General features: G+C 39.4%; 1 pseudogene; it reads right to left on the bottom strand.

Moving 5' to 3' along the window:
• Positions 1 to 18270: 18270 nt before the first annotated feature.
• LOC131830205 (ubiquitin-like FUBI-ribosomal protein eS30 fusion protein) lies at positions 18271 to 65719 on the bottom strand (annotated as a pseudogene).
• Between the last annotated feature and the right edge of the window lie 6370 nt (positions 65720 to 72089).

Genomic DNA, 72089 nt, shown 5'->3' with positions numbered 1-72089 from the left:
CAATTACCTAATCACTTTGTGACCATTTGGGTATCAGTTTTCCCAATCTGATGAGGAATAATTGCTCTTAAAATAGAGTCTGATAGCCCCATTCCACTGAAATTATATGATTTTGAAAATTAAAAGATAGTAAGTAGGCTTCTAATTTACTATTGAACAATCTGCAGAAATAAAGAGCTTCCTAATTTTCAGAGGCTTATAGGTTCCTGTTTTTCAGTAAATTTCAGGGGCTTAGTAGATGCCAAGGCACATGTCACCAACTCAAAGCTTCTGAGTTTGGGGGTGCCTGGGTGGCTCAATGAGTTGAGCCTTTCCCTTTGGCTCATGTCATGGTCTCAGGGTCCTGGGATCGAGCCCTGCATCGGGCTCTCTGCTCAGCGGGGAGCCTGCTTCCCCCTCTCCCTCTGCCTGCCTCGCTGCCTACTTGTGATCTCTCTCTGTCAAATAAATAAATAAAATCTTTAAAAAAATTTTTAAAAATAAAAGTTTCTGAGTTGGGGAGAGAATAAAGAGTCATATAATGGCAAATATAACCCTTATGAATAATTCATGGAAATATGAGGTACCCAGAAGTAAATGAAGGCCTTGTTTATTTGCTTTTATTTTTACTTATTTTCTATTTTAAAATTTTACTGAATAATAGTTAACATACAATATTGTATTAGTTTCAGATGTATAACATAGTTACTCAATATTTATATATGTTGAAAAATGGTCACCACAATAAGTCTACGAAAGTCCTCTTTATTCACTTGAGCTCCAAACTTCCTCACTTTTCTGTCCAACTCAAATTCTGCCAGTTTGGTGAGTTTATAGTTAACTCATTCATACATTTGAAGAGTCTTACTGTATATCAGGAACTGTGATAGACACAGGCAATGGGGAGACCCAAATGCCCTAAGATTTGCAAAGAAGTAAAAATGTTAAGATCAACAGATCTTTGGGGGGGGCGGGGGTAGAAAAATGAGGTAAGCAGAAAAGTTTGATTTAGGAAGGAACATTTGAACTGGGGAGAAAGAAAGAGGGAGGAAGGATATTCCAGCCCAGTGATGAAACCTAGTGATATGCACGAAGATGATATGGTTGGGAGTACACCATATGTATGGTTGCTTGGCAGATTTGCCAGCATAGAGAGAGAGAGAATATTAAGTTAGAGCGCTGTCTGTAGAGGAAGACTCATCAAGCCAGATTGAATTTTGGATTTCTCCTGTCGGCCCCATGGAGACCCTGCACTTTTTAGCACTGAGGACTAAAGTGATCAAATTTATACCTTTGAACAAAAAGATAGACTGAAAAGAGGAGAAAATGGATGAAAAGAGACCAGTAATCAATCTACTCATTTTTGTTTCTTATTTGGTGTAATGTATAGGCCCAGTGAACGTTTGAGGAAAGAATAAATATCCACTGGCAGATTTATTCTATCAATGTAGAACTCAGAAGCAAGATGGGAGTATATAGAGGTGGCCTGAAGTATCATTTGGGTGAGGTGCATAGAAAGAGGAAGAAAACAAGGATAGGGTTCGAGAAAACACCAATGTTTTTAGGAGCAGGTAAAAGATAAGAAACCAACAAAATGCCTAGTGAAATGGGAAAAAGCACGGAGAATGTAGTGTCCATGATCCTAATGGAAGTAAATTTAAAGAAGGAAAGAAAGAGTAAGTCAAATAAAATGGTGCCCCAAGGTGAATATTGGTTTTCCTTTGAAGACCATTGCTGTCCATAATGACAGCAGCTTCATCAGAGTGACAGCAAAAGGAACCATCCTGTGGAGAAGAGGATAGGAAGAGACGATGAGGGTAGTTATGGAGGGAAGAGAAAGGTGGGATTTGCAGCTGAAGTGGAAGACCGTGTTAAGCCTTCTTTAGTATAGGTAGAGCTGAACTTTTTTTTTTTTTTTTTTTTAACAACTACAGACAATAGAGAACTGAAAAAAGGAAGAGACAGAGAACACTGATGGATAAAATTCTGGAGAAGGCTTCAAGCAGTGGGATACCACTGAATTGGCTGAAAGCTGTTTTGATGAGAAGAACTTAAGAGCTTAAAAAATACTTAAAATGGAGGAGGGACAGGGATTGAGCTGGTAATTTATTCATACATCTGCTATCAAGAAGTTGATCTAATTGAATCCCTAATTCTGGTAAGAAGGGATGGCTTCATTTAAAAGCATAATTTTTCTTATTAATTATTCATAGATTCATAGTTTTGTTTTGTTTTGTTTTGTTTTTAATCTGAAAGAAAATTGGGAGAGCTCCTAACGTTCCTGTCAGGTCAGTAAGGTACTAAAAATGGAGCAAAATCATGACTTTGGGGCCTCTTTTTCTGGAGCCTGTGTCTAGTAGTTGGAGTGGTTAATGGAGGGAAGGAGGTGCTCCTTTCTGCTTTCTGCTGTGTCTCCCGTCACTCCAGGGAGGTCCAGATGGGAGGTGGGAGGGGTAGGGACTGAGATCAGTCTGGATTCTGCTGGTACGTGCACTAAGGATTTATTTTCACTGTTTTGGATTCGTGGTCTGTCTGTTGAGAAAGTGATGCAAGAATCCTTTATCTATCATAGCAGATCATCAAAAGCCCCTTTTTAAAACTTCAGTTGGAATAAGAAAATATGAAGTTGTAAAACCTATAATATAGAAGTTCTCAGTTGCCAGTACAAAGTGATGACACCCTAGAAACTCTGTTTGCACACCGGAAGCTGGATTCAGTGACAGGAATGTCATAAATGATCAATATTTTTAAAGCTACATATTAGAGAGTAATAAAAAATTAATTTCAACGTGACATCATTTAAAAATGGATTTGTGTTGAAAATACGTAGTTTTTCTATAGGTAAGAGTCTATTGCTTGATTTGTCTCTCTTTTTTTTGGCCTCTGCTCATTTGTTTCTTGAATCCCACATATGTGGGGAGATAGGTTAAAAAGGTGATGGAAATTGAGGAGGGTACTTGTTATGATGAGCACTGGGTGTTGTATGGAATTGCTGACTAACCATATTGTACACCTGAAGCTAATATAACACTGTATGTTAACTATACTGGAATTGAAATAAAAATGATTAAAAAAGTAAAAAATGTACTTTTTATAATACAACTTTCAACTCTGAGAAATATTTGGTGTTTGAAATATTTTGTGAACTGCTTTTCAGTCTGAAAAGAAAATTATTTTTCTTGATTATAAAAATAATACAAACTCTAAATATTAAAATAACTAAACACATAAAGAAGAAAGTTTTTAAAAATCCATATAAAATACCACCACCTAGACATAAATACTGTACACGTATTTAAGAAAACATCTCAGATATAGCTCTGTAGGGACACCTGGCTGGCTTAGTCAGAAGAGTGTGTGACTCGGGGTGCCCTGGGTGACTCAGTTTGTTAAGTGTCCAGCTCTTGTTTTCAGCCCAGGCTCAGGTCATGATCTCAGGGTTGTGGGATTGAGCCCCATGCAGGGTTCTGCACTCACTGGGGAGTCTACTAGAGATTCTCTCTCTCCCCCTTTGTCTCTCCTCCTGGTTGCACACATGCTCTCTCTCTCTCTCTCTCTCTCTCTAAAATAAGTAAATAATTTTTTAAAAAGAACACGTGACTCTTGATTTTGGAGTCATGAGTTTGAGCCCCATGTTGGGTGTAGAGATTACTTAAATAAATAAAATTTTAAAAACACAGATATTGCTCTATAAAAGCACCAATACACATACACTGGTCATAATTTTACTAAATAATTCTTTAATTTTGGATAATGCCGTAAAACCTTTCAGAATTTAATTTCCAGGGGTTGGAGACTATGGTTTCTAAACATCTTGATGTGTTCTGGCCTTCACAGCAACATAGATGAACGGATATATTCAGCATGAAAGGCTATTTTATGTTGGTTCACATTAGTAACAGTTTTCAATTAGAAAGAGACCAATTCAACAGAAGTTCTTTTGCATCTGTAAGGGATATTTTGCTGCTTTTCTCTTATAAATCTTGATGATGTCTTTCTTCTCCTACTAGCTGTGATTTTCCTCCATAAAATGAAAGGCTTTTCTCTTATAAATCTTGATGATGTCTTTCTTCTCCTACTAGCTGTGATTTTCCTCCATAAAATGAAAGGCATAGCATTCAATGATGGTATTTTTTCCCACCCAGGGATGTATAAGTCACTAAGAAAATATCTCATTCCATTAGACTGAGAGGTCTTAGTTACAACTTAAAGACCTGCTGTGAGGATACTCACAATGAAAAAGGGAATTTTTTTTTTTATACTGAAGAGATCATAGGAGACGAGGTCATGACCAGTTCACCTGGGATGTATTCTCTTACAAAAGAACCCAAAGAAAGCATCTGACAAAGGGGAAACCCCTCATAAATTCCTAAAGAGAACTTAGAGCACACGTGCCAGCATCCTCCTTGCTACAGAGTTTCAAGAAGAGCTAACCTATTTGGGTGAGAGTTTAAAAGGGGAAAGAAAAATCATGAAACGAGAGAGCACAGGGAGAAATTAATAGAGTCAGAAAGAGAAAATTGAAGCCGATAGCGGACGTGGTGAGTCAGCATCTCCAATGCCTACGAGGAAGGCCTGCAATACCTTCCTTTCTCTGCCCAGAGCGGCCGAGACCCTTGCTCCAGGTTCTGCCTCTCAGACAATCACTCTCCCACTTGGGACCTCATGATTTATTCCAACTATTCTTGTGCTGACACTGTTTTGATTTGCTGACTGGTCTTGGATTCTTCTCTTTCTTTTGTCCTTCTGCCTAGCAAGGAAAGCGAGATTACAGTTCCTACCAGTGAGTATGTGGATGAAGATACCTGAAGAAGATGAGACATCCTACACGGCCAGAGGAGTGGGCTCTGTCCATCTCATTTCCTTTCAGAAGTCTCCCAATATCCACCATCAGCCCAATGAGCAGCAGGCAGTCCCTCTTACCCCCACTAGAAAACAAGGTAACCAGGAAGGCAGAGAGCAAAGATACTGCAAAAATTAGACCTTGGTTGCAAACTTAGGATGGAACTTCTATCACAGGTTTTAGCATTTGGTATCTCATGCTCTGTCAGTATTTACCCATCTGTAATATTTACTATTTTATATTTATTTTTTAAAAGATTTTATTTATTTATTTATTTATTTATTTATTTATTTGGCAGAGATCTCAAGTGTGTGGAGAGGCAGGCAGAGAGCCAGGCAATAGAGAGGAGGAAGCAGGCTTCCCACTGAGCAGAGAGCCCAATGCGGGCCTGTGACCTGAGCAGAAGGCAGAGGCTTTAACCCACTGAGCCACCAAGGCTCCCCTATTTACTGTTTTTTAAAAGAGACTGTTGAAAGGGTTTTTTTTTTTGTTTTTGTTTTTGTTTTTTTTTTGAATAGACAGTCTTTATATTATAGTTTCAGTTAAATGGCACCTTTAGAGTGTTTTTTCTTTTTATTTTTAAAGATCTCTTTATTATTTAAGAGGGGGGGGGAGAGAGAGAAAGAGCATGTGGAGGGGGATGAGGAGGGCCAGAGGGAAAGAGGGGGAAAGAGAGAGAGAAAGAGAGAGAGAATCTCCAGCAGACTCCATGTTGAGTGCATAGCCTGTCGGGAGGGGGATTTCCCAACCCTGAGCTCTCTACCAGAGCTGAAGTAAAGAGCTGGATCCTTAGCCAACTGAGCCACCCAGGCACCCCATGAAGTGGTTTTTCTATGTGAATTCCAACCAAATTAAGACAACAAAAAAAGTACTTTCTTTTCATTTTCTGATTTATGGAAAAAAATAATCTTTTTACTTTTCTGTAGAAACTAAAATAAAAATTTAACCTGTTAGACCTTTTGCAGAATAACTATATTATGTTTTGAGCTTTACTGCAGGTTTCATAGTCTCTGAGGAAACACAGGAATAATCTTATATTCTGGGATTGATTATTTCTTAATTTAAGGGATGATTAAACTTACTTTAGTCTACAACCTTTGCCATTCTCCTCTTTTTCCCATACACAGACACAAAATTTTTTCCTACATAAAATGTTACAAGGTAATATTTTCCTTAAGTGACTGAAAGTGAATGGTACAGAATTAGCTGTTGTTTATGCTAGTTGCAGAACACAATGTTATTTTATTTTTACAAAGCTTTTCTAAAAGTTTGAAGTATTTCAGAAGAATTTCTACTGAAATGCTTTCTTTATTTGGTGTAATTTCCAACGTTCTTATAGTTTCCAAAAATTTATAAGAATAGTACAAGGAATTCCTATATACCCTTTGTTCATAATCACAAACATTAACATTTTATCACACTACCTTTGTAATTCATTCTTTCTACATATACGTTATTTTCTCCCCCCACCAACCATTTGAGAGTAGTACTTCAAGGTTATTTATTTATTTATTTAGACAGAGAGAGAGAGAGCGAGCGAGCGAGCATAAGCAGGGGGAGCGGCAGAGGGAGAGGGAGAAGCACAGGGAGCCCGATGCAGGGCTCGCCTTCAGAAGCCTGGGTTCAAGACCTGAGCGGAAGGCAGACATTTATCTGACTGAGCCCCAAGGTCATTTCTTACATAACAGGAGTACAATGATCAATATCATAAAATTAATATAGTATTAGCATTGTATTGATACAATACTAGTTGCTAATCAACAGACTGTATTCAAATTTTTCCAACTATCTCAGTAATGTCCTTCGTAGGGAAAGCACTCTGGTCTGGCACTTGCGTGCAGTTAACAGTGAAGTGTCCCCAGTCTGCTTTGATTTGAAAGCATTTTTGTCCTTCCTTGCCTGTCATGACCGGAGCATTTTTGATGAGTACAGGTCCGCTGTACAATGTTCTTAAACTTAAGTTCTCAAAATTTTTGTTTTAAGATTTTAGAGAAGAATTCTTTCCTGTTTCTCAGACTAACTTCAAGCTGCATCTAGGGGCATCTGGGTGGCTCAGTTAAAGCGTCTGCCTTCAGCTCAGGGGATGATGCTAGGGTGCTGGGGTCAAGCCCTGTGTCTGCTTCTCCTTCTCCCTCTGCCCTTCCCCCCTGCTCATGCTGACTCTCTCTCACTCTCTCTCAAATAAAGGAAAAATTAAAAAAAAAAAACAACTGCATCTGATATTGCACTCATTTCCCCTACATGAGACCTAATTATCTGTATCCTATTTCTGCCAAAAGCGGTCATCATTTCCCAGTTTTTCAATCCAGAAACCTAGGCATTGCCTTCCTCCTGATCCAGCTTCCCTGACCGAGATGACATCTTATAAAGAAAGACATCATGGTCCTTCTCCCCTCTTCTCCTCCCAGCACTACCCCTGAGTTCAGGTCCTCCTGCCTTCTCACTTCCAGTAGCCTCCAGCTGGTCTCCACTCTGCAGGCCTTTCCAGATCTTCCCTCCTTTGGAGTCCCTTTTTCTAGAGCTCTCAAAGCAGTTCTTTACATCTAAAACATAAATCAGTGTTTCCCCATTACTAAAGATACTTCAAGGATTATACAGAGCTTGGGGGATAAACTGCAAAGGCCTTTTTAGTGTACCCAGAGCCTGCCTTGCTGGCTTTAAGTCCCAGCCCTCCTCTCTACCTTCCAAGCTGCAGTCATACTGAACTACTTGGAAATTCCCCAAAAAAAACCTGTTGGTTTTTTGCCTTGGAGCCTTCCCATATACCACTCCATTAGCTTGAAATCTGTTCCTCCCTCCTACTCATACATTCTTCTTACTCAACTGATGGCTCATCTTCTAGTAAAACTCAGCTCAGGTAGCACCTCTTCCGCCCTGGCCCTTCTACTTCCCTCCTCCATCCCCCCACCTCCAGCAGGGAGGTTTCGCTCTTTTTTTAACCACGAACTCTGAAAAGCAAAAACCTTTACAACAATTCTAACAACTGGAGAACACTTTCTCGTAAACTAAGCCATTTCTGGACCTAACTAGTAGTCCAGAAGCAGAACTCCGCGTGCCACCCAGAGGAGCAGAAAGCACTCATTTGTTTTATTCTCCCTGGTTTGGTCCTGCTGTCGTGAGCTTCAACGCCCCTGCTCTGAGATATTTACTTGTGTGACTGGTTCTGTGAAGTTTCTTATGATGTCCTTATTCCATTTATAGTTTTCAAATGGAGGCTTTTCCTCCTGGGAATGGACTCCTGGCTGTCTTTTAAAAATCACATCAATGCTAATTATATATATAAATCACGGAAATTGGCATTGTAAGAATAGTGAATGGTAGCAAGCTTACCACAGTAAAGGTTAATTAGCCAGGGAAAAAATTCCATGTGCAATTGTCAATGTGTTCTATAAAGTACAATGTTTGGTACAACCAGTTTAAGGGCTTCTGGTGAGGCTTTCTCTGCCCCAGGTCATTTTGTGCCCAGCAGACTGCATGGAACTCAGTCAATATTTGTGAAATAAATAGTGGCTTTGTCAAGCCTAGGATATAATCAGGCCTGTTAATAAATGGAGAAACTATTATTCAAGTTATCCACTCCGAAGAAAAGCGTTTAGTACTGGATGTATTAAAGCTAATTGGATCTGCTTTCACCCAGGCTTCTGAGACTGTGGTCAGAGCCTTGCACTGAACCATGTTATTTTCTAGAAACTTACGCCAGCCTATGGTTAGTGTCTGATTTCCACTCTTGCTAACCAGTGATTTTCAAATCTGCCGTCACATAAAAATCATCTGAAATGCTTTGAAAAAATAATGAGGCCTGGGACCCACCTCCAGAGGTTTGGATTTAACAATCCCAAGACTGTATGTTTAGAAATTGGGCATTTGAATATAAAGCGCCAGTTTGGGAGCCATTGCTGGATGAGAATCTATTTTATTTCTGCCTAGTATCTGGACAAGTTTTCTTTTTAATTTCACTTTTGTGTATGTTTGCTTTTTTCAGAATTTGCATGGGACGACAATACTAGTTATAACTTGCATAATCACCTTTATATGAATATAAATATTACTATATTCAGCATATGGTTTCTTCAGAGAACAACATAAAACACTGAAAGGATTTGACATTTAGTCATTTGAATTCCCACAAAGGATTCCTGGAACAACATCTATATAACTGAGGACACTGACGTTCTCGATGCATAAATAAAGACATGTCCTAAACGGCAACGTTGTAAGTGATGATATGGTAACTACTAATGGCATTTTCGTTAGTTCCAGGAAAAGTAAAACAGGTAGGAAGGAACTCTAGTAGCTAAGAATCTGAGTGGATAGAAGGTCTTAAACTAATGAACGATTGTTGAGTCATCTAGTTCTTTATGTGGCAACATGGCCAGTCTTTCAGGAAATAAAGATGGCTTTCAGTGAGACAATAATAAGTGAAAACCATTAATCATTATTTTAAGCCTTCATCTTGCATAGCAATTGCAAAGATTATTAAGAAACTAGCTGTAGTACTAATGTAAGCTTAGATGTCATTTCAAAACTTGAAATCAGAAAACACATTATTTTTCTTAAGTGTTGCTTTTCCACATTATGGTTGCTTTTTTGTTTCTAATATGATAGTCTAGGGATGCCTGGACCCAGTCAGTTGAGCATCCAACTCTTTCTTTCGGCTCATAATCTCAGGTCATAATCTCAGGGTCCTGAGGTCAAGCCCTGCGTCAGGCACTGCACTAGGTGAGGAGCCTTCTAGAGAGTCTCTGTCTTTCTCTGCCCCTTCCCCCTCAAAGAAAAATGATAGTCTAAATTCAGTCTTTTTTATTGGACGTGTGAAAAGATTAAAGAAAGGCTGAACAAATTGAATTATAGCTATCTAGATTTTTTAACATTCCAGTATAAGTAACATGCACTGTTATATTAGTTTCAGGTGTACAATATATTGAATCAACTGTTGCGTACATTATTCAGTGCTTGTCAGGGTAAGTGTTCTCTTACTCCCCATTACCCATTTCACCCATCCCCCCTCCCCACCTCCCCTCTGGCAACCATCAATTTGTTTTCTAAGAGTCCATCTCTTTTTTCCTTTATTTGTTTTGTTTCTTAAATTCCACATATGAGTGAAATCATATGGTATTTGTCTTTCCCTGACTGACTGTTTCACTTAGCATAATACCTTCTAGATGTTGTTGCAAATGAGAAGCCGATTTTAAAAGTTCTGGGAGTTAAGCCCCACTGATTGTAAAATCTCATGATGTTAAGTCCCTCTGGTTTTCAAAGGCAAATGTTATGGGGATTCGTCTTACCAACATGGGTTCCCTGTGCCTGGGATGCCCCATGTGGGGTCTGCTCTTCTCCCTTCTCTGGCCCTCCCTCTCCTGGACAATCTTGCAGGTCAGCTTGGTTACAGACCACTTCTCCATTCTCCCTGTAGTTTCTGATGTGGCCTCTTCTCTATGTGTAGTTGTGGAAAGTCTGTTCTTCCAGTTTTCAGGTCATTTTCTGGATTATTTGCACTGATGTTAGTGTTACCTAGGTGTATGTATGGGACAAAGTAAGTGTAGGATCTTCCTACTCCACCATCTTCCCCCTAGTTAGCTAGATTTTTAAACTTTGATACCAGATCAATATATTATAAAGTAAATTTAGGGTTATGAAGATGTTTTTAAAGTGAATGTCACAGGGAGAAGTGTGGGTGAGAGAGCTCAAAATAATTTCTAATGGATCAAATTCAGGTCCCTTGTTCTAAAACATTAATTTAAAAAAAAAACTGTTTTGGATATCAACTAATTCATACAGAATATTATTAACATTTAAGTGTAAATGAGTTAACAGTGCCTGGGTGGCTCAGTTGATTAAGCATCTTCCATCAGCTCATGTCGTGATCTCAGGGTCCCAGGATCCAGTCCCACATCAGGCTCCCTGTTCAGCAGGGAGTCTCTTTCTCCCTCTGCCCCTCACCCCACTCTTGTGCTCTCTCTCACTCTCTCTCTAATTAAAAGAGAAGTGTAAATGAGTTAGAAACATGTGTACTTTGTTTTCCTAAAAATACAATTTTTAGAAGACTGGTAAAAGTACAGAAAGAAGAGAACAAAAGAGCGACAGGACTGCAAGGGTCACCTGTCTACACACAGACACTGGCCCTGATTCTCCCTCTCAGATGGGCCGAAGATTCTTAGTGAATGTTCTAGTGGAAGGACTGTTTATATATATATTATCTCCAGCAAAAAAGTAAAGTATCAGTCCGCTTGATCAGTGGTTGTGATACATGTGCTATAGTGGTTAGGTTAGTGGTTGAGGTTTCAGTTAGTTACCTAAAGTCAATCTCAGCCTAGAAACAGTTGATCCTCCTCCTGACTCATCAGCAGGAGGTCAGTAGTAGCTTAACACGCCACAGTGCCTACATCATCCAGCTCGCTTCCTGTCATCACATCAACATTTTGTCGTCTCATATCATAACAAGAAGGGTGAGTACAGGACAGTAAGATATTTTGAACAAGGGAGACCACATTCACATGACTTTTACTACAGTATATTATTATATAATTGTTTTATCTAACTGTTATTAATCTCTTGCTGTGCCTAATTTATAAATTAAACTTTGTCATAATTATGGATATATGGGAAGAAAGAGTACATACAGAGTTCAGTACTATCTACACTTTCATGCATCCACTGGAGGTCTTAGAAGTATCTTCCATGGATGGGGGTGGGGGAACTACCGTATTTACAAAAACAACATGAATGTCTCAAATGTGTCCTAGCTCACATTGGAATATAATGACGGCAAACACAGTAATAGAGCTGCCTCAGAAGCTATGACGCATTTGACAATATGCTTGCTTGTCACCCAGTTAGCTCATGGGAACTTCCTTGCTTGTCACCTAATAATCTTTCTTCCTTGGCTCTGACCTTATGATTGGGAAGTATCAGAGACAATCCAGTACCAGGACTTCAATTTTTTTTTTATTATCATTAACATATAATATATTATTTGTTTCAGGGGTACAGGTCTGTGAATCATCAGTCATACAGAATTCACAGCACTTGCCACAGCACATACCCTCCCCAGTGTCCATCACCCGGCTACCCCATCCCTCCCATACCCTTCCCCTCCAGCAACCCTCAGTTTGTTGCCTGAGACCAAGAGTCTCTTAGGGTTTGTCTCCCTCTCTGGTTTCATCTTGTTTCATTTTTCCCTCAAGTCAATCAGAGAGGGACAATTATCATATGAACTCACTGATTTGAGGAATTTGAGAAACAAAACAGAGGACTTCAATTTTTTCTAAATCAATACTCATTTATGAGAAGATGTGCTATTTCTGCATCCCTACTTGCTTGTATTCCAATATCCCCTTTACAGTAATCTATAAAACAGTGACAATCATAATATAGGGAGCAGGAGGATTGTACTTAACTTACCAACAGCTCTAGGAACTTTATGTCATGTAGATATAATGAGCCAAATTGAAAACTCTAAGCCAAGTGTCAGTTGACATTCACAATGAAAAAAATCATAATGCCTTTAGGCATATGTGACTTCTTTCTTTCTTTTTTTCTTTATTATCATCATTATTTATTTATTTATTTATTTTTGGAGAGGGGAAGGGAGGGGCAGAGGAAGAGAGAGAATCTTAAATGGGCTCTATACCCAGTGTGGAGCCAGGCATGGTGCTCAGTCTCACTGCCCTGAGATCATGATTTGAGCAGAAAGCAGGAGTCACCGGCTTAACCAACTGAACCAACCAGGCCGCACCTGTGACTTTTCTTTTAACAGCAGCATAGTCCCACTTAGGTGTCTCTGCAATATTTCTGTTGTCTGACTGCACAGGAGATTATCATGACCCCTACTGAGAGTTTCTGCTGTAGAGTACCACAGTTTTCTTCATCCATAATCAGGGACATCTGATTGAAACTAGAGGTAGTATAAGTTAATGGGTTTCGAGAGCACCATAGGAGATGTCTTGGAGGACTTCTTTGAAGTGTTCTGTCTTCATAGGGATTAAATATTGAGACATGACTTGAATACTGATTTAGGAGATTTTGGATAGAAATTGGAAAGGGAAAAAAAAAGAGAGTCAGTTTCCATCAGCCAGTATGTTTATTCATCCATATTAGGTATGATAGAATGGTGAAGGCTGTCAACTCCATTAAATGGTCTCATTTGCTGGAGGGATGTGGGTATAGTTGTGACAGCTCAAATGAAGGTGATCTTGTTGAAATTTCTACACAGTTGTAGGCAGAGCAGACTTGTTGCCATTCAAAGCAAAGGAGACTGAGAAGACCATTGCAGCGGAGGTAGGTACAAATGCTCACAAAAGAGAAAGGACTACTCCATTTTCTATCCCTAGCATCTATAAAATGGGACAGGTTGCATTTTGATCAAGAGTTTGAAAAATCTAATTACTTCAAAATATGACATTTGGGGAGGTGGGAGGGTTGAGGACAAAGGTTTAAACCTAAGATTTTTGTAGCAGATTTTACATGTTTTGGAAAAGTAGAAAAGGACTCGTGCCAGCTACTTCCTCACATTCATCACTGTAAAATATAGCCTCACTAGCACAGATGGAAAGAATAGCTCAGCTTTTCACAAAACTTGAAGGTGCTCCTGTGTGGTTTTATTTTGTTTTGTTTTTAAAGATTTTATTTATTTATTTGACAGAGATCACAAGTAGGCAGAGAGGCAGGCAGAGAGAGAGGAGGAAGCAGGCTCCCCGCTGAGCAGAGAGCCCAATGCGGGGCTTGCCCCATGCGGGGCTCGCCCAATGCTGGGCTCGCCCAATGCGGGGCTCAATCCCAGGACCCTGGGATCATGACCTGAGCAGAAGGCAGAGGCTTTAACCCACTGAGCCACCCAGGCGCCCCATCCTATGTGTTTTATTTTGAGTATTATAGGATCTTAATCTGTTCAGTGGGATGCAGTGGGTACTATTGTATTACAAAAACTATAAAGAAATAAACAGAAGACCACCATCTGGAAGACTGCCAGAGTCTTCTCACCCCTCTGATTAAGAAAAGAAATAGAACAGCTTCATTAAAAAGGGTGCAGTCTTCATTTTAGCCTTTTTCAATATTGATGACATATGTTTTTCAAGTACTCTAACTACCCTCTGATGAAGCGCCCTGCAACACTGTGAATTCAGGTGTGATAAAAATTTGGTCACAGTGTGATCAGTGATTGGCCAACCCTAACCAGACCTCTCATTTCATTAACGTAGCAAATTGTTGTCCCTACAATTTATGCATCCGGAGGTGTTGGACCTCTCTTAGAGTGTGTGATGGGCTTTTACCATGTGGGGAAACTGTTTCAAAAGCTATCACTAAGTCTTAGGATCCTCCATATTCTCCATGTTCCTCAAGTATACTTGGAAAGGAAGAAATTATCTTAGGCAATATCAGATTTATAGACATTATGATTCAGATAGGAAGAAAGCTAATGATAGTTCTGTGAAACCTAACTTGACTTTATCTGACGACCTTGCTTCCCCGGATGAGGGGAAGGGAGGAAAGGACTGGCAGGACAAGGGGTGGGTGTGAGAACCTTAATTTTTCTAATCAAAGATAATTTTCCTCTTGAAAGTTTGTCTCTTTCAGATTAACTCATCTTGTTGGGGAGGATAGTCAGTCTTTCACAGCTTCTCTCTCCTTCCTCCTTTGCTTATAACCACAAGGCATGTGGGCTACAGGGTACTTTTGAAACCTTGTGACCACAAAGGGATAGTTAGTTGGTCCACATGCTGCACTGGGGTATTCTGTGATGGCTCTGGGTGTTTCCTTCTCTGCGGTCTCTATGATATTCTAAAGCAGTGGGTTCCATCTGTATTGGGGCAAGTTAGCGGCTGTTGCTACTGATGTCAGTGTTTCCTGCCACAGCCTCTGGTAGTGACATCTACATGCCTCATCCATCTGAAGAACCCACAAATCTGTGTGCTCTCGACCGTTTTACTAGATCTCCCAGTGACCGGACGGGACTACTTCTGGACCTTTCCTTGGCTTACCCAAATCCTAGGGAACCAGGAGCCAATGCTCACTTGAGACCTCTCTTGACCTAAACACAGATAATTGCTGTTTCACCCCCTGTCAATCGACAGAGATCACTTTGGTGCCAGTGGGAAGAAAAGTGTAAGCCCCGTTTGCATTCAGATTTCTCTACTTCTTCCCTTCATCTCCTCGCAGTTCCCACTCAGGATTTCCACCTTAGAAGAGGAGAGAAGGCCAAAATACTATAGAGGCACTACACCCACTTCCTTTCTGTCCCCTCTCCTCATTCTCCAGGCTACCAGCAGGGCACAACAGGAAATTGCCTCTAAAAAAGATCATAATGTACATCCTTTCTCCCCCATAGTTTGTAGCAAATCTCTGTGCTTTGTGATTCCAGACCTTTAAAAGGAAGCTTTAGGAATTCAGAAAATCCTTTCTTTCTCAGTTGCAAGGCTGTTGTTATAGGAAGCCCTGTACTTTCATGACTTTCTGTACCTAACTTTTAAAAGTTTATTTTGAGACCTAAAGCTGGTCTGAAGGAATGGTCGCTTCATCCTTGTTGGGTAAAGGGTTGGACAATAACATTAAAATAAGATTATCATAAGTAAAGATTGTATCAGGTGATATTTCAAAGTATTATCCTATTTTGAAATTATTAACACCTTGCAATTATTCCCAGATATAATTACATTCTTTTTCAGGGACAAACGTGATAGACAAGTTATAAGAAATAAAGTAGTATTCAGTGACAGAGTAAAATCATGCTATGAAACAAATTTAAAGACTAATAGACTTTCTGCATTTTAATTCATATGGGCCTAGGGGAAGGGCCTAGGAAATAGTTTGTATTAATGTGTTGGCAGGCATCACATAACAAGTTATGATGTTAAATTTATATGTTGACCAAGTTAGTTTACGGACACTACCTCTGCTCCCTTTGACCCCTCTCTGAGATGCAGACATCTGGATTTGGTGACAGACAGCTGAGAGCAGTAGAATTGAGTTACTCAACAGGAAGAATTCTGATTAGTGAGCTTCAAGTAAGGACTAATTTCCAGACAACAATCTGTGCCATCACTAGAACCTAAAAGTTCCCATTTATTATGTCAAGTTGAGGGTGGAAGGAGAAATTTACTGTGAAGCAACAAAAACCATTTTAATCTCTCCTTTCAAGAGGTAAGTATGTCTAAGCAGCAACTTGACTTGCTTTAGAAGGATTAAGAATATATTTATATTGTCTGTGTTCTCTGTTTGCTTCACAGGGGAAGATTTTGTCTTTATAATAAGATTGAGAGTCTTTAAGGGGAGTGTCCATGCAATACATATATGGTGTATCTCTGAGAACGTCCAGCCGATGTCAGCTGTGTTCTAAATAAATTGGCATATATACTCAGTTAGTAGATTGATATTCCGTAACTTCATGGCAGATACAGATACATTGTTTAAATCATTTTGCTGGTATATAGAATTTAGGATTTCCCTTGAGCTTTGCAAGTGGATGGGCATTCAATAAGAAGGGAAAAGGCAGTCATATTCAGTGGGAAGTCTAGCGAGAGTGAATAGAGAGCATTATAAGAGGGTGAGCACATCCCTTTGACTAAAATGAAGACAGGGAATAGATGCAGAAGCCAAATGTTGGGGTGTTCAAAAGCAAGCAACAGAAGTAGTGAAGTGACACGTTGGAAGCAGGTTGGGTCTGTATTTTCTGTGTTTCCACCTACATGGAAAATGAGCTGGGGCCTAATGGTACAGAAGAAACAGGATGCTTTCCGGCTTTGGTAGCAGCTCTTTTCAGATCATTCAAGAAGACTCCAGAGTGTATCATAAGTAATTCTAATTGTTTTTTTCTGCTTATCCTGTGTTCTCTCCACTTCCTCATGATGGACCCCAACAATGGCTGCATGTATCCTGCATTGTTGCCATGATATCACCTCTCTTTTCTGATGAAGAAAAGGCACCCAAGTCATAGTCCAGTCTCCTGATTTTGATGTGCCACTGACGCATTTAACTCCTCCCATTTCCTTTACTAAGGGGAGACTCCTCCCATCATATGTCACACTCTATTACTTGGTCCATGAGGCAGCAAGCTATTCCTCTTCAGGGCCTTGCCAAAAATTATCACAGCCCATTGCCCCCTTGGCTCCTACTATGTGATGTAGAGGGAGAGGAGAAAGCTAAAAAACAATCTGGATATGGGCACCTGGGTGGCTGAGTTGGTTAAGTGTCTAACTCTTGATCTCAGCTCAGGTCTTGATCTCAGGGTCATGAATTCAAGCCCTGTGTTGGGCTCCATGCTGGGTGTGGAGCCTACTTAAAAATAAAATAAAATAAAATCTGGAGACACACACACACACACACACACACACACACACACTAAGCTGTTGTATTAGCTATCTACTGCTGCATAATAAATTATCCCCAAACTCAACAGCTTAAAACTATAAGCATTTATTATTTAATGGTTCCTGTCAGTCAGGAGTCAAGGCATGACATAGCTGGGTCCTTTGGCCCAGGGTTCCTCCTCAGGCTGCAATAAAGGTGTTGGCAAGGACTGTGGTGTCATATCAAGGCTCATCTGGAGGAGATTCTACTTCCAAGCTCACTCACATAACTATTGGCAGGATTTCGGTCTCTTCCTGAGACACCAGTTCTTTATCACATTTGCCTGTCATGGGGCAGCTCACAACATGGCAGCTGGCTTCTCTCAGAGCATGTGAGGGACAGAGTGAGTGAGATCCAGCAAGATGAGTCATAGTTTTTTTTTTTTTTTTTTGGTCAATGAATCTCTGAAGCAACATCTCATCATTTTACTATATTCATGTGTTAGGAACAAGTCAGCTGGTCCAGCCCACATTCAAGGGGAGAGAATTATACAAGAGCATGAATACCAGAAAGGAAAGATCATCGCGGCCATTTTAAAAGCTGCCTACCACAACTGTGGAGAATTTCCCTACTTTTCTGGTGACCATACCCTTTTAAAATCTTGAGTTCCTTATGCAATTACCAAGCAAATGCAGACAAATCTGACTTTGGATAGGCTCTCACCCTCAGACTCCTGTTTTACATTTTCTTCAGAAAAGAAATCTGGCAGCAATATAGAAGACAGATTAAAGACTTGTGGTTGGGAAAGTAAACCAAGAAACTATCGTAACAGTACTGATGAAAATAGTAAAAAGTCCAAACCAGGATGGTGGTAGGGAGCTTCTGGGGAGTATATAGATCCAGAAAAGGCGGAAAAGTAAGAATCCAAAACACCTGCTTCCAAACTGAATACAGAAAGTAGAAAGAAAGGAACAACAATGATTTAGATTCCCTGTGGATCCAGGGTAGGACTGGCATTTATGAAAAATGGGAAAACTCAGGAAGAAGTCCAGGTTTGGGGAAAAACGGTTAAATGTGATATGCTAAATTTGATGTGGGTTTTGTTTTTGTTTTTGTTTTGACTGAACTAAGTGTCTTTATCAGGGAAAGCCAGGATTACAACCGACTTAAGAGTTGGCCTTGGGGTCCTTCTTCTTGCCAAAGATGGGCATGACATTGACAAAGTTGAACTGCATCCACCGCCTGGCTCAGCCTGCCTTCTTCTTTTTCTGCTGTTTGGCCACCTTGGGAGTCTGCACTCCGACTTGGCCAGCATGAGCCAGAAAACCATGGACTTTCCTCCAAGCATGCGACCCGCTATCTCTAGGGTGGTCAGAGCTTCTGCTCCACGCTGACCCAGGGTGTCCTCAGCCTCGAGGGGCGTGCCTGCCAGGAGCACCTCTTGATCTTCTGGAGCAATCTTCTCCAGTGAGGCTACATGAGCCTTGGTCAGGGGGACATGGCTGGTCACCTCGAGGGTGTGCAGTTCCTGGGCATGGATAGAGTTGCACGTCAGTGGCTGAACTGGGGCAACCACAGCCGCTACCTTGAAGATGAAATTGGGAAAGAGCTAAATTTGAAGTTTTGTGAATGAGCAGATATAACTTGCTTAATTTTGTGCCTGTCAGTCTCAGACATGTGAAGACATAGAAAAGAGCGCCTTGGCTTACAAAATACAAAACATTCAGACAGCAGGGGAGAGTGAGGAAGCCAGGGACAGAGGTCAAGACAGGAGGTAGAGATTTATTTGTCGTCAATATAGACACTTTGAGAGAAGATAGAGTCAGAGGAAGGCTCTGAGTGGGAAGGTAGAAGAAAAAAACGCCCTCCAATAAAACCCTACATTTGAAGTCTTCCCTGAGAGCCAGTTAGCCTCTGTGCTACAGCATGGCAGAGCCGCAGGCCAGAGCGCTTCTCCACTCAGTCAGACTCTTGCCTCATGAGTGGCCTGTGATCATGACAGCCTTGACATCAATGCCACCAGCGATGCGACTGCGGCATCTGCCACAGGGAAACAAAAGGAGATGAAGAGAAGTAGAAATGCTTTATCTGAAAGAAAATCCACCGAAAGCTTGTGGTCATTACAACAAAACAAAATAGAAAAGAACGACCCTTGAAATTCAAAAACAAATCAGCAAACAAAAATGAACCCAATCAACCAAATAAACAATGAAGAGACCCTGCAAGTTGTCGTTTTGTTTTGTTTTTTCAATTTCTCAGAATTATCCTACAAAAGACAGGGTTGTTCAAAGAAGTCTGTGGAAGACATCTAGATGCCAAATGCTGCTTAACTCCTCCCTCTTTATCATCGTGTCATTATTTTCTCTCCCTCATTTTCCTGCTTGTGTCCTCACTCCTCCTCTCCCACACCCTGCGCCAGCGCCGGCAGACTGCTCCCACAGAGCAGAATTTTTAAAAATTCTAATTTTTTAAAAGATTTTATTTAATTATTCATAAGAGACAGAGAGAGAGGCAGAGAGAGAAGCAGGCTGCCCACAGAACAGGCAGCCCGATGTGGGACTCAATCCCAGGACCGTGGGATCATGACCTGAGCCGAAGGTAGAGGCTTAACCAACCGGAGCCAACCAGATGCCCTCTAATTCTAATTTTTTAAAGTTAAAAAATATGGAAATTTATTGTAGGACACTTGGATAGTGTGGCTAAATGGAATGGAAAGGCCTGCAGGTCATTTTGAGAATCATCTATAATGTGAATTTTTAAATTGCTACAAGCAAGATTTTATTCACCATGATGCTTTCTTCTGTTTTGTTGTTTTCTTCTTTTTCATTTTCAGTTTTGACAAAGGATTTCTCAGTGTCTTAAGGATTTCAAATATTGAGGGTTTGATCTCGCCTCATGACAACAAGCTCAGTGTTTTTACTGCCTGACTGTACTACTTCCAGAAGGATCTTGATAACCAGCTTGATGGTCAGATTGTCCATTTATTTTTTACTTTTTTTTTTTTTTTTTTTTTTTTTTTTTTATTTTTTATAAACATATATTTTTTATATACATATATTTTTATCCCCAGGTCTGTGAATCACCGGGTTTACAAGATGGGATTGGGAGGGAGACAAACCATTTATTTTTTAAAAAAAGATTATTTGGGGCGCCTGGGTGGCTCAGTGGGTTAAGGCTCTGCCTTCGGCTCCGGTCATGATCCCAGGGTCCTGGGATGGAGCCCCACATTGGGTTCTCTGCTTGGCAGGGAGTCTGCTCCCCCCCACACACCCCTGCCTGCCTCTCTGCCTACTTGTGATCTCTGTCTGTCAAATAAATAGATAAAACCTTTAAGAAAAATTATTTGTTCATTTTAGAGAGGGGTGGGGGTGAATGGAGGGAGAAGCAGAGGGAGAGAAAGAGAGAATCTTGAGTAGACTCCCTACTGAGTGCAGAGCCCATTGTAGAGTATGACCCCACAACCCCAAGATTACTACCCACACAGAACCAAGGGTCGGACACTCAACTGACTGAGGCACCCAGGCAATTCTAGATTGTTCATTTCAATGGCATTGTCAATATCTGTTTCTCCAGAAATTCACACAGTGACTTTGACACCTGGCCTATGGCCTTAGCCTTCCAGGAATGATTTGTTCCGGCAGGCCCAGTCTCCTGAGGGGTAGGAATGTAAGGGTGAAGGCAGGTTGGGTTGTGGAGAGAGGGTAAGGTGAGTGAGAGGTAGCTCCTGAAGAAGGAGCTAAAGCTTAGACTCCTTTAGCAAGGAGGCCCATGGGGTCAAGACTCTTGACCTGGTCCTGGCAGCCAGCATGGAGAAAGTTTATAGGTTTTCTCTTCTCTCTGAACTCACCTATAGCAGAGTCTAACAAAGGGCAAATAAAATATTTTCTGGAAAACTATAAATATTAATGAAAGCTATTGTAGAATTCATATTGTAGGATGCTATAAAAGGAGAATACTTCACTTCCAATTTCTCCTATAAATAAGGATTGTTAGTTTAAGGAATGTTCTTTGGAAAGCTTTTCTTTTCTTAAATTTAAGTCTATGGAATATGGAAATGACTGAAAGTATTAACATAAAACTTGATGATGGATATTTTGTAGGAAATAATTCAAAATGTCAAAAGAATTTTTAGCACAGAGTTTTTAGTATAGCAAAAATGTGTTACAGAAATGTGTAAAAATGAAGCCATGGATCCATAAATCGTGGTGTATACATACAATGAAATCTTGTGCAGCTACTAAAAGAACTTCTTTCCAAGTTTTCAATGATATATGGAGTTGCCTAAGTAGAAAAGAAACACAATATACCTTAAAAGTAAGGTTAAAAAATATGTGATCAATCTACATGCATTGATATGGAACCATCTTCAAGACAGATGAGGTAGCAAGTAGAATTTTCCATTGCCACAAGATTTGTTTTACAAAAATACAGTTGACCCTTGAACAGCACAGGATTGACCTACATGGGTCCATTGATACCCACATTTTTTTCAATAAATACAGTACAGTAAATGCATTTTCTTTCTTATGATTTTAATAGCATTTTCTTTTCTCTAGCATATTTTATTATAAAAATACAGTATATAATATAACATACAAAATACATGTTCACTGACTGTTTATGTTATCTCTAAGGCTTCTGGTCAACAATGGGCTACTTGCAAAGTTTTGGGGGAGTCAAAAGTTATGTGTCCCTAACCCTGGTATTGTTCAAGGATGCAATCTATAATTTTATTTGTCCTTAATTGCTGTAGTATCTGACTCTTATTTCCTATTACCCCTAATGGAAGAAGACATCATTTTGTCATTTCTAAGTAGACTGTCAAATGCAGCAATTTCTCAGTCAAGCAAATCAAGATATGGGATGCTAGAAATTTTCCATGGTTTCTCCTGAAAACCCAGATGTCTTCACCACTGTGCGTGCCACAGGGCCCCTGTGCATTACTTTATGCACTGAACTCTTGGGTCCAAACCTCACTGTGCATTCTACTTACTGATTGGCAAATAAGCTACATGCCTGCCATGGTTTCAAGACAATGTTAGAAATGTAACTTACTGTTTTGTTTTATTTTCCAGCTTCTCTGGTATATAATGGAACCCATACAAGGTTAGAACTATTTGGTAATGGATCCGTAAGCGACTACAGCACCAGCCCCATTAAGATGATGAGATTGGTCTTCAGCTTGAGGTTGCTAACCATGTACCAGCCCCATGGTACCTAATAATTGATTTTAACAACGCAATTTGATTATTCAACTTGATTGTTCAGTTTGATTGAGAAAGAATGACTTTAGTGGTTAAGTTTCCCTTTCCAATTATGCCAGATTTACCCCTGTGGAATTGCAGAAATCTCTCAGAATGATAACATTTGTCAAATGAGACAGTACAGTCATTTAGCAATCATTCACAGTATCCACTGAGTACCACGTGCAAGATAATCAAGTAGAAATTGATCATGTCTCATATTTGCACAGTACTTAAATTTTGTAGAACACACCAAACCTTTTCTTACCCAATCCTAAAAATAGGTTTGTGAAGTGAGCTTGGAAGAGATCCCCATTTTATAGATGAAGAAACAGAGGCCAGATTTGAATCTTTTGCCCTAAGTCAAACCAGTAGTAAATGGTAAAGTTGGGACTAGGACTTAGCTGATTATATTTGAGTACTGTCTCCAGCATTCCTCTCTGTCATAATTTCTATTGACTTCAAGAAGAGGCTTTGGTAGGGAAGCTGGAGAAAACCTGAGGAATGGGAAGGAGACACCTCTGGGATGGGGAGGACAAAAGAGGGCACTTTCTAAAAGGAGAGGCTAGTACAGCTGAGGCTCCTTCTTTTACCAACTTCCCAACATGGGCCAGCCCTCCATGAGTAGGTACATTTCCAGCTCAGATTCTATACCTTCTTCGATCCCTTCTACCCTTTTTTTCTGTGTCCCCGGCCACAAAAGACCCTGACCAATAGAAAAAAAGTTACAAGTTATGAGATCCCACTTGTCAAGGAACACTATAAAAATCTGTGGTGCGTTAGCCTTGGGAAGAGAGTTTTCCTCCATTTTCAGAATAACACTGTGAACCTCCCCCTCTGATCTGCAAACACAGCAGTCTCTTTAAGACCAGAGATTTCTTTGGCGTATGTTGAAAGGACAACAAAGACTAGAAAAATGAGCCCACTGATTCTGAGCAAAATCACAGCCTGAAAGTCGCAGCCTCCCTGCTAGTATTTTGTATTCTTAATGTTTGCTGTGGTGTTTGGGAATAATTCATTAAGACTTTCTAAGATTTACATAAAAACAATAGGCTTTCTGAAATCACAGGTGAGGAGTGGGTGGGAGGAAGGAGGTGATGAGAGCAAGGCTGTCCATGTAACACAGTGTAAGCCAAAAGAGAAAAGGAACGCACCTCTTCTGACTAGTTTTCTAGAGCAGCCCAACACCCAGTGTCAGCCAAGGAAAAAAAACAAAGGGATGAAAACAAAGAGACACCCATGTCTTTTACAGGAGAAAAGAGAGAAGGTAAAAATTCTGCTAAATAATTTTAAGAATATTCTGTCAGCCTGAAGAGGGAGAAGCTCTCTGTGTACAAATCATTGGGCTTATCTTCACTGAGCATGCTTGGCAGACGGTGGTTCTTCCCATGTGTCTCTCTTGGGAAAATGTTTGCACATTGGTGGTTGCCAACCTTCATCAGCACATTGTGGTAGGTAAGCCAAAGTTGTGGGTTTAGTAGGTTGCTTGTTTGTGTATTCATTTACACTTGGCTTTGTTCTAAAAATGCTTTGAGGTGGCGGTGTCCAATAGGTCATTGTGCTTTGTGCATCGATCATATTTAGTTAGTTATTAAAAGCACAAGTGATCCTTTCAAAGGATGTCTGTGTGAATAGAGGAATACAGATTTATTATTATAACTAGACAAATAAGCCATAATGCTTTTTGATTAAACTAACAGTAGGCCTGCAGCCATTTCAGCTATCGATGAGGGTAGGACAATTTTAGTTGAAAATGATCAACAGTGTATTTGCTCCAAAGGATCTTGAAGGCCCATTGAGGCTGACCTACTCCACTGCCATACTCCTGGCAAACCCAAGAAGGGCACTCTTGTGATCCTCAGCCTCAGAGAGCTTTGGCCAAAACCAGTGCCTCTTTTACCAGAAAAACTATAGCAGAGAGGCACTAGGATGTGTCACTAGAGACTGAACAAGATGTTTATGTAATTACTGATAATTTCACTCAATCGAATTTTAATCTCAAACCAATTTGGGTTCTCTCCAAGGCTCAAGAACAAAATATTTATTATGGTAGAGTGGGAAAACAGCTACAAGAGAAGCCTCAGTCTTTAAAGAGATGAGTTTGACAGTACTGCGGTTACTTTCTAGCTAGTTGTATGGCCAGTATTATGGGCTTGGATGAGTCACTTAAACCCCCAGTACTTTAGTTTCTACATTTGAAAATGGGGTAATGAGAATACCTATCTCATCTCCTTGTTTTTTCAAATGAAATACCACTTAAAAGATGCTGAAGCACACTGTGCAAGCTTGATGCTGGCTATCATTACTATATGCTTAGTCGTGTCTTAGGCCTTATAGGTGTCAAAATGTCTCAGTCCATTCAGATTGCTACAGCAAAAGGCCGTCAACTGGGTAGGTTATATACAACAGAATTTTATTTCTCACAGTTCTGAAGGCTGGGAACTCTAAGATCACAGTGCTGGCAGATCTGGTGTCCTGATTCATAGGCACTGTGTCCTCACATGGCAGAAGGAGAGAGGGACTCTGAAGTCTTTTTCATAAGGGCACTTAATCCCATAAACGAGGGTTCCATGCTCATGACTTGATCATCCCACAGTGACCTCACTTCTTAATGCTGTCACATTAGGGAGTAGGATTTAACATATGAACATATGTTGGGGAGATACAAATATTTAGCCTATAGCACAAGATGATTAAATAGCCTTCCTTCAAGGAGCTTGTATGAGTCTGGGTTCTCCAGAGAAACAGAGCAAATAGGATATGGAAATATAGACTTATTATTTTTTTTAAATTTCCATCAGATGTTATTTTTTAAAAAACGAATACAGGTTTTGAAGTCTGGGGTAAAGATCTTTAGTTTTGGTAACATACAGCAAGTGGTACTAAGTACACAGTAATTATTAGGTAACTAACATGAAACCACAGAACTGTAACTTTGCCACAACCACATGCACGTGGCCTTTCTGGTTGAGCACATTAAAAAAAAAAAAAAAAAAAAAAAAAAAACTGGATGCCCACACCAAAACTATGCCAAGGAAATCTGTTAAGGAGTAAAGTTCTGAAGTGATGACTCACTAGAGTGCCTAGATATAGAATAGATTTATATTTAGAGAGATTTTCTGTAAGAAATTGGTATAGATATAGAGATTTACTCTAGATATAGAGAGGTTTACCATAAGAAATCTGAGAAGAAAGCAGAGAAGTATAAGACCTGAAGTCATCAGCAAGCTGGAGACCCAGGAGATCCAGTGAGATAATGTCCAGTGTGAAGCTGAGGCAAGAAGCAGGGGAAGACCAATGGCCCAGCTCAAAGACAGTCAGGTGGAGAGAAAGGACTCTTTCTTATTCAGCCCTTTATTCTGTTCAGGCCTTCAAGGGATTGGATGAGGCCCACCTTCACTGGGGAAGGTGATCTGCTTCACTTTGTCTACCACTTCAAATATTAATATCCAGAAACACCCTCACAGACATATCAGAAATAATGTTTAACCAAATACCTGGACACACCCTATGGCCCACTCATGTTGACACATAAAAGTAAGCATTAGAGCTTGCAGACTGATATGAAAGAAAGATATGTAAGTAAGTACTACAGTGGAATAAGGAAAGCGCAGAATTGGAAGAACATGCAAAGAGCTGTGAGAGTCCTGAGAAGGGGGATGCTCCTCAGTCTGGGGTGATTGGGCCAGCTTTCTAGACCTTAGAGTACTTGAACTGAGGTCTGTAGTTTGGGGAGTAGTTTTCTACATTTCCAGGAAAATGGAAGGGGCACAGGACTCTAGGCCATTACTTACCCATTTAAGCTACTAACATGCTAGTCCAAGTGATCGGTGTGTTCCCTATGCTCTCCTGTGAGCATTCTGCCTGGCTTTGATTTTTGTAACTCTGCCATCAGTTCTCCTTATAGGAGCCAATGGGGAGGACTTGAATCCGTAAGTCAGCCCATACTACACCCTGCTGTTAATTCTCCAGTAATTTGCCATCACATTTTGTAGAAAATTCAAAGTCCTAACACTACAGTGCCCCATATAATATGATCCCCATTACCTTTCCCACCTAATTTCCTGTGACTTCCCTTCTTTGTGCTGGTTTCAGCTACACAGAGACATTTCATGAGTCTGATGACCTGCTTTGACTTCAGGGTATTCGTTTCTACCCAGAACACTTCGGCACATCATCATATGGCTCTGTCTCTTACTGCATCTTTCCTTGGCTCAAAGTCAGCAACCTTCAATGGCAAAACATTTCTGTTGTCAATTTATCATGCTTTTTTTAGTTGGTTGGTTAGTTTTGTTGTCGTTGTTTTGCACATATCTGGAAACCTTCCTGGACCAGACGATGCTTGAGTTGGATATTGAAGGATGAAAGAGCAGGTAAGAAAGGGGGAGAAGAGAATCCCAGGCCAAAGGACTGGCAGGTACAAAGGCTCAGCATCAAGAAATAGAATGTCACCTTGGAGAAAGGTAGGTGGTTTCCCTGGAGTAAAGGGTGTGGTGTGGGTGAATAGGAGAAAGGAAGCTAGGGAGGAAGACAGGGCTGTCTGTGGTTACATGAATAATGGTACCCACTGGCCCTGCTGCTCTTGCCCACATTTGCCAGCAGCCCAGGCTTTGTCCTTCGTTCAGAGGAGCCAGTCTCAGATTTCATGTTTTATAGTGGCATGTCTCAACCTTTTTCTCATATTGTCACTCCACCCAAGGAGTCTATTTAAATATTTTTTTCTATACGACTCCCTATGAAACTTTAATACCACACATATGCTATATATCTGTTTATCTGCTGTATATGCCTATCTGTGCTTTATACATAAAAATAGGATTTTCTCCTCCTGAGAGCCAGTTTTCACTTCTGTTGAGAATGTATGTTTTATAATTTTCACTGACAACATGGTTTTGTCTCTCTCTTGTCTCCTATCTCTATCTCTCAAACATACAGTTTCCAGGGAGCATCTGAATCCCACAGAATACCATATACGTGACAGTAATTGAGCCATCATTGCATAGTAGTAACTAAAGTCACACAAAATGAGTGCTTTTTCTTTCCTCCCTTATTAATTCTTCCCCATCCCTCATCTGTAGATTCTACATCCATGCTTCTAAGTGGGCATTGGAGACTGAAACATTCCAAGGAATGTCATATATCTGATTCTTAGAGTTCTGCCTTCAGGGTTAACTCATTTATTCAGATGCTACTTATCCTCTAGTCACTCCTCTGTTTCCTTCGCAGCCCCGCCAGGGAAGCCAGCTGAAGGCACATGCACAGAGCATGGGAGGAAAGCAAAAAGGCCTCTGAGCAACTTGCTTGAAATACTACTCTGCAGCAAAGCTTGTTCATTTTTTTAAAAAATCAGTGTTTCCAAGTGTTGAATGTAAATATTGAATTGCTAAATTGTGCCCTTGAAACTAAGATTGCACCGTATGTTAACATTGGAATTTCAATAAAAGCTGAAAAGACAAAAAAATACGAACAAACCTAAATAAAAGGAAAGATATGCCATGTTTATTAAAAAATCAGCATTTTATACAATATGGATATTTAATATACACAATTCTATTAAGATTTATAATCTAGCTTCTAATCTCATGATTGATTTGAGGTAGCAAAATAAAAGGAGAAGACAAGGGCTGATGATAACAAGGAAAATACAGAAAAGCAGTGCAACTCCCGTTTACTAATATGAAAGCACATCAGTCTAGGGCCAGTTAGCACAGGGGCAAGTGATCCCTGGATTTTACTGGTGTTTATAAAGTTGTTCCTAAATAATCACATGACCTTTTATTTAGGAAAACAGGATAGAAATCCTATTTTCCAAAGTTTCCAACTAAGATCAGTAGAATAAAGTTCTTAGCTTAGAATAATAAAGCTTCATCTAATTGGAAAATTTAGCTACCCATAAAGACTTATTTCCATGAGGATCCTGGATAGCATCTGGTTTTAATAATTGCAGGAGCTTCACATGTAAACAGATACGTGGTGTTCAAAGGTTCCATGAGACAAAATTTAGCCTTTGCTCATTTTGAGTAATGACGTATGGGATGAGCAAATCTGAGATGAAAAAATTAAAAGGTTATTGGTTTACATGTCCAGAATTTAAAAAATATGATCCCAGATCGTAAGTCGCTTTGACACTGGTCAGCACATGCTGTGATAAAAGCTGAACTAATTCCCTTGATGGGGATGATGGAAACTAAATGTGTACCGAGATTTACTTATATCAGCATAGGTAAACAAGTTACTGAGTGATGAAGCAGTGTTGCGTAGCTAGCAGAATTGTGTTCACCTTTAACGCTTTATCAAGAAGAGTGTTGCCAGCAAAAATAATAAGCCATTAGGATAAACTCACCTTCACCTAATCTAATACCTGGGCTTCACTGAAGGGAAAAGAAAGCAATGCTTTACTGACATCCACAGTATGATGATCTGCACAAAGGGCTTTGGGATCAAGAATCAAACAAGATCAGTTTGTTGAATACGGCCGGGTGACGTGGATGGGGGTGGGGTGTCTACACACACTGAGTCCCCAGATTATCATTTGTAACTAGTACATCTGTTCTACTGTACATCTGTTCTACCTGTATTATCAACGGAAAGATGACCATCAATTTAGTCACAAAGGTGGGCACTTTTCTCTCCCTTCTTTTCCTTTTCTTTCCTAACCAATCACCTGTCTCAATGAACTTTTCTCAGGATGGATGGAGTCAGGCAATATGAAAGTGATTAAGTTAGTTGCTCACAAAGAAACAGAATGAGAGATGTAAAAATAAAACTGAAAGCAAAGCTTTAAAAAAAAAAAAAAACAACCACTTTCTTTTTTCTTTTTTTTAAATTATGCACCCCATTTCATGGCAGCATTATTTACAACAGCTAAGATATGAAAACAATGTAACATAACATAACATAACAAGGTCATATGGTGAAAGCCATGTGGGAGTGTCAGAGTCTCAAGGGAGAGTAATTGTGGGTGAAGAAAAGGAAACTGATCCAAAGGGAAAAGGCAGGGCACCAGTGGTTCTTTTCACCTACTTGCTTCCCTCCCCAGCCTCTGCAGCCTACTTAGGCGTCCTCCAGGCTACTTTCCAAACAGGAGGCTCAGGAGGCTCTCAAGAGCTCCTCTGTTTGGAGGATAGTCAAAGAAACTTGAAGGAGAGGGTATAAAAACCTTGAGTTAATACAACCAAGTTGTATTAACAAGAGGGAACCTCTCATTTATTAAAACAATTTGCCCTGTTTCCTTTATTTCTGTTTAACTGTGACAGCTTTAAAAATAAAAGCCTAGTCTTAAAATATTTTTAAATCTTGGAGAGACATTCTTGGGTAGACAATCCTTGAATTCCAAGCAGTGATTTTTTTTTTTTTTTCCCCAAGCAGTGAATTTTAAGAGGTAACTAATTTCAAGGATTAATATTTTGAAAATGCAGAACTGGTGGCCATTATGTTCAACTTTCTTAAAACTCTGTTCTCCCTGATTTACACAATTAATTTCTGGTTCTTTCCTAGTTCCCTGACTATTCCTACCAGCTATAGGTATCATTTTATCCTTGTCAGACCCCACATCAGTGCATTCCCCATGATGGTAGCCTTGGCAACTCTTCTCCTTCTCACTCTAAATACTCTTCTCTCAGGGATGTAGCCTCATTTCATGGATTGAACTATTATCCATATTCTATAAGAATTCTCTATTTTAAAAAAAGAATTCTGTATGAAAAGAAAAATTGTTTTCTAAGGAATAGTCCTTACACTAACAGTCCCCAGTTGTAAGAGAAACTGGAAATGAAATAGCCCTCTTTATGGTATTCTATGATAAGGAAATTCTATAGCAGTTCTATTTATATTTACATTTTCCCAGAAAGCATTTTACTTACCCTTTGTTTGTGCTGTAACTGAGCTCAGAGAGAACAGAGGACCTGTAAACTTTCCATCATGATGAATAACCTGCCAACATCCAGTAAACAAAAGTTACTCTTTGAGATGCATGGTAGCACAATGACATGACATCGCCATTTTGGTCTTTAGGTAGGTAAAAATCTTATTTTTAAGGTTCAGAATTCATCGATTTTTTTTTCATCATTGAACATAAAGGTTTAACACACTTAAAATGCTGAAAGTTAAACAACTTTTTCAAAATATGTAAAAATATTAATGTACATAAATAGAAACTCAGTGGATAACCCAGGAGGGCCTAGACTTTTCTAATCTGCTCACACAGATGGCCAAGATGGTGTTTTCGTGCCTGGGTTTTGGTAATTCATGGGATGGGACCCTCTAAGATCTTCCCACCTTCTGTTCCCCAGGTGATCTCTGTCGAAACTGGGCCTGTTTGTCTTGCAGGTACCGAGGGCCCTGCATCAGAGCTGAGGAAGATCAGACTCACACCTGGCTGGCTGCCAGGACCAGGTGGGGGTTCCTGTCGCCATCAGGCTCCCGGGGACTCAGAGCTGGAGCTGGAGCCCTTGCTTTTGGATCTGCCTCTCACCAACCCTGCCCTCCAACTGAGATCTAACCTCCCTCGTGCGCCCTGGCTGCCACGCATGTTACTGATGCGGGAATCAGATTGGAGGTGGAAAGAGGAGGGAGGACAGAAGGTGAGGGACAAGAAGGAAAACCAAGTGAGAAGGGTAAGGAGGGTGGAGAGAGGGGGCAGGGGGAGGCGTTGGGAATAACCTGCTTCCAGAAATCTGTAGCCTTCAAATGAGCTCCTTTGAGAAATTTGTTTGAGAACTTGGAGGATGATTTTTTTAAACCACCTTTGGGTTTCTCGTCTGATTGATTGGTTCGTTTGGATTGTTGTGTGTTGGTTGGTTGGTTTTCTTTGATTTTTTTAATTGCAAGGGTTGTTTTATTTTGTTTTGCTGCCAGACTTCAGAAAGCGTTCCCTGATGTGCTAGGGGATGAAAAGTCCTCACCGAGGCTCCACCACTGCCTGTGCCTACCCTGATCCTAGCACTATGGCTTTGTTTGTTGTTTGTCTGGTTTGCCATGTCTCTTGTTAATTTAAACCACCCGGACGGAGGGCAAGGACAGGTCTCTTTTGTTTTAACAGCATACATTCACCAGAAAATAATCTTTTCTACATGTAGAATCCTACACATGGAAATTCTCAAGACACAGTATGTCAAGAGTGAGAGGAAGGTACAAAATACATGTTCACTGTCTTTTCTGACAATTCTTGTGTACATGTGGGTATAATTGTGGCTCAATAAAAGATGTGCTCAAATTATCTCTCTTTGGTCCTCCCTTTGAAATACTCCCTAATTGATAACACATTTGCTCAGCCACTCTAGTAGGTAGTTACTACTTAAAAACTGGAGAATTTTTGAGAGTTAGCAGAACATCTGGGAACTGTGAAAACTGGTTTTGGCTGAACTTCTCTTTGTTTTTGTTCCAGAGGCTTTTTTTTTTTGTAATGTTTTGTTTTGTTTTTTGTTTATACAATTACAGTTGCATTCATCTTCTACCAAACCTCAATATCAAGGAATTTTACCCGTAGCACTCTTACTTTTTTCTCACAGAATCCTAAAAATCTAAACATTGATCTTTCCTATTTGTCTCCAGCCCATATCTGAGTCCTGGCATTTATTATTTTCTTCTGCTATAACATTTTAATCCATTCATAACTGTGCTTATATCTATGACTCGGGGATTTCAGATCACCTTTAATTCACTTATGCATTCATTCATTCATTCATTCATTCATATGTTCAACAAATATTTACTGAGTTCCCTTGGAACCACTAGAGATAAAAGATAAATAATGGTTCCTGCCCTCAGGAAATTTACTTTGAGGAAATAGTCAAATAAACAGTCCATTACAATATAATGCCATAGTGCTATGTATTCATACAAGTCGTTTCTGAGCTCCTACTCCGTTCCAGCACTGTGCAAAGCAGACATTACAAATAAGTTGCTGTATAGAAGGAATATTTAATGGGGGAAAGGGAGGTCTTCCAGAAGAGGTGATCCCAAGTTTGGTCCTGAATGACGAAGAGGCTATAACCAGTGAAGTCAGAACAGGGAGGGATTATTACGTTCAAAGCAGAAGCAGTAGCACCTGAAAAGTTTTTGCAGTAAGACTGATCTGCCAAGGGCATTGCAAGCTCTCAGCTGCGGCCAGGAACTGAGTGTTATAGTAGCACTTATCAAACATATGTCGCATGAAGGAGTGGAGAAGAAAATTGCAGTAGAAGCAAGGAGAAATGGGATCTTAAGCCTTTTAAGTCATGCTAAGGAATTTGGACTTCATCTTGACAATTATAGGAGACTATGGACAAGAATGTTAGGATGGATGGGGTTGAGAATGGGGGTACAAAATAGATGTGATCGGATTTGTATTCTAAGTTTAATTTACTTTTGTCTTATCATCAATTTTGATACAGGCAAGAGTGAAGGCAGGGAGCCTAGGAATGAGGCTATTGCTGTAATCTAGATCTCAGTAACCCAAAATGTGGTCCTGGAACAACAGCATCTTCTACATCACCCAGGAGCTTGTTATAAATACAGAATTTTGGGGCACACCAAGACTGAGTCAGAGTTTGCCTTTCAATAAGTTCACTTGGTGATTTGAGATTTAGAGAGAGAGCTGGTACTGATCTCTTGGGCCTGTACTTTAAAAAATTGATTTGAAATCTATTCATAGAAGTAATAAAATTGTTATATAGCTAATCTCTGCTCTGAAAACTACAGCCAGGGGAATGCTTAGAATTATAACATAGGACATATTATGGAACCAAAGACATCTGCTCAGTAGGGTAGCACTTTTTAGATTACATCCTACCACAAAACTTCTCTCTTTATGGCAACATATCAAAGACTGAAATAACACTATCTTAGTTTAGGTTAGCATGAGTCTAGCAGATCAGAAAGGGAGAAAAGAAAGGAGATTGCCTGAAAGAGAGAGAAACAGACAGAGAGACCAAAGACTTTTTCAAGTCATGGCTCTAGCCACCACTTGGTAGAGCTCGTTGGAGGAAAAATGAACTTCTTTATACACAAAAACAAAATTTTTTAAAGATTTTACTTATTTAAGGGAGAGAGAGTGACCATGAGCAGGACTAGGGGCAGAGAAAGAGGGAGAAGCAGACTCTCCTGCTGAGCAGGGAGCCCGACGCTGGATCTCAGGACTGTGGCATCATGCCCCGAGCGGAAGGCAAACATCTGCTTAATCCGCTGAGCCACCCAGACACCCCTACAATGATTCTAAACCTAAGTAAATTTTCCTTGAAAGTGTAAGGGAAGGACGCCTGGGTGGCTCAGTTGATTAAGCGGCTGCCTCGGCTCAGGTCACGATCCCAGCGTCCCGGAATCCAGTCCCACATTGGGCTCCTTGCTTGGCAGGGAGCCTGCTTCTCCCTCTGCCTCTGCCTGCCACTCTGTCTGTGCTCACTCTCTCTGACAAATAAATAAATAAAATCTTATTTAAAAAAAAAAAAAAAAAAGGAAAGAAAGAAAGTGTAAGGGAATCGATAAGCTACCTGCCAATTTTGAATGCCGACTAGGTGCCAGTCACTACCTAGTCACTTTATTTCATCTCACTGATTTTTCACAATACCATAAGGTAAGTATTTCCCTTCGCCCTCTTTAAGTTAAGGGGATTGAATAACATCAATGTGAAGGTGTTTGCCGGAGGCAGATGAGCCGACTGGAACTTCAACAGGGAATTTCAACCCAGTCTGTCCAGGCTTTTCCTATCATGCTGTGTGTGTTGCCTTTTAAAAACAGACAACTCTTTACATTTGACAGAAATCCTCATAAGGAATCAACGTTTCAGCACAAAGTGGGACATAAACACCCTGTACAGAGATACACAACCAGCTCAAGAAAAGAAGGGGATACAGACCAGAAAAAGTCAGAAACATTCCCTTCACCACAGAGCAAAGAATTCACCAGTTCCCTAGAGTGAGGATTAGAAAAGTTAACACCAGACCAATAATGTATTTGTATTTATATTCATACGTATTTAATTCATACATATTATTGTATTGTATTAGCTACATGTCTGCATGTTGCTATCATTCATTATTATACATTCAGTTATGTTCAACATTTCCTTTTATTGTCTTTGTATTGTCGACATAATACAAGGCCTTTAATTTAATTAAATGAGGTGAACGTAATTGACAATTAGAGTCAGGAGTTTGGAACGAAGTGGAAACAGAAGGATGTCTTAGTAAGGCTAATGCTTGGCTGTGCCAGAGGTTACATACAAATTCACTCACATGTTGAACACATTTTAAGGCAAGGCATTGGGGAAGACACAAAAATCAATAAACTATGAGTTTTGCCATCAAGCTTCTAGCAATCTAGGATGGGAGACTCAACATATTTAGTAATAAAAATAGTAAGAGACTATGTTAGGTTCCATATGTGGAGCAGAGATAAAATGAGCTAGAAAAGGGAGAATTTCCATGATAATGGCTGTGTAACAAATTATCCTGAGACGTGACATTGTTAAATACCCATTTATTATTCTGTGGGTCAGGAAATAAGACAGGGCGTAGCAGGGGACAGTTTGTCTCTACTTCATGATGTCTGGGGCTTCAGTTGGGAAGGCTCCAAGCTTAGGGGCTCAAATCAACTGAAGATTCATTTGTTTGCAAGTCTGGCTGGGAACGCTTGCCTAGACTCAGAAGGCTGGTGTGCTAGAACAGCTGGACTTCTCAGGCATCTCACTGTGTTTTTCTGGTCCCTCTACAGGCCTCTCTGTCTTGGCCTGTGTGTTGAGAGAGAGCAGCATGTGCAAGCTGTTACTTTTTAATTCTAATCTAGCCTTACTTAAAAGTCACTTCTACCACATTATTTGCTGGAATCAATTCACTAGGGCTAGCCCATATTTCAAAGGGAAAAGCATTAGACTCCACCTTTTGTGGGAGAGTCAAAGGGTTTGTGGGCATGTTCCAAAAACACCACACCAAAGGATCAGGGAACGCTTCATAAAAGCACTGCCCTTTGAACGGGCTATTGAAAGATGAATGGAATTCGAAAGAGAAAGATAAGGTAAGTGGAAGTCAACACTGGGATCTGCATCAGCAAGTTAAACCTTGCAAGAACTAATAGACTGCTAAGGCTAGTGCAACGGAAGTACAGGAAAATGAGCCTGAAAACGTAAATGGGGCTCAAGGTGTGGCAGGGGTTAAGTGCCAAGCTCAGGAGCACGGATTTGATTCAGCTGGGAATGGAAAGCTATTGTAGTTGTGGTTTTCAACCTCAGCCCCCATTAGAATCATCTGGGGAGCCTTAAAAATACCAATGCCCGGATCCCACCCCGAAGATTCTAATTTAGTTGTTTTGGAATATCCCCTATGTGCCAGCACTTTGAAAGCTTCCCAGGTGATTCTTCTGTCAGCCAAGGTTGAGAACCAGGGTCCTGAAGGAGTCTGAGGAGACAAGTGAAATGATCAAAAATCAGTTTGCATGCTCTCTCTGGGAACCAGTAAGTAGTTTACAGCAAGTCTGTGTTTGTTTGCCTGTGTTCTACAGAGCCAGACTTATGGCTGTTTGAATGGGGTGGCATGGGGTCAATAATCCTGACTCCATTAAAAGCTGGGCTACTCCTTTTTACCACTTAACATTATAGTTTTAATGTAATCTTTAAGGAAAGGAACAAAACAACCCTATTGCTCTGTTACCTGTCTCCAAAAAGCCAGGCCTCCTGAGGAGCTGCTGCTCAGGCACCGGGACACTGGCAGGTCTGATTTAGCTCTGAAAAATGTAGTTCTTAGTCAACAATTTTTATACCAACACTTGTATCTGCTCATGCCATGGAAATGCCAGGGTTGCCAAGTTTTAGGACTTCTAATCTCCTCAAGCATTTTTAAAAGGACGTCAGAATCCTCATCTTTCCCTACCTATCTCCTGGCCATCTAGCCCTGCATTCTCAGAATGAAGGTAGGTGTTTGTCCGAAGTACCCATGGCAGAGATAACTACTGTCATAAAATGAGTTTATTCCCAACAGATATGTCAATTGGAAATTTGATAGATGGAAACTATGGATATTGAATTGTCAAACCATTGGTGTCACCTTGGGTCATCTGAGTATTCAATATCTTAGAGGAACAAAGAAATCATTTCATACCTTATATATGATATATCAGTTTGTGTTGAATATACATTCAACTACATAATTATATTTATTGTTCCCTGATTCCACAAGGGGACATTATCCCCACTTCACAGGTGAGCAAATGATATTTAGAGGAATCGTGACTTGTGCAAGGTCATAGAGTTAGTAGGTAACAGCCTGAAATTAAATGCAGCTATTCTGATTCCAAATCTAATGTTTTTCGCACTATACATAATTTATGCTATGAGAGAGTTGGAGCATAATTTTTCGACAATTGTATCAATCTCAGAAATTTAGGACACTTAAACATTCTTATTTGCTTGAATATAGTTTTTATGTTATATTAAACCCTTTTTAAAGAGCTCATATACATTTTCAACATATGTACTTTGTGAAGTAATGAATATGTAAATTTACTGCATGCTTTGCAAATCCCTTTTATTTGACTTACATTCTTACATTCATCTCTTAAATATCAAAGGATGCCTCATATTTATTATATACTGAATTTTTTGTTGGGTAGGGAAAGTCCATTCATTTGGGTGGTTTTATTCTAATTTCTCTTCAGCCTCTAACTTCAGACTGATCTTTTCCAAATCTGCCACTATACCTTTGCTTACACCATCCAGTTGTTCTAACTTATACCAGGTCTCCTAAGGGTTCATTTTACAAAGCATTTTTTGAAAGCCTGTTATGTGCCAAGAACTTTGGGGAAACAATGATTAGTAAGATTGCAAGGCCCTTCCAAATGGACTCGCTTTTTCTGGGAGTTCAATGATAAGAAGTCCATGAAGCAGTTCAGATGAGGCTATAGCATTTGTATGCAAGGAAATGATAACATTTCATGTCCTGTATTTATCCCTACTATATCCACTTCTTGGCCTTTTTGCTTGTCAAGTTGTACAATTACAAGAAATAGCCTTCAATTCACTTTAAATAATTTTCTGATAAGATATTAATAGATAAAACTAACCTTCTTGTAAATCATGGTTTCCAAATGTTTTAACTTTAATTTTTATTTGTTAATGGATATTCTTACATTTTCCCATACTAAAACTACTTTGTCACTTTACCCACTGACATAGCCTTATATATCTTGTTGGGATTTAGCTCCATCTGGGTAGAATTCAATTATCTACAACATGACTTTTATCTTCAGGCTTACAAATGGCACTGTGCTCCCACTTCCTAATCATTACCATTTATAAAATATTCAATGAGACAGATCTCAACACCAGTATTATTCATGTGTCAGTTTTGCTGAGTGGGCATTGAGATTTTCTGTGAAGGGAAAAATACTCTTTGGAGTGATAGACATTGAGAAAAAAAATTTTTTTAATGTTACAGTTAAACCAGAAAGTAAAATCAAGTTTGCAGGAGTCATCTACTCACTAAAAATAACAATTACATTAAGCATTGATTTACTGATTATCAAGATGAATATAAATGAGTATCATATCTATCATACCTTTATATGCTCTACCATTGCCTTTTGCATACAGAAATGCATACCATCAAACTGGTACAGAGACTAGGTTCTTGTCTCCCAGTCTGGAGTTCTAGTCTTGATTTTGCCAATAATTACTATGAGTTCTTCTTCTCTCATGAATCTGTGACTGTCTCTTCATTGTGAAGTAAGAGGAATGTATGAAAAGTTGCTATACTTGCTGTTAGCTCTACATGGTCTGCTTTTCTGATTAAGTACTAAGTAGAATGAAGAGGAGTAAGAATCAGCAAAAGAACTGTATATTTCTTTTGGGAAGGGAAATTTTACTGTAGTCTTGGGCCGAATCAAGTCTCCCTTCCAACTTTCCCCAACATCCATCTGATTGGATGTACTGACAAGTGAAAAAAATAGTTGCAAAGGAGGTTAAATACAGCATGCTATGAACTGCTCCGTTCCGTTGGTAACTATGTAGATGTGAGAGATAGTGCCTTCCACGGGGAAATATGGAATTTTTCAGTGACTCTAAGTTCAAATTAGATTGAGAAATACATATTCTGTGAAATTGGGGAATCACCATTGATGAAGGGCTAGGACACCCTGATCCAGCTAAACTAGCCAGCTCATTCCCCAATTGTGCCTGAAACACATTGAACTCTTTGACCGCTGAAATGCCTGCTTTTTTCTGCTTGTTTAAAGTTCTGCTTCATCTTTAAGACTTTGTTTGAATTCCAGTATTTTATGTAGGAAGATATTTTTTAAGTGCTCAAACCCAGAATAACCTCTTACTCCTTTAGAATTTCTGGAGCATGATCATCTGCTCCACTTACTTTTGTACTGAACTTGTGCTGCCATTTGTTTTTATTTATCTCTTGATGAATATATCCTGTCTTTCAAACTAGATCTTATGCCTCTTGTAAAGGACTATGTCATGGCTGTCAGTGTCCACAGCATCTGGCTCAATGCCCAGCACACAATCACCACCCAGTAAAAGCTTATTAGTGGTAATGGCACATAGTTCCATGAGAATCGCTTAAATATTATTGACTGCATATTACTTGAGAGATGCATTTTCTGACTTTTATTTGGCAAGAATACCATATCTTCATTCATAAGGAAACTAGCCTTGTGGCCCTCCCTAACCACCAGCTATGCGTGGCAGAAATGGAGTCGATTGAACATTTGCTGTGGATGTGACAAGTGTTTAGTAATTGTCAAAATGGTTGCTTTAATCCTTTCAGGCTTCTATAATGCACACCACAGACTGGCTGGCTTACAAACAACAGAAGTTTATTTCTCACAGTTCTGGAGGCTGGAAGTCCAAGATCAGAATGCCGGCATGGTCAGATGAGAGCCCTCTTTTGGGTTGCAGATTTCTGAGCTTTTGCTGTACCTTCACATGGCAGAAGGGGCTAGGGATCTCTGTGGGGTCTTTTTTATAACACATTAATAGGCATTTATTGCTTAATTGCATTTATTCATTGCCTTTAACCTGATCACCTTCCAAAGACCCCAGCTTCCTAATACCATCAACACTGGGAGTTAGGATCTCAACATATGAATTGGGATGGGGGGACAAAAATACTCAGACTGTAGCAATGGCCAATACTAATGAGCTAGTAGATGTCATGGAATTTTTATGTGGTTTCAATCCTGAAGGCAGTAAATGTCATTAAAAGCCCTAACTGTATATCTTTACTATGTTAGTAAAAGGGATATATAAAATAATCTTAGCTTATGCTTATAGAATATTGTATGCCTACCTACTTATTAATATTTACAACAACCCTTTGAAATAAATAATATTATTTCCCATTTTAAAGAAACCATATTTCTCATTTTATAGATGAAGAAACAGGACACAGAAAGGTTAAGTAACTTGCTCAAGACTGCACAGCTAAGGAGGGAAAGAGGTGGGATCCGGACATGGGCAGCCTGACTCCAGAATCCAAAACTATTATGCCATGAAATAAGTTGGTTTCTTATACTCTATAACAATCGGGTAGATATAAAGCCATGAAATTTATTTTAATTAAAGAAATTTGAATAGCAGGTGGCTTTTCCCAATGGGAATAAAGACCACATGAGAACTGAAAAGCCCCAGTAAGGAAATGCATCACGCCAGCTCAAGGTCAGCCTGTCTACCCAATTCCTTTTCCGTCTTTAAGTTCTTTTCCACTAGTCTGTAAGCGGAAGTGGGAGCCCTGGCTGAGGTGAAGAGGGCCTTTCATCTTCCAAGCAGGGAGACCACTTGGGAAAGCAGGCTGATGAGAGCTGCAGGGGAGCTGAGCCATTTTAAAAACACATGAAAGCAAGAGCTTAAGAGAGAATTTTTATGAGGATGGCAAAGTCGAGGGTGTATGCTCATGTTCGCATGCAGGAAACGTGGGTTAAAACTGATCAGTGATTAAAATTCCTTAGACCTTTAAAATGCAAATGATTTGAAAAGTGTCATATTTTTGAAAAGTAAGCATTCTCATTTATGGGAAGTTACAACATGGTTCTTTATTCTAGAGAATATTTGAAGTTGCATGAAAATCGCTAGAGCTCCAGTACAAATTATTAGATAAAAATTTTGCCTGCTGAGGTTTGGGAAGGAATTCCATTGGTTTCTCATCCTGACCTTTTTATCCTTAAGAAAACAAGGGGACAATTAAACTTTGCTTTTTTAGGCTTTGTGCAGAAAATGGCACAAATGTTTCAGTGTAAATTGGGAAGACAATGTCACAGGCTCCTGTTTTTCAAAGCAGTAAATTCTAACTCCCTGTCCTGGTTTCTTGGAGATTGAAGTCAGGCATACATATTTTCAATGACACCCATTTTTTCTTTGTCCTGAACTGGCTGCTGCAGCTTCTCTCACTAACACGTGCTGCCTGCCAGGTTCTTCAATATGAACAGTGAATACTCTGGCTCTCTCACTGGGACCTTCTAATTACAAGGCTAAGTTTGAAGATTTCAACTTATTTTGGCACACGGGGTGGTGATTCAAGATTTAATTCTCTCCTCAGGCTATCTAATTAATAAAACTCTCTAATTTTTGTCAGGATACATTCAGCAGGGGTTTAAATAACTAGTTCTCAAAGAGCCCTATTTTGCTATTGTCAAAAACTGTTCTTTAAATGTACTAAAAATATCGCAGGATACAGTAAAGGGAATGCACAGCTTCCTCCCCTTGTGAAGATATGATGAGTTCCTTTTGCATTTGGCTGCTTTAAATATATGTCAAGAAGAGTAGGAGGAAGGAGGAGTGGAATTTTTGGCACCAAAAACTACAGGGCTCAAGGGACTAAAGATGTGCTTTCTTCATCTATAAGGATTGAGAAAATAAAAAGTTTAAATGCTTAAGCTTATCCTTTTTTCCCTTTTTCTTTCTCTCATTTAAGTCTGCATATTCTACCTGAACAAATGAATTTCATCACAAAATGAAATCGGTTGGATTGCATTCTTCAACCAAGAAATAAGGTAGGGGATTTTCCCTTTAATGTGTTTTAATTAAATTCTGTCATGATTAGCAGTAAAAAATAGGTTATCCAATAGATCAGTGACAAGAAACAGAAATTACATATGAAGGTCAAGGAGTATTTCCCTTATACGAAATTACAAGGAAGGTCAAGATATTTTGAAAATATCTATATAATAAACAGATTCCCAAACACCAGATACGATCTACTTACAGAATGATATACTTTGTACAGTTTCAGTGAAACAAGCGATTATATCTCTAATTCACTGGGTGAAATTTTTACTCACTTTTTTGTATTTTAAATCTTAGGGAAAGAATTTGTTGTTCAATGAATATTTATTGAGCATTTTATATGTACCAGACAGTGAAATTTGGCTCATGTATTTTTATTTTAGAAAAATAATGTATTTGTTCAGTCAGTGACTATTTACTAAGCATCTTCTATATAACAGACAATGTTCTAGGTGCTGAGAAACAGCAGAAAATGAAACAGACAAATCTGTTCATAGCGTATGCAGTGTAGTGGTGTAGACAAACAACAACAAAAAAGTAACAAATATACACTATTTTAGATAGTGAGGAATGCTAAGAAGAAAAATAAAATAGGCAAGGAGAATATGAAATGTCCTGGAAATTGTAATTTTAGAGAGGGTGGTAAGAAAAGGTCTACAGAGAAGTTGATGTTTGCATAAAATCTGTAAGGGGGATGATACCAAGGGAAAGAATGTTCCAGGCAGAAGGCCAATGCAAAGGCCTCTGAAGGTGGGACAAGCCGGGAAGATCTGAGGCCCATCAAGGAAACCAACATGGCTACCGCAGGGTGAGCAGAGTGGTGAGAGGATGAGTCAGAGCGATATGGGGGCCCAAGCATGGACGGTTTTACACATCATTATGAGGACTTTGTCTTTTGCTCAGAGTAAGATTTTTGATTAAATGAAGGTTTGAGGCAGAGGAATGACATGATCTGACAAGTTTTAACAAGATTGCTCTGGCAGCAGCTCTGAGAACAAGGTGAAGGTAGGATAAGAGAAGCGAGGAACTAGATTGCAGATTGTTACAACAATCCAAGTGAGAAATATGATGCATTGGACCAAGACAGTATCAAGAAAGGTGGTGTGATGCAGTCAGATTTTGGAGGTAACAGAATCTATGGATGACCAGAAGTGATAGTATAGGCAATTTTTTTTTTCTAGGAGTTTTGTTGTTAAACAAACGAGAACAATGAGACAGCAAAAGCAGGACAAGGATAAAGAAAGGGTTATTTTGAACTGTGAGAAGTATTACCATGTGTTTGCTCATGATAATGATCCAGTAGGGAGGGGGAAATTGATGACAAAACCGTAAGGAGACAAAAGAGAGTGGAACTAATGTCCAACTGGAGGTGTTGACCTTGGTGCATGGACAGCAGATGAGCCAGAAGTGGGTAGTTGAGTAGATACAGCAGGAGAAATGAGCAATTTCTCTTCTGGCTACATCTCTTTTTTTCAGTGAAATGGGAAGCAAGGGGATCTACTGTAAATGGGAATGGGGAGAATACTTGAAGTATTGGGAGAAAAGGAGAGGCCTGCAAGTCATCCACAAGATGGGGAAAAGAAATTGGTCAGGGGATAGAATGTCATGCATCCTTAGGAGCCCTCTGAAGTAAATTTAAGGGTGACCAATCAGCATAGATCTGTATTTTACTCATGCATGTCCAGCAGAATGTGCAGGCATGGGCCATTAGGAGAGATAGATTTAAACAGGGCTGTGGTTTAGCCAAGGGAGTAGGATAAAGCTAAAGAGGGGCAAGTGAACTGTGTCTACATCCAAGGGGCTGATTTTAATAATTGATCATGGAGTTTAGGATGTTGATTTTGATCACCAGACTGATGTCCATCTCAAAATGCTATATTTTTGTGTATTTTTCTATTGTTTGTTTGTCCCTTTTATTCATTCAGTACGTTAAAACTCCCCAACTTTGAATGGACTTGCCCGGAATGCAGTGACTTCCCTAATTTTAGAAGTATCTATGCAGGGGTGCCTGGGTCGCTCAGTCAGTTAAGCATCTGCCGTCAGCTCACGTCATGATCCTGGGATCCTGGGATTGAGCCCTGCATTGGGCTTCCTGCTCAGTGGGGAGTCCGTTTCTCCCTCAGCCCCTCCCCCACTCGGGCATGCACATGTGTGCTTTCTCAAATAAAGGAAATCTTTTTAAAAAATTTGAAAACTAAAAAAAAAAAAAAAAATAGAAGTACCCATGCAAAGATTGAGCAGATGTTTTGTGTCAGATATTTAAAAGAAATAATGCTTTAGAAAAATGTTGGACTAGAACATTTTTCAGGGTTTCCTGGGTTCAACTCTGGTATTCTATGATTATATTAGGGATCAATTGTAGACCTGTTATGTGCAGTTCCCTGTAGGATGTACTATGGGATTTACAAAGGTACATTTGGTGCACTCTCTGACCCCGGTGGTTATAATTCAGTATCTTTTATAAATAAGTTTAGAATACATACATACTGAAACTTGAGTATTTAGTATATGATGAAAATTAACACTTATTAATCTATTAGTTCTGCTCATATGCAAGGGCCATGGTGGGCTCACCCCATGTTTGCTCTGACCCCATTACATTGTCGGTAAACTGCAGGTTCCAGCAATCTTGCCTCCCAAAAACCTAGATAGGAGGGAGAAATAACGGGCTGGTTTTATTTTAGTAACATGTCTTTAAAAGGGTGAATTCAACTAATTTGCTCATGTAGGTTCATTGGTGAATGTGGAACACTTTGATGACTCCAAGGAGGAAAGAATATCTTCCTTGGATTGTCGTGTAAACATAATCATCATCTTCTTTGTGTGGAAGAAAACGTTAGCAGTATATAGGCCATTTCTGTGCCTCGCCTCTGCATTGAACTGGGACACAGCTGATGCACTCATTTCAGACAGTCCCGTTGCTGCAGATGGACTTTTCATTTATCAGTTGGCATATTCATTAACTTGACAGAAATGATTGGTTTCATTGTGCCACATTCTGGTTGTTTTATGTATAGAGTCCTGGTATTACTCTAGATACTTGGGACCGTCGGGCAGAAAACATCATCAACATAGAAGTTTATTACTCTTGACATTTGTGTCATTCAGAAGACACCATTTCAGTTGAACCCCGTAGGCGGGCACAGCTGGGAGGCTTGTAGAGAGGGCTTTCTCCACTATATCTAGGTTGTAAAATGGCAAGTGCTATAGTGACGCCCAGGAAGATTGAGAGTATCCTCCCCCCATAGACAAGAAAGATGATGAATGATGAAAGTTATGCTCAGGTTGCTGGAGTACTCTGCATAAGGAAGATCCAGTCTAAATGTATGGAAATTGTGCATAAAGGAAAGGATTCATAGTGTAAATGAATCCTTTTTGACACGTAAATGTTTGTCCCAGAAATCTTCTAAATATTCAACGACAGCTGAATTTTTAAAAATGTCCAATCTACTAAGAATAGTTTCATATTTATTGTATAACATGAGTCGCCTAAGAACATTGGTTCACACTTACTGCTTATAACTGAAATTAAAACAAAAGGTGGGGGAGATTTTGTGGGTCAAATTTGCAATGCTCAAATTGCAAAACAAAACTCTGCCAAGTTTGTTCTCTACAAAAATAGAAACAAAGTAGAATAGCAACAACAATCATGTGTCAGAGGAACAGACAAAGCCAGATGCATAGCACGGCAAGCAGGTGGGCAGGCAGGACGGTAGGTGATTGGGCCTGAGTGGATAGACGGCCGGGTAAGCCATGAACGGGGTTGGAGGGGATATGTCAGCAGGGTCCAGAGAAAGACAAGACAGATTGGCAACAGGAGTAGCATCAGAAAATATGGTTGTAGGACTTCGTTGTTAAGGCAGGAACTGTTTTGTGTTTTGTGTGGGCAAATCACCTGTTCTGTGTGGGCAGTCCTGGGTCAGAGGGTTCCAAGGACCCAGAAAAAGTCAGGAGCTCAAGTGAATTCTACCCATGATCAGAGATACTAAAATTACCCCCAGACTAGCCTTGCAAGTTCGAAGAAGAGAATCACTAACAGAATGTTCCCTTTGTCTCTGGGAGTTAATAATAACAGAAATAACTCTGCATTTTCTACTGGGGGCTTCACCCATGCAACAGATGTCACTAGATGTTGAGGCATATACGTGGCCCAAGAGGCCAAGTGGATTTCCTTGAGGTCACAAAAGACCCTGAAAAGGTTGGAAGTCAAATTCTCTTAAGATTCCTGCTTGGATATCCCTCATTTAAATACAAGTAAATAAACCAGGTGGCTGATATTTTCAAGTTTGTGAGAGAAGGACTGGTTGAATGAAAACAGTGATTAAAGTAGCAGAAGTCAGGAAGAGTGTTGGGCACTTCAGTAAGGGGTCAGGGAGAAAGCATGCAGTGCCTCTTTCCCTTCCAGAACCAACCACTGTCTTTAACATTCTGAGGATACAGGGGTGGCCCATCACAAAATACAGGCATCATAGAAATAGAACCCACAGGGCCAGATGAGACTTCGAATGATTCACAGATTAAAGACAGTCTGCATATTGATGCTCCCGAGTGATTTGGATGGCTGTTATATTCCTAAGAGATGTATCCATTCTTCTAACAAACCTAAATTCCTCAGCTCTTATGTCATAATTTGGTTTCATAATTTTAAGCTGAGGGAATCAGAAAGCTAAATCTTGAGGTGTTTGTTTGTTTGTTTTCTCCCAGTCCCAGATAGTGATATCCGCTTCCAGAGTACACTTACTCATTATTTTATCGTATATTCTTAGTACTAGATATGGCAAATCTAACAGGGCTACAGAAAGCTATAAGAGGTCAGATGAGTGGGCGCCTGGGTGGCTCAGTGGGTTAAAGCCTCTGCCTTAGGCTCAGGTCATGATCCCAGTGCCCTGGGATCGGGCCCCACATCGGGCTCTCTGCTTACTAGGGAGCCTGCTTTCCCCACTTTCTCTCTCTGCCTGCCTCTCTGCTTACTCTGCTTACTTGGCATCCGTCTGTCAAATAAATAAAATCTTAAAAAAAAAAAAAAAAGTGAAGGTGAGTGAAAGTTCACCTACCTTCTTTACACTCTCAGTGTCATCTTCTCACTGTCTCTAGGGTGCTCTAACTCCTCCATGGGTATTTTAAACTGTGAAGCCTTCTCTGGCTCCATTTCTGGCCTCTTAGTCACCCCATCCATTCCTACGGCACCCCTGTACCAGGTGACTCCTAAACATAAAGTTCTATCTCTGTGATTCTGGAAATGTGAGTCAGCAGTAGCAATGTCTTCCAGGTACTTGGAAATTCAAGTTCCTGCTCCTCCTCTCCCAGACATATAAAGTCAGAAACTCTGAGGCTGAGGTCCACTCATCATCTGTATTTGAACAAGCTCCACAGACGATTCTGGTGCTAACTAGTTTGAGGGCTCCTGCTTCAGTTTGTACTGGTTTTCTGGGCTGCACTCTGCTATCGCTGACCAACTAGAATTTCATTGATGTCTAGCGACAGACATGTCCAAAATGGAAACCATGATCTTCCTCTACTTCCCCGACTGTTCCACTTTAGATATTCCATATTTCAGTAAATATCATCAGTTTCTTAAACTAGAAATCTGAGAATCACCCTTGCCACTTGTTTCTACCTCACCTTCTGCATTCAATTAAACACAATACTGTGTTTAACTCTACTTTTAGGATGTATTTTGCAACTATTTATTTCCATCATGAATACTGTGACCCTATGTTAAGCCACCATTCTCTCTTTCCTAGACTATTAAAATTGTGTCCAACTGGTGTCTCTGTACTTTCTTCTGGTTCCCAACAATACAGTCTTCACTACTCTTTCCACATTCCTGACCATGTCAACCCTTAACTTAGATCTTTCAAGGGGCTATCCTTTACACTTAGAATTAGGACCCCATCTTCAGTAGGCTCTATAAAGCTACTGCTTCTCAAAGTGGGTGGGGGGGACTACTGTAGGATCCCTTGGGGGTAGGGCTTGGAAATTTGTGTTTATGATATTATATCAAGTATTCCAATTATAGTCAGGTCTCATAAAATTTCATATCATAAAACGTTTCAGATTATAACGTGTAACTGGTTTTTAGCAGTAAATACAGTTCTCTCCCTCTAAAAGCCTTAGACAATTTTGATCATTATTTATCTCATTTAAAGATTTTTCAATTAAATTTACTTTTTATGTTTAATTCACTAACAGTTACTTATGTTGTTTTGATCAAGAATATATTACTAAAAATTATAATTGTAACTCAACCCAAAAAAAGAAATCATAATGTTTAAAATCTCATGGTTAGAGAAAATTAAAAATTAAAATTTAAACCTATGTGCATATTTTGTTACAGATTTGCATGATATGATGATAAACAAAATATTTTTCAAGCACAAAATATATAAGATTAAATATCTAGGCAGGTATAGTATAATAGAAATATGAGTTAACCAAAGAAAAAGGGGAGATAGAAAATTTCTAGATGTTAGGGAGCACTTTAATATATTTTAAATGGATTATAGTAGTTATCAAATTATAGCATTTGATTTCTCATGAAGCATTTGGAAGAATGTTGTAATAGTTTCATTTTTAAATGTCAGTTCTAACCATGTGCCAAAAATTAAATGCTTTGTAACTATTTAATATTATGATGATTTCCCCTTGAAAATAAAATTATTTGAGGCAATAAATGATTTTTCAAAATTATTAAAAAGGGTACATGAACAGAAATAATGTAGGGTAGTGGTGTTTAGGGCAAACTTTCCCATCTTAATTAGTTTGAACTGTTGACTAAAGTAAAAGTATTTGACATATTAATTTTAATTGTGAGCAGGAGTTAAGAGAGAATACTCCTGTGAATTATTGGGCGTGGGGTTATTCCCCAGATTGGTGGGGGGGGGGGGTGCCTAATAAGAGCCACTTCCTTTATTCACTTCCCCAAAAGAAAACTCAGAAAAAGACTGTGGCCCCCAAAGCCACAGGTATAAGGACAGTTGATTATATAACGGGTCTCATAAGGGGTCTATTTAATTTCTAAGGGTTTGGAGACATAGGTAAAGACAATTCTTTCTATGTTGATTTCAAATGACTCGGATAATTAAGAATGTAGAAGTATGCTGAAAAGTAGACCAGTCAGACAGAAAATAACCAAAGACCAGAAAGCCTGAGATTTATATCACTATAGAGAACTTGATCAGAATTAGGAGGGACTGGTCTGTTTTCCTTACTTTTACAGTAAGTGTCTAGAGATAATCTCTTCTGGGTAAATGCCTTTCCCATCCTTTTTCTGCATTAAATGATATTTTGGCTTTCTATCATTATGCACTTCTTCACTAATTACACAGACCTGCCTCATGAAAACCCATTCTCCCTTAGGATATCTCCCCTTTCCCTCATTGTATAAAGGATTTTGTTATTTTGATATTTGTTTGATATAGATTGAAATTAAGTGGGTTGAAGTTGGACCTGTGTGGGGGAAGAAGGGATTCAAAGTGGTAGCTTTAAGTGGGGGAGGTATTGGTCAAAGGGTACATGTAAACTTTCAGTTATAAGATGAATAAGTTCTGGGAATCTAATGTATAGCATGGTTAATAATACTCTATTATATACTTTTAAATTCCCAAGAGAGTAGATCTTAAGTATTCTGACCACACAAAATGTAACTATGGGAGGTGATGGATATGTTAACTGTTGCTATGGTGGTAATCATTTTGTAATATATAAGTATATTGATTCAACACATTGTTTTACACCTTGAACATATACAAATGTTATACGCCAATTATATCTCAACAAAGCTGGGAAAGACAAAAACAAAGGGCTAACTTTGATGCAAAGATACCAAGTTAAACACCTCAAAGAATGCCAAATGCTATTAGGAGAAGAAAATTCACAAGGCACACATGGGGAAATTAGAGGTAAATGAAGCTTGTATGATAACAGGCAAGAGACCAAACAATATAAATAAGTAAAATGTATAGTGATGAATGCTAAGTAGGAAAAAAGAGGGAAGAAAAGATTTGCAGGGGAAGAAGGGAAGAAGCGAGCTTTGGGACTCTCTTAGGGAAGAACAGTACAAAGACCCTACAGTGGGAATGTGTGTAGTAAACATCCATAGGACAGCATAGCTGGAGTCGAGTGACCATAAGGAAAAGAATAAAAAAAAAAAATAGGAGTTGAGGCCAGAGAATTGGTAGACAGGGCCTGCAGAGCACTGTGAATGACTGTAAGGGCTTCACTTCTCATCTGAGTTTGCTAGGAAGCCGGTGTTGGCTCTAACAGAAATGTGGTGTAATACGACAAATTCCCCCAGGCTGCTAGGTTGAGATTAGTGGAACTAAGGTAAATTCCAAAGGCAACTGGGGAGGCAAAGATATTACAGGTGAGATGTGATAGTGATTTACACTAGGGGAAGGGCAAATGGAGGGGGTAGGAAGTTGTCTGAGTGTGGATAAGATTTGGAACTATAATAGATTTTACCAAGCAGAAAAAGTTTATAAACATTTTACAGGTTTACTAAAAATAGCATAGTATCAATAATATCTAAAGATCTTTCAAGATATACCAGTCTCTTATGTTCTCCCACCAATACCATAAAGACAAAAGAGAATGCAAGAGGGGTTCTTCTAGCAGAAACCAAACACCAGGAAACAGGTTGTTGGCTCTTTGTGTAGGGAATGCTGGCCTCTTGCCATTGACTGGGTCCAGAAGACAGTCAGTGTCCTTCCTGAACTTGGCCTTGTTGGAAGCAAAAAGATAGGGCTGTGACCAAACCACAAAGAAAGGACAGGTGGAAAGCTCCTGTTGGTGCCTGATGTAATTAGCTCAATAATAAAGATGCACAGTCATGTGGCAAGGGTGAAAATTTGAATTTTTAGCCATATGTGTCCCCTTTATAGTGGTATTTTCTCAGCAGCCTGGAGCACAGGATTGCCGAGGTGAGGTAAGGGGATTGGTGCAGAAAGTCAGACGTGGAGTTGAGCATTTGTTTCTGAGCTGAAACAGATTCCCCTTCTAACTGACAACACACCCAGGGCTCTCAACTTTGTTCCAGAGGGTTCTTTGTTCTCCTGTTTGAACATACATCTGCTAGCTGACAGCTTGAGAATTTGAACATTTAATTCTCTTTCCTGCCAAAACCCAGACCTTCCTGCTAGACTCAGGACTAAGCGATTGCCAAAGTAGCCAATTAGTCTTATTTCCTTTCCAAAGAGGTACCAGCTACATTTTCACATGAAAGGGAACATTCCCAATAAAAAAAAACTCACAAAAATATAATGACAGTGGGAAGGTTGGACAGAAAAGAGAAGGGCAAGAGGGTGCATAATAGAAATACAGTGTAAAAAGCTGGGTGAATATGCCAAGAACCTAATCCAGGTCCTTTGTGCTCACATTTTATCTTGGGCAGTGAAAGTTTACCAGAAAACCAGGGAAGAACCTAATAAATACCATAAGGATGATTTTTCTCTAAAAGTAAAATATTCATATATCTAATGACAGAAGTAAAATAACATTTCTTTGCATATTGCCATGACTACATTTTTCTTTTTTACTTTCACTGGCTCCCATGACACCCTAGATCAAATTGACCACAGATGTCTAACTACCTCTTCAAGATTACTCACACATTTTTCACCCTTCCCACTTATATATTCTCTTCTCTTTACCTTTTCTAATGTACTCACACATAATTGCATAGAATGATGATATTCTATTAAGATAAGTTACCTAGCCTCAACATTTACCAACATGAGGTCAAAGCCAAGGGTCACTAAACTTTCCCAGGAAACTAGTCTCTTTGAGACAGATACAAATATATGAAGATCCCTCAGACAAGTCTCCTCAGCCATGAAGGCTCTAGGATAGTGATGTGCTTGACCAATATACTGTTAGAAGGCTCCTACCTTATGTTCCTAGGCAAGATTTCTGAAGGGTTAGCTCAGACCCCAATGCCCTATATAATCTTCCTAACTAAGGATAACTGAGATGTTTAAAACTTTAAAGCATTAAGCAAGGCTACATAATTAAGAGCCTTTAGATATTTCATTATACATTTCCAATTTTTGAGATCAGCCCCGATTTGATATAGCTGTCCATGGTTCTGAAAGGGTGGTAGTTTTGAACTAATTAATTTAAGAATGTCTGCTAAAGTCTAATGGATTCCCAGTATTGTGTTGTGTAACTTATAACAGTGACTTCCCACAGCTCTTTGACTTGTCATTCTACTGTGAATGACTAAAATATAGATTGGTCTGTATAGTTTCTTGGTCATTAAGCTGATTTACTGATCAAAAATTTCCCAGTCCTTAAGATGCAATGCTATGGCTGAATCCCCTGAACTAGTGGAAATGAAGTTAAAAAAAAAAAAAAAAAAGTATGGGAAATAATGAGAGGATGTTGGAGGGTAAAGAATAAAATAATGCGGGGGAAAATTTGCCATACAATGCATTAATATGTCAATTTCAAATAATGTTTTAGAAAGAAGCAGACTGTAAAATCTAAGGAGAAAGAAATTTAAAATGAGAACAGAATCAAAAGTTTAAGGATGATATATTCACATCAATTTAATAAAAACGAATGTCTATAAAGTAGAGTGGAAAGTAAGGGTCGTCTTTTTTGCATAATTTAGATTAGAGAAGCATAATATGGTTTGCACACATGTAGAATACAGCCAGCTAGCGAGGAAATTATCTCAAAAAAAAAAAAAATGTTAGAGTCAAATGAGATTATTGAGGACAACAAACCACTTCTTTATTACAATGTCACATGTATAAAAGAAAGTGCATATAAAAAACCTAATTTCCACACCGAATTAGGAACTATCTCCATGCAACCTGGATGGGGTCAAAAGAGAGAATAAAGATAAAAATGGCTACAGGTTTTCTACAAATATGTACATTTCTAGATGAAGAGAAGATTATCCTTGCAGGACAGCTGATTATATTTTGTTACAGAGAAACTTCCAAATGATTTCACTCCTCAGTGGGGATTGCCTGTTTCCATTGTCTGTGACAGAGAGTCCCACGCCATAGGTCTTGCTATACAAAAGAATCGGTAAATTCTTGGGCATACAATTCTGATCTTGTCCTTGTCACTCCCCACAGCGCAGGAGCAGGTGAAAGATGAGGGGGAGTTTACCCAAATCAATTGATTAAAATCTTTAACAACATAACATTTAAGTATTCTAAAACCTTACCTTTTACCTCACGGAAATGAGAATCACAACAAACAGGAAAACAAACAAAAAACCCTCATAGATATTTGTTTGGTTGGACCATATCAGGTATCCCAGGGAAATCATACGCCATTAGCATCTAGTATGCAAAACCTAGACACACCCCATGCAAGAAAGTTCTCGTACTAGCTTGCAACTCTTCACGTTTTAAGTGAACATAATAATCCTGCCAGGGAAACAAGTGGGCCTACTGCCTCTGCCTGTTATCACTCCTGGTCAAGTCTAGGCAAAGAAAAGGAACCTGCCAAGACAAGGACTCTTCTCTCTTCTTGGAAGCCAAGATTTAAAGGAGATACTGCATGCCCCAAAAGAAGATGATAAAGGACTGACATATTTTCAGACTAACCTAAGTGATTCAAAGTTCTGGCTTTGTTTGAAACTGCTCATGAGAAAATGCTTTCTTGAAGAGCTACACAAAGGTACAGGCCAGACAAATGGTGTATGTGTAATGGACTGGGAATAGGCCTTGTTTATCTTGATGCGAGGATTTTTGAGGCCTTGATTGTACTTATTTGTACTTTAAGAAAGCAGACTACGAAGTTGTGGAGAAATTCCATTTTAGAAAAAAGAAACCACTGTAAAATCACCGGTTAAATCCATTTTAACAGTCCTCTCAATCAGAATAGACTCATGAATAGATTACTAAGACTAAATTACTATGCTTCCAGATTTACCTTGTTCTTTCTAATCTTCTTAAAGTTCAAAGGGGGATGAGAAAATCATCTGTTTTTTCATCTGACTCAGATTAATCCTTCCTTAGGAGAATGATGCAGTGGAGTTGTTGGATCTCTATCCAAGGCTTAGTCCAAATCCATCAAGGTGTGCCTCTCATCAGTGTTCCCCTCAGATGGGCCATCTGGGACCAGACTCCTCTGTCTTAACCAGGGATGCTGTTTTGGAATAAGCAAGACCCTTCTAGATAGTATAGATGGCCACCAATAGGTAGAAAGTTAATCCTGGAATTGAAAAGCCCATATGGCCCCCTCAGTGTCAGGTTTGCATAAAGACAATTCCACTCCTAATTACTTTTCAGTTCATGTAGCCAAGGTAGAATTTAAGTGGGGAAAAAAATTGTTCTTCTAAATGTTACTCTTGCAAATTGGCTTGTGGAAGTAAGACTTACCACTTCTCTGAAAATAGCACCCTCAATGCAGCTGTTACCCTACTGCTAACTGTTCAGTGTCAGTAAAACTCTGCACATGGAGACTACACTTATCCAAAGTTGCCTCCTTTTTGTAATCTGTAGCTTTCCTTTATTCATGTCAAATATATTTTCCACATGTTTATATTGGGATATATTCTGTAAATGTGAACTTAGCTGAGAAGCTGATAATGTCAGAACAATTACTAACACATGTCTCTAGAAAAATTGTTCCTATGTACCTGGAATAAAAGGAAAACTCCCAGTACTTTCCAGTTATTTTGTATTCTATACCACATACTTCACAGTAGGTGTGGAATGTATCTACAGCCAGAATCTAAGATAAATCTGGCTCAGCATCCTAGCCCTGGTTATTACCTGTTTGCTTTCAGATCCATCCATGACCTCAAGCTCTGCAGTGTATTGCAGAGTGAAAAGTCCTGTAAAGTATGCATCCCAAGATCTCTTTCCAACTATCCCCTTCAGCCAATGAGAGGGACAGGTGTGAGATTGGAGAGGAAGTGGAAAGAAAGAGCCAGGGTTTTCTCCTTCTCCTCTTAGCTTTAAAAAGCATCTCCAGGGGCGATTGCGGGGCTCAGTGGGTTAAACCCTCTGCCTTCGGCTCAGGTCATGATCTCAGGGTCCTGGGATTGAGCCCCACATCGGGCTCTCTGCTCTGCAGGGAGCCTGCTTCCTCCTCTCTCTCTGCCTGCCTCTCTGCCTACTTGTGATCTCTGTCTGTCAAATAAATAAAATCTTAAAAAAAAAAATTTAAATAAATAAAATCATCTCCAATAGTGGCTACGTCTCTGTGGCCCCAGCTCTAGCCAGTCAGTTACTGCCTCCGAGACCCCAGCTCTCAAAGGCAGTTCAGGCAGTAGAACTGTGTGTCAATAGAAATATTTCCTACTTTTGTCCTCCATTTCCATATGTGGTGTGTAGCTTCTTTTTATCCCATCCCTGGGGTGTCTGCCTGGCCCATTTTCCCTTTCAGCTCTTGCAACACTTTTATTTGTTTGTTTGTTTGTTTTTAAAGATTTTATTTATTTTGAGAGAGAGAGAGAGAATGCATACACACACATGAGGTGGAGGGGAGCAAAAAGGGAAGCAGAGGGAGAGAAGCAGAGTCCCTGCTGAGTACAGAGCCCCACGCAGCTCAATCTGGACCCTGAGATCATGACCTGAGCCTAAATTAAGAGTCAACACTTAGGATTCCTGGGTGGCTCAGTGGGCTAAGTCTTTGCCTCTGGATCTGGCTCAGGTCATGGTCTCAGGGTCCTGGGATAGAGCCCTGCAACAGGCTCTCTGCCCGGCAGGGAGCCTCCTTCCCCTCTCTCTCTCTCTGCCTGCTGCTGCCTGCTTGTGATCTCTCTCTCTCTCTCTCTCTCTCTGTCAAATAAATAAATAAAATCTTTTTAAAAAATAAGTGAAAAAAAAGAGTCTACACTTAGGCAAATGAGCACCCCAAGTGCCCCCCCAATACTTTTAAACTGGTGTGCACATTAAATTCTTTTTGCTATATTACCAGGCATAGGTCTTTCTGAGTAGACTCTGTTACCATGAACTGCAATTCAGAGAGTTCATTTCTTCCTGAAAAGTCAAAAACTATGGCCTCTGGCTTTAACGTCTAGAATTTTATATATGAAATTTTTACTAAAAGCACATTGCTTTCAAAAGTATTAACATGTGCAATGCTTTTTGCTTATCCTCTAATAAAAGGAAGGCATTTTATGGCCATTCTAAATAACCCAGAAAAATCTACTTTCTAACTTGAATGAAATCTATTAGTTGAAAGGTTCATAAAGGTACTAAAGGTTCTTAACCCAAGCTTCACATTAGCATTACCCAAGAGCATTAAGAAAATCCCAGTGTCATTGACTTGGCCAAGGTCAATAGTTGTCAACTCTGACTGCATAATAGAATCATCTGGAGAGTCTTAAAAATGCCATTGCTCAGGGTTCATTTGGGACCAATTAAAATAGAATCTCTTGGACCCAACCATTATATATTTTTTTAAAAGCTTCCATTAGACAGTCAATTATGAAAACCACTGGGCTAGGATCTCATTTCTTCTCACTTGGACCCTTGTAATAACTTCTTAATTGGTCTTCTAGTCATGGGTCACAATTCATTCTCTATTGCTGCCAAAGAGCTCCTACCAAAATTCAAATTTCATTGCACTGCATATTACATGGTAGTTAGAAATTCTCGAGCAGCTCCTCATTGCTTACGGAGAAATAATCTCCAAATATCTATGTGTGGTAGATGGAAAAGAAATTCATGCTTGGAGACAAATAAAATCTGAGTTCAAATTCTACCTTATCCAAGCTGCATGATCTAGGCAAATCATTCATCTACCTGAGTTGTGATTTCTTCAACTGTGAACTTCCTCATGAAATAATGTACATAAAGTACTTGAGACACTGCCAGGCATACAGTGCTGAGTAAGTAAAAAGTGAGTGTAATAATAGTAGTTGATAAGCCACTAGTTGCTACCTAGTTCTGCAATCTCATTCTTCCCTCTCCTTCCATTCCCAACTAAACCCTAAGCCAACAGACTCCCAACATCAAGTGATTTCATGACTGTTCTTGCACCAGTGTGGTTCCCACAGTTTACAGTGTCATTCTCCCATCTCCCTACCAATCCTACTCACTACCAGATCCAGTTCAAAGCGTTGATGTGATGGCTTCCCTGACCACCCCCACCTTTGCGAACAGTTTTCTTTTGTGCAATTCCTACATATTATATTGGCATTATTTATTTATTTCTCTATTACTAGATTATGAACTTCTTTGGTACAGAGGCTGCCTTATGCCTTTGTATCTTCAGTAACAAATATATTCCTGGCTCTTGGTAATAACATAATAATGTTTGTTGCATGATGGCTTACCTGCAAAATAGCAATAAATTAAAGATATTTGAGAATAAGTTGAAGGCCTGACAAGATTGTAGTTAGTAACCTTTGAGGACAATGCAGTACTGTGCATATTTTTCCACAGAGAGATTCTGGTGTCCTTTGAGAGAGAAAAAGGGGCTAGGAAGGCCACAGTTCCTATCTATGTAGTATAAGTTGTGTTTTTATTTTAGGGGACAAGATTCTTGAGTCAGCATGATTTCATCTTAACTCTACTATTTGCTAGTTCTATGATGGTGGATAAATATATTTAACCCTCTGAAATTAGATTTCCTCTTCTATAAGATGTGAAAATAATACTTTATGGTGCTGCAATAAAGAAAGAATGACACAATATATAGAAAGTATTTGGTATAGTGAGTCCTCATTAAATGGAAGTTGTCTTTATAATTATCACTATTATAAAGAAAGAGTATTTCATCAACTTTTATTCCTTTTTTGTTGTACATACTAAAACTGATTTTCTTGACTAGGTGATTTAATAAAAATATTCAAATCTGCTAATATGAATACACAAAACCCACATATGGGTAGTCGATGTGGGAAGCTACTAAGTGTTCAAAACTTCTTAATTTAGAAGTCCTAGCTAAAATGACCTAAGTTTGTGCAAATACAGCTAAAAGCATCACTTGTGGGTAGTTAGGACTCCTCTACCCCAACCGATGCTTGGTTCTGTTCTCTGCCTCTAAGGAGAAATCTTGTCCCATCTCGGTGGTTACCATGGTAATTGAGTATTTTTTCTCAAGAGATAAGGAAGTGGTCCTCTTCAATTGCTACTACTAATATTCCTGAATTATCTTGATAAGAAAAAAAAAGTAGACTATTGCAAGCTACAGAGATAGATATTTAACATTTTGTGTAATTTAATTTTGTTATGTTTTTTACTCATTTGTTCTAAACTTCATAGACACTAATGAATTTATGGCTGATTTTAGATTAGGAGGTAACTAAGGTCCTGGAATTTAGATCACAAATTTAAAACAAAGTACATAATCTGCAGTTAAGACTTGCTTATATGTTGCTTCATATTTCCCAAACCCGACTAATGATCAGAATCAGAGAACTTAAAACACACATAGAAACTGCAAGCCTAAATTCATTATATCAGAATCTCTGGGGTTATAATTTCCAAGTCTATATATGCTGATGATCACCAGGTTTAGGAAGTTTTGCCCTAAAGCATTTAGTATCTATTTTGCATATAGTAGATGCACAGTACAGATTTACTGAGCTGAACTCATGTGCAGTGGAATGAGATGCATCACTCAGGGCATAGCTAATCTACTGTTATTGGTTATCAAGCCCATTTATGGTATCATGTTGTTAATTATTTGTGCCAGTTGAAAAATCTCTGCATGGTTTATAGATGTGGAAGTTTCTCTTTGGATTTAGCAAGCATTTACTAAATACTTTGTGCAATGCGCCATGCTGGGAATGTGAAATAGGGTTGGAAATTAAAAGGTGAGAGGTGCTTACTCCTAGAGGCTCACTACTGCCTAGCAGGGAAGAAAGACACAAACCCAAATAATACAAGTCAGTACAATAGAAGTTCAGGAAAGAGTAATTTTAAACCTGTCACTCTAAGTTCCAGATCACATTACTGGGTCATGGGTCTGGATGGGGTCATTTCTAAATCTCCTCCCAGCCCTGGGGCTCACAGAATGTCCTCCTACAGGTAATATAGTAAGCACAAGAAAAGACATGCTTTTCACAAAGCAGATAATGGCTGCTTGCTTCTCCATAGTGACACAGCATTTTGAACATCTCTGTTTGCATTTATCACATATTTTTGTGGTATTTATTTAAGTGATCTCTCCAAGCCATCAGTTTTTCCTATCTCTAAAATGAAAGGGCTGAATCCTAATTTTGTTTTCAGGCTAGTCCTCTAATGCCATGAGTTTTAATCATAAAGGAAATCAAATTGGATCACCAAAGTCCCAAAATAAATTTTCCTAAATAATGTAAGGGGTGGGGTGCAGAGAGTAGAAGATTAGGAGGGAAGTTAGGAGGCTCTCTAGGTTCATTTTACAGATGAGTCTTTTAGGCCTAAAAATAATACAGAGAATGATCCAAGTCATGCATCTCGTTTACTGTCAGAGCCAGGACTGAAAGAAAAAACATATCTTTTAGTTCTCATTTTAGTGTCCTTTTAACTATGGTGTGTGTGTGTGTGTGTGTGTGTGTACACACACATTCACTCACACTTCATGTATCTGTTAAACCACTAAGAAATGCAGAAAATAATTCACTATCTATACAATAACTTACTGAGAAGTTAATTTTTAGTCTGTTTATGGGTCATTTGTATTAGAATTCATAAATTCAAATTCTGCGGGGACCTTGTAGGTGACAATAATGAGTGCTTTGGGCTGGCTTCAGTGGAATAGAAAATTCCACTATGACACTATGACATACTGTGTGTGAGCACTATGACATACCAAAAGAATGTATTCTTCTGGGGCACCTGGGTGGCTCAGTGGGTTAAGCCTCTGCTTTCAGTTCACGTCATGATCTCAGGGTCCTGAGACCGAGCCCCACATCGGGTTCTCTGCTTGGCAGGGAGCCTGCTTCCCTTTCTCTCTCTTCCTGCCTCTCTGCCTACTTGTGATCTCTCTCTCTCTCTCCCCGTCAAATAAATAAATAAACTATTAAAAAAAATAATATATTCCTCCTAAGGTTTCATGCAGATTTTTCCATGTGGGACTATAGCCCCAAGATTGGCCAATATTTAAGAGAAGCCACAAATACGGATTTTTGTGTGTACTCTCCCAATTATAAAATGCTTCTCTAAAAGATTTCTAACAGTGTACAGACTGAACAAAATACATCTGTAGGTTGAATTCAGCCCCTTGGCTATCACCAAGGCTTCCTGTCTATTCAAGTATAAACATATTCATTGTAATTTTGAGGTGAGGAAATGAATTGATAGATCTCGTCAAATATGCAGGGCTCTGACTACAAAAGTCACCCCTGCTTTGGTCACCACGTATTTTGTCAATTTAGGAGGCGTTTCACAAATCAAACTTGCTGAAATCCCGAGGCTCGTGCTAGGAATAACTTTCCCTAAGTCTTTTGCTACAGTTGAACAAGAGCCAGTTGTTTGGTTATATTTAAATTTGTAAATGCATGAGATCATTAAAGGTTACCTACAAATCTCTTGGTGCAGTAACTACATGTGACACAGTACATATACCATGAACCAGGCAGGCCCAAAGACCCAGAGATTCACCCTGAGGGCCTTATTTCTGGTTTCCTCCCCACTCCTGCCCACACATTCTATTTCTAAGCTGGCTCTGTGGAGATTTTTCCCCCATGAAATAACCCAGGCAAAGATTATGTCCTGCGAGGGAGAGCTACATTTTGAAAAAGAAGGGGAAAAGCCAGATAATGTATTTTGCACCTAACATCTAAGATCAAGATGTTTAAAATTATATTTGAGCACCGACTATTTGGCTGCCAAATTCCTGGTATCTTTCCTGTTTCTATTTTATCTGCCTCCTTCTTTATCCTGTTTCAAATTTATCCTCTAGTTCAAAAGAGTGGTCTAAGGATAAAAGGTGCTTAGGAAAGAAACTTTGTAATCCTCAGCTCTACTTTAGAAGGGCTTGAACACATATTTTTGGCAGAAAAAAAGAGGCATATTTTCACAGCAGGAGTGAAGAGATTTCCCCAGCAGAGTACTACACAAAGATGTCCCGAAGTCTCTGGAGCCATGGCTGAGAGATGATGACATTGCTGGCCTTTTGCCTCTGACTCCGTGAGGAAGCAGAGAGTGAGCAGGGCTGTGAACCAAGCCTGAATGCTCTTCATGCCATGCCTGGGCAAGCGGAAGCCGTTGGCCTGGAGCTGATTTCACTGTGTGTCACTACTGCCTTGGAAATCACAGCTGCAGCAAGACAGGACACCACCAGAGAACTCTCCCCAGGCGGGCAGGCTAATAAACACATTTCAGTGTGACATCTCTCCATGATTCCTGAAGCCTTTGCCCATATGGGCAGACGATAAAATGGAAGGCCCAGCCAGATCTGGTTGTGTTTGCTGGCAGGCGACACGGGTAATCTGACACCAAAGATGGGGCAGGGGATGGGGGGGACATTCATTTTCTTAGGAAGAGAGAGGATGGAGTTGATTTACTTTCTGGGCCCAACTAATATCCGTAGCCCTAAATGTATTTGAAAATCATTTGCACAGATATGCTAGGACATAGTTTGTCAAAATTACTTCATAAAGCTTCATACAGTGAAGTCACTGGCAGTATGATTTGAGAATGATTTCTTTGGATCTGTGCCGAGTTTTTTTTCTAGAAGGGACTTAAAAATGCCAATGGAAAAAAGACAGCCTTTTCAATAAATGGTGCTGGGAAAATTGGACAGCCACATGCAGAAAAATGAAATTGGACCATTTCCTTACACCACACACAAAAATAGACTCAAAATGGATGAAGGACCTCAATGTACGAAAGGAATCCATCAAAATCCTTGAGGAGAACACGGGCAGCAACCTCTTCGACCTCTGCCGCAGCAACATCTTCCTAGGAACAACGCAAAAGGCAAGGGAAGCAAGGGAAAAAATGAACTATTGGGATTTCATCAAGATCAAAAGCTTTTGCACAGCAAAGGAAACAGTTAACAAAATCAAAAGACAACTGACAGAATGGGAGAAGATATTTGCAAACGACATATCAGATAAAGGACTAGTGTCCAGAATCTATAAAGAACTTAGCAAACTCAACACCCAAAGAACAAATAATCCAATCAAGAAATGTGCAGAGGACATGAACAGACATTTCTGCAAAGAAGACATCCAGATGGCGAACAGACACATGAAAAAGTGCTCCATATCACTCGGCATCAGGGAAATACAAATCAAAACCACAATGAGATATCACCTCACACCAGTCAGAATGGCTAAAATCAACAAGTCAGGAAATGACAGATGCTGGCGAGGATGCGGAGAAAGGGGAACCCTCCTACACTGTTGGTGGGAATGCAAGCTGGTGCAGCCACTCTGGAAAACAGCATGGAGGTTCCTCAAAATGTTGAAAATAGAACTGCCCTATGACCCAGCAATTGCACTATTGGGTATTTACCCTAAAGATACAAATGTAGTGATCCAAAGGGGCACATGCACCCGAATGTTTATAGCAGCAATGTCCACAATAGCCAAACTATGGAAAGAACCTAGATGTCCATCAACAGATGAATGGATCAAGAAGATGTGGTATATATACACAATGGAATACTATGCAGCCATCAAAAGAAATGAAATCTTGCCATTTGCAACAACATGGATGGAACTAGAGCGTATCATGCTTAGCGAAATAAGTCAAGCAGAGAAAGACAACTATCATATGATCTCCCTGATATGAGGAAGTGGTGATGCAACATGGAGGCTTAAGTGGGTAGAAGAAGAATAAATGAAACAAGATGGGATTGGGAGGGAGAGAAACCATAAGTGACTCTTAATCTCACAAAACAAACTGAGGGTTGCCGAGGGGAGGGGGTTTGGGAGAAGGGGTTGGGATTATGGACATTGGGGAGGGCATGTGATTTGGTGAGTGCTGTGAAGTGTGTAAACCTGGTGATTCACAGACCTGTACCCCTGGGGATAAAAATATATGTTTATAAAAAATAAAAAAATTATAAAAAAAAAATGCTGTGTTCTATAGCTCGGTAGTACAAGATGGTATGTTTACAGGAAAATATCACTAAAATCTGTGAATCGATAGATAGAAAGGTACCCTGGGCTGACATATTAAAAAGGAGATTTTGTCTCTTTGAAATCAATGCAGTGAAGTGAACCCATCTATTTAGGTTACATTATCAAATAGATAAGACTAGTGTAATATATCACCCAATAGATAAGACTAGGTCTATTCTTCCCTGTCCTTAAAAACAGTATCTCCCTCTACCTTTCCCCCCTCTTAATCATTCTCCCTATATCTTAAGATTTTAAATTATTCATTTGAGAGAGACAGAGTGAGAGAGCAAGAGTTGGGGGCCAAAGGAAGAAGTAGAAGCAGACTCCCACAACATGGGCAGACACCCCCAACAACAGGGGGCTCCATCCCAGGACCTTGAGATCATGACCTGAGCTGAAGGCTGAGCCACCCACGTACCCCTCTCCCTGTAACTTCTGCATACTATAAGTTTATTTAGTATTTGCTTCCATTATAGTACAGAAGAACTTAAACCTATCAGATATTAGGTTTTCACAAAATTGGAATTAGTTTCAATTAATTAGTTTCAATTAAGTCGTTTGTCTGTAGCAGCTCACAAGGACTTCTGCCATCTCTCCCACCTCCCCCAATCCCCTCTAGATACCCTGTTCTCCTCTTCACCACAGAGTGACTCTAATAGTGCTAATGCTAAGTGAGCACAGTCAGTCAAGCCCTGGGCTGCAGTCTTCTCGTGAGTTATCTTACTTTATGCCCATAACAACCCCATGAAGTAGGTATTATTGTTACCCCATTTTTAGTGGATCAGGAACCCGAATTGTTTATGATCATAGAGCTGATATGAAGTGGAACCAGTAGCCCCACTTTTGACTCTTCCTCATCTCCTTGGGGTACCATGACAGGTAACAAATCTTCCAAGGTGACTTTCTTCCTCACTTGCCTTCTCTGGGGACTGCACGCCATCTATGAGCGGCCAGAGAAGATGAGGACAGACTGTGTCCTGAGCTTAGGTCATTTTTGTTGACTAAACCTCTAAGACAATTTTAAGGCTTAGGACCCTGCAAAGAGGAATGGAAATTGCAAAAGAAACAGTAGGAATGGTTTGCTGTCCAAGTAGCAAGTCATATTTTGCTTTCATTAAAATAAAGGGATAAAGGGTGGTTGGGCACTCTTTCAGGCGGGAACACCCTTGGGAGAAAAAAACAAGCACTTCTGAAGCTTACTTTTCCTTTATCTGTTCTCCTGTTTCGATCTCTATCCTTTCAGGGAGTGGTATGGGAACAAAAGGTTATTCCCCTGCTCCCAACCCACCCTAGTCAGCCGTTTACATTTCCCTTGGTTTTGTTACCAAGTTCTAAGCCCAGGTTTGACATCTCACAATAAGTAAGCATGCTTAGTTCCCTGCACAATTCAGTTTAAATAAAATCAACCAGTAAGCATGTCCCTTTACACTTTGCAAAGCTCTTTTCCACCTGCATTATCTCACTTCACAGTCAAAAAAATCAATTAAGATAAAATGATTGATGGAAAAGAATCAAACCATGTTTAAGGCACAGATGCCCTTGATAAATCAGTAACAGAAATTATTGAAAAAGAAAAATTATGATATTTATGTGAACCAGGAACAAATTTTTTTTTTTCAAGAACAGAAATTTTGATGTTAGTTGAATCTAACCTCTACCATGTCAAAGTTTTCATTGGCCTTTCCCAACAGTATATAAGCAGGATGGATGGCTGATCTCAACTCACCCTCCCCGCAATAAAAACACTCTATTTATTGCAGTTGCAGAAATAATTGGCCATCTGTTCATTTTACTCATTGTGCCATGGTAAATAATAATGGGTCCTAGAACAAGTTTGCCTTTTCTCTCTCACTTCTGGTGAAACCCGTAGATTGCAGGATCTAGCTATTACTGTCACAGCGATATCATTGTTCTAGTTTCAGAAAATATGAGGTGTATTCTTCCTTAATCCTTCTCACCTGACACTATTTTTTTTCCATTGTTGATTCCTTTCGATTATGTTTGATGTGACCTCAGTTATTGTTTGAGCCTCTTGAGGTAATTCCAATTTTAAATATCCATTCCCCTCTAGATGTACTTGCTTGGCCATTCTGTATTTCCTCAAGGCTAACCTCAGTAACACTTGACAATTACTGTGCTCTTAGTATACCTCAGATACTGTGCTGAGAACTTGAGGTATATTGTTTCATTCCATCTCCTTAAGAACCACAAGAAGTTGTGCATCTTATTATCCCCATCTGGTAGAAGAAGGCTCTGAGTTTAACAGTGGACTGCTGTGTCATCCAGGAACACCTACTTCAGGACTTAACTCCAAAACTCTTCACAACTGATATGACTGGTTCAACATTCACCATCCCTTAACTGATTTAAAGTATGAAAGAGTCAGGAAGTTAAGGAGTCTATCAGTCAGTTTTTGTTACAATAATGCTACAAAATAAACCTGTGGCTTAAAACAACAGTAAGTATTTATTCTTGCTCATATACCTATAAATTGCTTTAAACTTAGCTGATTGAAGCTTGGCTTAGTGGGCTTAGTCCCAAGCTGCAGCATGGGCTCAGGTCTACTTCACAAGTCTTTTGTTCCAGCCCCATGACCAGTGGGCTACCTGGAGCCTGTTCTCATGGCATTAACAGAAGAGGCCAATGGCCACACACAATGTCAGGTCAAGCCTTGGGGCTGGCACACTATTCCCACTCATGTTCCATGGACAAAATAAGCCACATAGTGCATCTCACCATCAATGAAACAGGAGAAATATATTCCCACTTTTAACGGGAAGGAATGCAACTTCATGTGACCAAGAACATGAACACAGAGAGGCAGGGAGGAAAGGGGACTGAGAAGGATTTATACATTCTACCACGAGGAGATAAACAGTGAAGAAAATGAATTCTATGCATTTTGTAAGTATTCTTATAGAAGAAAAAAACAGGAAGAAGACTTGACCCCAGTTGAGCAGGGAAGTAGAATCTAATGTACTCTTCCTGCTTTTTATGTCGAGATATGAGGGAATTGGTGTGAAAGTTCTCTGGGGCCTATCTACTGGGCTAAGCAGGTCAGTAAAGAGTGTTGTGTTAGAGCATCTGTGCTTCTGAGATAGAGCTGGCTGACAAGTAAGTATAACACTGGTGAGAATGAAAACAACTGAAATTGGAAATACATGGAAAACTCGGGATTTATAGACCCCATAGCTGAAAGAATACTTTCAAATGATTTTAAGCCCCACAAACCTAGCATAGAGCTCTTGATGCTGAGAGGAAAGGATCTTGAAGTTCTTGAAGATATCTAAATACTCAGTGCTTGAATTTTCTCTGTAATATGCAGCCTCTATTTGAATATTTCCTGTTATCATACTTGCCAAATCATTTTGAACAGCCATCTCTTCTTTGTCCTTGTCATTTAATGCATCCCGTGTCTCCATACTACTTCTGGGTGAGGTAGCAAGGAAAAACCATCCAAAGATGATAATCCTAGGAACACCACCCCCATTTCCTGGTGATGAAAACTTCCTCCTGTGCAGGACCAGCTTCAGAGCTCCTTGTGCTTACAAGGACCCCCAACTTGACTTAATACTCTGTTGGTGCCATCTTGAAATTCTTAAAAATTTTTAACAAGTGACTCTGTATTTTTATTTTTCACTTTTCGTTTTTCACCAGGCTCCACAAATTATGTAGCTAAACTTGATCCTAATTCATCACCATCATTATCTCTCCCTGCGCTAATGCCCCACCTTGATTACTGCTTCTCACCGTTCCACTGGGGCAACTCCACTCACTCTTACCAGGTTTGGTTCCTGCTTGGTCTATTCTTCAAGGTCTCTTGATTTCACTGTTACCAGTTTTGGTGGAGAGATTGCTTCAGTCTGCCCCATCTGGACCAGGCCCTCACAGACACCTTTTTACCTCCCCCAAGGGAAAGAGATTTGACCGTGCCTCTTGTAGCATTCTTCCTTAAGCTAAACAGGTCTGGCTCCATTGGTCCCAACTCTCCCCGCTTGGAACTACGCAAAATAAATCTTTTTGAATTTTTTCACCTTTTTGAAGCCAGCCCCCTCAAAGCAGAATTGAGAAGTCACTTCATAGAGAGACACAGTTCAGCTTCAGGGAAGCGCCTGGTAGCACTTGGCCATTTTTGGGGGGTAAATAGAATGTGCTCAGACCAGGCTGTCGTTACCCTTGTCTTACAATTTTTGTCATATTACATCAGCTGCACTGATTTGGTGCCCTCATGCTTAAAGTCTGATGTGTTGAATGCCATCTTTGAAAAGCCTTGTCATTCTACTATTAACAGCCTACATTCAAAAACACAAAACCAGACACCTTGCATTAAAGAACACATCTTCCTCATAAATGTATAAATTATTTGAGCAGATTTTTTAGGTCTATGATAGAAGGAAGAGTTCATACAGGAGACTCCAATAGTTATTTGAATATATTTAATTTGAGCTTTTATATTTGATGCCAGATTTTTGAAATAATATTTCATGCTTGGCTTTTTTTTCCCTCTTCTTTGCAAAAGTAGCATTTATAGGAAACTTGGGAAATAATTTTAAAGCCACAAAGAAAAGAATAAACCCTTCCTACAATCCCACCTACAAAGAATAACTACACTTAACATACAGTTTAATATTTCTGTATCTTTTTCTATGAACATATACATATAACTTTTAAAATACAATCTTATTAGCATGTTAGAGATATGTAAATTTTTTAAGTAGATTTTATAACTTACTGTTTCTCTTTTAAATTTTTATCAAAAGCATTTTCCAGCTTGACAGGCTAATCTGGAAGCAAACAATGAAGCCTGAAGCTCTTCAGTGACACAGTTGTACAGTTCTATCAAAAGTGGTTGATTTGGGAAGAAAGAAACTGGAGTGGTCAGTCTATTTGGAGTCATGTGGGCAGGCCAAAGAACGGGCTGATTTGTTCCCTCTCTACCAAGACTAAATTAAATCCAACAATCTACTGCCATGTTAGTGATGTGTGATCTGAGTCAGGGCTTAGAATTTAAATTTCTATACTGTTTTAACAAATATGGGGCTATTTTGGATCCCTTTTTTACATCTTTTGATAATATCTAAAGGTTTGGATTTAAAATAAAGGGTTCAGTTCAGAAGAAAAGATTTTTATCTTCCTTAATGAGTTCTAAAATCATGCAAAATAACATCTTTAGCCTGTTGGAATTACAGTTTCTGGGCCTGAAAGGGTCAGAAAAACCCAGGAGTATTTTGATTCCCCCAGATTTTCTGTTTGATGTACCTGGAGTTACACATTTAATAACTAAATGCCCTTTTTTTTTTTTTTGCCCTTCCAAGCTTTTTATCTTCAAAGATTCAACAATTTATGATTATTCCAACACTAATTTTTCTGTCTGCCAGTAAAAATCTGTTCATTTAAAAATATGTTTAAAAAGTACCTGAATGCATTATGAATTTAGTAACTGTACCTTAATTATTTAACTACAGATGATACTCAAATCTATATTCAAAGAAGCATTTCTGTCATGGACAGGATGGTAATATGTGTAATACAGGTCCCATGAATATTAATTCTGTCTCTCTCTCTCTCTCTCTCTCTTTCACACACACACACACACACACACACACACACACTGCATTTTACAGTTATCCCTGGAATAATTTCCAAGCTTACCTTCACAGATACCTTTCAGAGAGTTAGATGTGTTTATTTCATTTAGTGACAATGAAAAGCAACTTAACATTTCCCCGATTCCATATATTTCCCCAAATTTACTGAGCTTATGTTTGTTTTATTTGTTTGTTTGTTTGTTTGTTTTACTAGCCTTACATTGGTCTTCAAATTTGATTCTTTTAAAGAAAGGCATGATACAAGTGGTCTATAACAGACCATTGGTAGCGCAGGGACTCGTGAATTCTGGCAATCCTCTGGGTAATCATAAAGCGAACAAAAACAAAAGTTAAAAGTCAAAACTTCTGAATATTGACTTTTGCATTCTTGCTTTACCTTATTAAGTTCTACGAAAATCAAGAGAAAACAGAAAAATCTGATAATTAATTCTCTAATCTTGATACAGGGTATATTCTTTGTTCTTTTTTCTGTATCCTGTCTTGCATTAATAAAGATTTCCTTGATAAGCTAAGAGATAACATTCATCTGCTTTCCTCACTGCCTTTGCGATTATGCATTAAAACTTCCATGCTTATTTACTAAATGCATACTCGAAATTTATAGTTATAGTAACCTTGACCTCATGCAACCATGTATATATACTGATTCTAAATCACATATTTTGAACTCTTTTTTAGCCAACATACCACAGCCAGTGTATCTGGATTTGAAGAGTCTGAGTCATTCCTAAATTTCTTAGCTTCTCTACTCATTTTTTAAGTGGAAATAAAGTAAAAATAAATAAATCAATGGGAAAAAATGGTATGCAAATTATTTGGTGGTAATGAGGATTAAGTGAAATAATGCATGCAAAGTGCTGGGTACTAAGTAAGTGTTCAAAATACTAGTTTCTATTATTATTACATCATTCCGGATCAGTCTACCAGTGACCTCATTACTTCAAAGCTATATTTCATTTTGATCTTAACAATGCTATTCCCCAGACTTAACAGCCACTTTATTTATGGAACTTGCACTTCAATGACTTTTGACTGTGTTTGAAAAGCAAATTTACTCTTGATGGCAATCATTTCCTTACATTAAACAAAATGTGAAGAAACAAAACAAAATGTGAAGCCAAATGGAACACTCAACAGAGGGGTTTTGAGGAATGACTCAAGTTCACTCTTCTAGTCTAAGTGTCGTTAAGAAAGAAATATTGTGATATTCAGGAGGCAGGAAGTAGCTGTCTCCTTCAGCTCATTCAATCCTGTGACATTCACTGAGACTTCTATGCTTTGGTCAGGGCCTTAAGCTCCTACAGCAGTGTGCAAATATCCTGGAAGGTAGGGTTTGGGTCTTTTTCAGTATTTCATCTGCAGCATTTAGGGATAATGAGGAGAAAGCTTAAGAACTTGACTTAAAGGTGTTCTTCTATTCAGACAGAAAGAGAAAGTCCTAGCAGCTACTTAGAGATTTTGATGGGCTAGCAAAGGAAACTGGAACAAAGGAACCATTTTGCTGACCTACCATCTACACAGCCTACCTTCTAGGGATGTACTAAGCATGTGGACTCTAGGGTTTCCTGTAACAATGGCACAGATCCAAGGTGGCCAATGTATTAAGTTCGTGATACATGGTACAAATCGGCTTAAAAGAGGAAAGCACTCGCTGAGTTGGCTTCACTTGAGTCATACATCAAACTAATCTCTTTCTATCAATCTGCAAAGATTGACTGAGCACCTCCTAATTGCCCAGTGCTGCACAAGACCCTAGGAGAGATAGAAAAGAAGTGTAACTCATGGCCATTGTCTTTGGCAATATAACAATTTTTTGCCTTTATCATCCCCTCTATCGGGTAGTTACACTTTCTCTCCATAAATAAGTTTTCTGTCAAGTGTATCTCTAGCCCTTTCACCTGTGTTGCTATAACTTTTCTTCAAACATTTCTATCCTCTCACTCAGTTGTCCCTAAATTCCTAGCTCTTCACCTGCAAAACTCCCCTGAGACTTCAGAGCAAAGTTCAGTGACTTCCAGAAAGACGACAGAACCACCAGGAAAGATGAAAAGTGTGAATGGGAGAAAAGAGACCTCACAAGACATGCCTTTTTCCGCCAGGGTTTTTTTCTTTTTGTAAGCCATCTACCTCTGACTTTTAATATTCCATCTGTGCTTTGCAATATTGGTGGTACTTATTAACATAATATTTATAAACAGAAGTATAATATAAAGCTAATGAACATTAACCTCCAAGTGAAGGCTAAGCAGGTGGAGTGAGTGGAGTTAAGAGTTGGCCATGCCCACATGACAAAGGAAGTAACAACCCTTGGGTGGCGTTACATGCAGAGGCTCTAAATGAAATATTGTCTTTAATCTGCAGTGCTTCTCAATCTCCAAGTAAAAATAAACATGCCACGGGAAAAATAAGATCGTTACGATAGCAAGAGAAATTAGAGTGGTTATTAGTATATTAACTGAACGCCAGATGGAAAAGCAAAACAAACAATAGCCTGCCAGTCTCCACAAGAAATGTCTTCTAAACATTTCAGAAGGAATTTTAAAACAACATGTGGGGGGGAGGTACATGGGTAATAGATCTTCTGCTACCTTGAGTTTGCTAGTGACCACAATAGTCCATGTGCTACACCACTAGAGAATGGAAGTCAGAAATTGTAGAGAAGTCCACCAGCAATTTAAGAGATAACAAAATAGATACTAAGCTTTTGGTATGATCATTGTAAATTATCTGGAAAGTATGTGTTTCCACGTGTTTGCACGTGTGTGCACGTGCTTATCAAATCCTGTCGTCTTTCTTGCCATACACAGTGGCCCCAGTGGCCTGGGTGAAGATCGGTGCCGTTACAGTGGTCCAGAAGCCTGCGGGTGGCTTTGCTGTGGGCTGGCATGGCGGGTGACTTCAGGATGCTTCCTTGAGCTGTCCATACTGACCTCTCTCAGTTGAAGCCTGTGAAAAGCAGTGTCTAACAACTCACAGTTTAGGAGCTATTATAGACATTGCTTGAATTAGCCCAGCTCTAGTAAATGTGTCCAAATATATGAAAGTGTTTGTTCCCTTGTTCATTTCCACTGGGAATAATTTCTTTTTCTGATTTCCTCATATGTTATATTCTAAACTCTAAAAAGATTTCTGTATAGTAGGGGACACTCCTGAATGTATGTCCCTACAGATATCTTAGTTATTTTAACATGGACTTAAAAAGGTCAAAGTTGGGGCACCTGGTTGGCTCAGTTGGTTAAGTGTCCGACTCTTGATTTTGGCTTGGGTCATGATCTCGGGGCTGTGAAATCAAGCTCCACATCAGGCTCCACACTCAGTGGATTCTGCTTTAGGACTCTCTCCCTCTCCCTCCATCCATTCTCACATTCGCACGCACTTTCCCTCCCTCTCGTTCTCTCTCTCTCTCAAAGAAATAAATCTTTAAAATCTCAAAGTTGACTCATATTCATTCTTCCTTAAATTCTATTATTCATCAAACTGTCTTGAACACATGCTATGTGTCAGATGTCATTGGGCACAAAGATGGACATATTCTCTGCCTTGATGGAGCTCCTGGGTGAGAGTGAGACCCATAACCTTCATTAGTCACCATGATGCAATAGGGTAAGAGCAAAATATGAGTACGGAAGATGTGTTATGGGGTCATAGGTGGGAGAACACAGTCTGCCTGGGGAGGTCAGAGAAAGCCTTAAGACATGACCTTGAAGGCCAAGAATTCTCTAGGGAAAGAAAAACATGTTTCTTTCTTCTTCCTTTTTTTTTTTTTTTTTTAAGATTTTATTCATTTATCTGACAGAGAGAGAGAGAGATCACAAATATGCAGAGGCAGGCAGAGAGTGAGATGTGGGGAAGCAGTCTCCCTGCTGAGCAGAGAGCCCGACATGGGGCTCGATCGAAGGACCCTGAGACCATGACCCGAGCCGAAGGCAGAAGCCTAACCCACTGAGCCACTCAGGTGCCCCAAGAAAAAGCTGTTTCAAAAGAGAGAAACTGGTTGATAAATCATTGGCATCATATATGTTCATCCTTCAGATCTTGCCTTTCCCAGTTATCTTCTGGAAATCCATTGCTAAGAGGGGCTTGGTGAACTCCTAGGCTGTCTCTTAACCATCACCCATAGTTCTCATCACTGCTTTAATTGTATACTTTTCTGTATCCGCTCTAGATATCACTTCTCTAAGAG

Source organism: Mustela lutreola, chromosome 4, assembly GCF_030435805.1.
Source record: "Mustela lutreola isolate mMusLut2 chromosome 4, mMusLut2.pri, whole genome shotgun sequence".
Taxonomy (NCBI): domain Eukaryota; kingdom Metazoa; phylum Chordata; class Mammalia; order Carnivora; family Mustelidae; genus Mustela; species Mustela lutreola.
This window is presented reverse-complemented; position numbering and strand designations above follow the sequence as displayed.